The sequence below is a fragment of the Bos indicus genome, chromosome 19 (assembly GCF_029378745.1).
Source record: "Bos indicus isolate NIAB-ARS_2022 breed Sahiwal x Tharparkar chromosome 19, NIAB-ARS_B.indTharparkar_mat_pri_1.0, whole genome shotgun sequence".
NCBI lineage: Eukaryota > Metazoa > Chordata > Mammalia > Artiodactyla > Bovidae > Bos > Bos indicus.
The window spans coordinates 37,436,049-37,503,736 of record NC_091778.1 but is presented as its reverse complement, the minus strand read 5'-3'; the positions used below and the strand labels follow the sequence as shown (position 1 = coordinate 37,503,736).

At 48.9% G+C, this 67,688-nt stretch overlaps 4 protein-coding genes across 10 annotated transcripts in view; 3 read left to right on the top strand and 1 right to left on the bottom strand.

Moving 5' to 3' along the window:
• The first annotated feature begins 7,303 nt into the window (after positions 1-7,303).
• ACSF2 (acyl-CoA synthetase family member 2) lies at positions 7,304-38,858 on the top strand. The gene is made up of 16 exons (XM_019981985.2): positions 7,304-7,553; positions 25,894-26,089; positions 26,467-26,595; positions 26,838-26,891; positions 27,179-27,297; positions 27,403-27,568; positions 28,105-28,200; positions 28,332-28,489; positions 28,772-28,863; positions 29,169-29,245; positions 35,646-35,753; positions 36,951-37,102; positions 37,917-38,058; positions 38,140-38,250; positions 38,383-38,451; positions 38,712-38,858. The coding sequence occupies exons 1-16, from the start codon at positions 7,426-7,428 to the stop codon at positions 38,760-38,762; spliced, it is 1,848 nt and encodes a 615-aa protein (XP_019837544.1). The 5' UTR covers positions 7,304-7,425; the 3' UTR covers positions 38,763-38,858.
• On the bottom strand, positions 18,689-35,646 carry CHAD (chondroadherin). 2 transcript variants are annotated; one of them, XM_070773292.1, is made up of 4 exons: positions 32,728-35,646; positions 30,572-30,735; positions 30,160-30,305; positions 18,689-21,491 (listed from the first exon to the last, which is right to left on the bottom strand). In XM_070773292.1, the coding sequence occupies exons 1-3, from the start codon at positions 33,505-33,507 to the stop codon at positions 30,164-30,166; spliced, it is 1,086 nt and encodes a 361-aa protein (XP_070629393.1). In that variant the 5' UTR covers positions 33,508-35,646; the 3' UTR covers positions 18,689-21,491; positions 30,160-30,163. The 2 variants fall into 2 exon arrangements, with proteins under 2 accessions (XP_070629393.1, XP_019837545.1); XM_019981986.2 differs by lacking the exon at positions 18,689-21,491 and adding an exon at positions 29,276-29,945.
• A 1,555-nt stretch (positions 38,859-40,413) lies between the features above and the next one.
• Positions 40,414-50,086, top strand: RSAD1 (radical S-adenosyl methionine domain containing 1). Of its 6 annotated transcripts, XM_019982215.2 has the most exons (11): positions 40,414-40,670; positions 41,049-41,182; positions 41,288-41,492; positions 43,978-44,115; positions 44,221-44,343; positions 44,530-44,593; positions 45,004-45,151; positions 45,362-45,416; positions 46,310-46,413; positions 46,593-46,753; positions 49,643-50,086. In XM_019982215.2, exons 1-10 carry the CDS (start codon positions 40,536-40,538, stop codon positions 46,708-46,710), a joined length of 1,224 nt encoding a protein of 407 aa, XP_019837774.2. In that variant the 5' UTR covers positions 40,414-40,535; the 3' UTR covers positions 46,711-46,753; positions 49,643-50,086. The 6 variants fall into 6 exon arrangements, 4 of the variants coding, with proteins under 4 accessions (XP_019837774.2, XP_070629391.1, XP_070629392.1 ...); XM_070773290.1 differs by lacking the exon at positions 49,643-50,086 and adding an exon at positions 47,235-49,636 and having other exon boundaries at positions 43,978-44,343; XM_019982213.2 differs by having other exon boundaries at positions 40,416-40,670; positions 43,978-44,343.
• A 14,029-nt stretch (positions 50,087-64,115) lies between these two features.
• The window catches only part of MYCBPAP (MYCBP associated protein), a 22,646-nt gene continuing 19,073 nt past the window's right edge, over positions 64,116-67,688 (top strand). The window contains exon 1 of the mRNA XM_070773287.1: positions 64,116-64,267. Within this exon, the coding sequence (XP_070629388.1) occupies positions 64,192-64,267 (76 nt within the window). The 5' untranslated portion in view covers positions 64,116-64,191. The remainder of the gene's footprint in view (positions 64,268-67,688) is intronic.

Sequence of the window (67,688 nt, the reverse complement as noted above, 5' to 3'; positions counted from 1 at the left end):
CCCTTTGCATTAGAATTGTTGGCAGGGATAACAATGATTGAACCCCAGGGAGTCTGCTGGAGAGCTCAAGAGAAAGGCTGTCCTTGCTAATCAAAGGCTATGCTATGCTTCTCTGCTGATTCTGTCTGTGTGTGACACCTGGAACTGTCATGATGAAACCATCAGGGATTACACTGCCTCTCCACTGAGAGTGACAGAGGGATTAGCTTGGGTCATGGTACCAGCATTTGGAAGCATCCTGACATACTGCCTAGGCCTTGAAAGGCCTCACTTCTTGGTCATAGGGTTTGAATACCACCAAATGGAGATTCTTTTTCTATTTATATCTCCTACTATATATAGTAGGCATTCTAAGAATATAATTTGAGTCATTTGTTTGACTCAAATCACTCAAGATATATTGAGTACCTACCACATACCACATGCTAGCTAAAAGCATGCTGGAAATAAAATCCATAATCATTATACACTCTGCCTGCCTCTCTTATAGGCCCTGCCTTGCCTCCCACGACTCCCAAAAATGCAGTCCCATAGCAATACTAACAACTTCCAGAATGTACATGCTCCCTGTCTTCACGTATATTTTCTCCATACGCCTGTTTATAGACTCTGCCCCTATAACATCCCATTAGCCGTCCACAGTTTCCCCTCCCAGTCCTGTCTGGGGTGAGCTGCATAATGGCTCCCAAAGTTATCCATGCCCTAATCCCTGGAACCTGTGAATATGCTGCTTTATATGGCAAATGAGACTTTTCGGATATAATCAAATTAAAGATCTTGCGACAGAGAGATTATTTAGGAAATCACAAATGTTCTTATAAGGCAGAGCGAGATTGAACATAGAAGGGAATGAGGCAATGTGACTAAGGAGGCAGATATTAAGAGTGAAGCCTAGAGCCAACAGAAGCTGAAAGAGACAAGGAACAATTCTCCCTGGAATATCTGGAAAGAACTAGCCCTGCCAACACCTTGGTTTTACTCCATAAAACTCACTTCAGACTGGCCTCCAGAGCTGTAAGAGAATAAATTTCTGTTGCTTTAAGCCATTAAACTTGGTAATTTATTCCAGTAGTGTTAGGAAGTAAAGTAAAAGTGAAGTCGCTCAGTCGTGTCGGACTCTTGGCGACCCCATGGACTGTAGCCCACCAAGCTCCTCCATCCATGGAATTTTCTAGGCAAGAGTACTGGAATGGGTTGCCGTTTCCAAACCAATACACTACGCACTCAGCTCAGACCTCTAAGTGACCTTAGGTGACACACTTAGAGTAGGTGCCTGTCCCCTGCGCCCTTCTCTCACGGCACTGGCCATACCACCTACCACCATCAGTTTCAGAGTTCATGTTCTCTACTAGACAGTGAGTTCCCTGAGGGCAGAACCCTGTCTTATTCATATCTGCAGCCCGAGAGCCCACACTTGGCGGTATCTAATGGGAAACAGTGGAAACAGTGTCAGACTTTTTTTGGGGGGGCTCCAAAATCACTGCAGATGGTGACTGAAGCCATGAAATTAAAAGACGCTTACTCCTTGGAAGGAAAGTTATGACCAACCTAGATAGCATATTCAAAAGCAGAGACATTACTTTGCCAACAAAGGTCCATCTAGTCAAGGCTATGGTTTCTCCAGTGGTCATGTATAGATGTGAGAGTTGGACTGTGAAGAAAGCTAAGCGCCGAAGAATTGAAGCTTTTGAACTGTGGTGTTGGAGAAGACTCTTGAGAGTCCCTTAGACTGCAAGGAGATCCAACCTGTCCATCCTAAAGGAAACCAGTCCTGGGTGTTCATTGGAAGGACTGATGCTAAAGCTGAAACTCCAATACTTTGGCCACCTCATGCGAAGAGTTGACTGATTGGAAAAGACTCTGATGCTGGGAGGGATTGGGGGCAGGAGGAGAAGGGGATGACAGAGGATGAGTTGGCTGGATGGCATCACTGATTCGATGGACGTGAGTCTGAGTGAACTCTGGGAGTTGGTGATGGACAGGGAGGCCTGGCGTGCTGCGATTCACGGGGTCACAAAGAGTCGGACACGACTGAGCAACCGAACTGAACTGAACTGAGTGGGCACTCAGTGAATGTCTGTTGAACCAATGATTGAATAAAGGAAGATAAATTAGATTTGGTTTGATAACATTGGGTCTTACTCAAGGCTTGACACATAACTTTAGCTCTTGACTTTGACCCAAGAAAAATTAAAAATTACATCATCTAAAGAAAGATTTTTGTCCCATATTCTTTATGACAGCAAAGCTTTCACAACTTTTGGCCAATGCTAGAACTGCTGTTGCTTTAGTTTTTTCAATTCTGAGCTGTCAGCAAGAAAATATTTATTGTCTAAGATCACAAATGTCTGTGTCTGCCATCAACTATTAGTTGTGATCAAAATAATTTTTACTTTACATAGCAGTTCAGAATGAGTTCCTTATTTTCACTTTCAGTTTGAAAATCAGAAGCATTGTTTTTAGCACAATTCTTGCTAACTTTGTTTTTTGTTTGCTTTGTTTTGTTTTTGGTATTGGCTACTGGATCTGATTGGCAGAGTATAACCATCATTTATCAAGTCACTGTCATCTCTTCTTTCAAGATTAAAACTCTGTTCCTCATCCTCCTCTTTCCTCTTTATGTGGCTGCCAGTAGTCTCTCCTTTTTCCCCCACCTTTCCTTTATGACTGCTGCATCTCGTATTAGATAGTTCCCTTCTCAGACTTACGGTGAAGAAATTTCTTTGAAAAAGACATGTTTCATATAGTACTTGTATACAGTCATTTACAACAGAGAGCTCTGAAAAACTACAGCAGAGGAAAGAACTTTGCTCAAGGTCATTGAGAGGGAAAGCAGCAGAGCCAGATTCTCCCGAGGCCAACTACAGTACCTATGTAACACTTTGGTACTCAGTGGGAACCTCAGGAAACACAATGGGCTCTGTAAATGATCTAGTCAGGATGCCTCCCTTGGGCTGTTAACAACAACAAAATTATTAAGAGAAAACATGTACACTGTCTTAGGAAAAAAAAAGAGAGAAAGGCTTTTTATCAAAAAGTAGTAGTACATTCACATTGTTGGTATAACCATCACAACCACCCATCTCCTGAAGTTTTCCATCTTCCTAAACTAAAACCCTGTACCCATAAGTCCTTCGTCCCCCTCCACACAGCCCCTGGCAACCATCATTCTACTTCCTGTCTCATTGAATCTGACTACTGTAGATTCCTTATGTAAGTGAAATCATAGAGTAATTGTCCTCATCATACTTGTGCAGTCACTAAGTTGTGTCCAACTCTTTGCAACACCATGGAGCCTGCCAGGCTTCTCTGTCCATGGGGTTTTCCAGGCAAGAATACTGGAGTGGGTTGCCATGTCCTTCTCCAGGGGATCTTCCCAGACCCAAGATCAAACCTGCATTTCCTGCACTGGCAGGCAGGTTCTAACCTCTGAACCACCAGGAACACTTCAGTTATCATACTTAGCATACCTTAAATGTTGCTACAAGGATAATTTTGGTAGCACGAATCAGAATTTCCTTTAAAAAAAAAAATTTATTCACTTATTTATGTATTTGGCTGTGTTGGGTCTTTGTGGCACGTGTAATCTTGGGTCTTCATTGCAGCCTGCAGGATCTTTTAGTTGTAGCATGTGGGATCTAGTTCCCCGACCAGGGATCGAACCCAGATTCCCTGTGCTGACAGCACGGAATCTTAGCCACTGGACTACCAGGGAAGTCCCAGAATTTCCTTTCTTTATAAGGCTGAATAATGTTCTGTTTTACACACCACACTTTGTTTATCCACCCATCCAAGGACATTTGGGGGTATTTCTGCCTTTTGACTGTTGTGAATAATGCTGCACTAAATACTAATGTAGACACATCTTCTAGAGTCCCCGCTGCTGCTCCTGCTGCTAAGTTGCTTCTGTCGTGTCCAACTCTGTGTGACCCCATAGATGGCAGCCCACCAGGCTCGCCTGTCCCTGGGATTCTCCAGGCAAGAACACCGGAGTGGGTTGCCATTTTCTTCTCTAGAGTCCCTACTTTCAATTATTTTGGGTGCATACCCAGAAGTAGAGGGCTTCCCTTGTGGCTCAGCTGGTAAAGAATCCGCCTGCAATGCAGGAGACCTGGGTTGATTCCTGGGTTGGGAAGATGCCCTGAAGAAGGGAAAGGCTACCCACTCCAGTATCCTTGCCTGGAGAATTCCATGGACCGTATAGTCCGTGGGGTCACAACGAGTCGGGCAGGACTGAGTGATTTTCACTTTCACTTTTTCACCAGAAGCAGAATTGTTAGATTATGTGGTAATTGTTCTTAATTTTTTGAGGAATTGCCATACTGTTTTCCACATCCACTGCACCATTTTACAATCCTACCAGCAATTGTTCCAATTTCCCTATATCTTTGCTAAAACTTGTTGTTCTATTTTTTTGATAGAAGCTATCCTAATGGATGTGAGGCAGTAACTCACTGTGGTTTTGATTCGTATTTCCCTAATGACCAATGATGTTGAGTACCTTTTCATGTGCGTATTGGCCATTCATACATCTTCTTTGGAGAAATGTCTATTCAAGTCCAAAGGGAACCATCTGCATTATTATAATTGTTTCTGTTTTATCTTCTATTATTTATCTCTAAACAATATACATATTCAGCCATTTCTTGATTTTGTGTTTAATAGGTAAGAATTTTCACTCTCATCTTTTCTCAAGTCCTTCTAATATAGTTTTATTGCTATTTTTGTACATACACTCTTGCTTTGTAACTTTAAATGACATACTCCTTTATTTCATGTTCCATTATCAATAAACAGGATTCCCTGATACCTCGATTTATAAGGTAAGTATATCCGCCTCCACTTCCATCTCCTATTTCTTACGTCTCAGCTACTGTCAAGAGTGACTTCCAAGGTTTGTAGCATTTACATTCTATTTCCTAACTTCAAGTCTTCTGGACTTTTTCATAGGTTGATGCTAATAATTTTTTTTAAAAATCAATAAATGGTGTTTTCAGTGTGAGACTGATTTTGAAGCACAGGAAGGGGAGGGAATTGACAAAGAGGAAGGAGTAGGGCTTTCTCAGGACAGCCAGTGGCATGAGCAAAATCACAAGGGCCATAAATCATGCAAGTCACGTGCAGCACAAGCAGATTTGAATCAGGCAGAAAGCTCCCCTTGGGCAGCTATGAGGAGCTGAGCTGGCTGAAGGAAGGAGGAGGAAAGTTGGAGGGCCTCAATGGCCAAGGTGCCCAGCTCCCTTGCTCACTACTCCCTCAACGTGACCCAAGAATTCTGATCACCATGATTTGCTTCCTGGACTCAGAAACTCTTGCATCAGGCATTTCTGTATTCCTTTCCCCCAACCCTCCTCACCTTCCTTGGAACTTCTGCCTGCCACAGGTCTCAAGGCTTTGCAGAGACGAAAAGTAACTCCTCCTCCCCCCAAAAGTTTGCAGTATACGTCATGCAGAGGAAAGTGTCAGAGTGTAGACACAGGAGGAAGAAGAAGGTGGAAAAAGAAACTACCCAACACTGAAAACTGGTCTGTGCTACTGTACTCAATGATTACCCTGGCCCTCTGGGTGAGGCTGGTATTATTCCATTTTAAAGATGACTGAGGCTAGAAAGTCCCTGTGACTTGCCCAAAGCCTCAAACTGAGTATAGACAGAGCCTTGGCCTGTGTTTGTTGTGCCCACTTTGATCTTGAGCAAGTAGCTAAACCTCTCTGGGTCTCAATTTCTTTATCCATAAAAATAGAGACATATTCCAAGACATTCCTATTCCCCGTAGGTTGATTGTGAGGGCAGAGATAACGTCCTTGAAGAGTCTAGCCTGGGGGGATACATCTTGAAATTGGTGGCTGTGGTTCCACATCTGTCTGGGAAGTCAGGAAAGCCCAGTGTATGCAAAGCCGCGGCTGGAGCAAAGTTCAGGAACAAACTCTTCCCACCCTTCCCCCAGGACTCTCAGACTAGCAAGGAAATTTCAAGGGCCTGCAAGGTCACTAGCTACTCTCCACTTCACAGGCCCAGAGAGGAGAAATGACTTGCCCAGGGTCACCCAGCAAGCTAGTAGCAGAGCCTTCCAAGTAGGGCTTAGTACCCAGACTTGGGATACTCCCTAGGGCCCCACATTCCTTGGGCTGAGCCAGCAGAGTGTGTGAGTTAGTCTGTTAGGAAGACATGTCCTTGCAAGTCCAGCTCCTTATAATCTGTGCCCCTCTGTCTTTCTTCCTGCACCATCCCCATATCACTGAAATGTGGGGACCCTCTCCAAGAGCCAGGGTTTCAGGGGGTTCTGAAGTCACTCTCAGGATCATGAAGAGGAGCAGTGTACTCTCCTTCTCACAACCCCAATTGAGCCCAAGTTCCCAAATAAAAATAAAGGGTTAGGCCAAGTCCCACCCTCAGCCACCAGTTCTTCTTGGCCCAGTGTGTATCCCTACCTCTGGGTCAGGACGGGGAGGTCACCCTGCCAGGGCCTTTCCCCCAGTGTTCTCCCCTTCTCCTCTGGAGGAAGGGTCATGGCTACAGGGACACTGCGAACCTGGCACATGTGCCGCCTTGGTGCCCAGTGCCTCTTCGCCTAGCCAGGTCCAGAGATGGGCACTCATCTTCTGAGCATTCTGCACCTGCACCTCAGTCTCCAAGGCCACAGGGAGGGCCTTGAGAGAGAGGTTTATTTTACATTCACACTTTGGAACATCATAGGGCACAGGTTCCAATGCCCAGGGCCACGGGGAATAGAGATGGGAGACTGACGCTTGGGATGTGGGGGTACCAACTGGAGCCCCTTCTGAAGTTGACATCTATCCTCAGCCAGTACTTGGGCCCGCCGGGGGCTCTGCACCCTTTGTCCCAGCTGCCTCCCCTCCCCCGAGGGCCCTCTCCTCCAGCTGGCATCTCTGGGAACGCGGGCTCCCCTGGCTTCAGGCCTGCAACCCGGGGCGGGCGAGGAGGGGGTAGGCCCACACGTGACCCGCCCCCCCTCCGGGCCAACACGGCTCGCGGACGGGAGACCGGGGGGGTGGCCGGGTCAGGGCGGGGGGCGGTGGCCGGGTCTGACCTCGCCGCGCAGCTGGCTGCCCCTCCACGAAATCAACAAAGTCTTGCGCCTCCAAACCCAGGCCCCTGGTGGTTGGGAAGGGAGACCTGCCTTGGGCAGCGGCCGTGGACGCCCGATCCGGAGGGAAACCAGGGCAATTCTCCGAGGGTGGGGGTAGGAGGGGGAGGGCTGCGGGTCCAGGGGATGGTGGCCCGCGAGCAGGCTCTTCCTCCATGCCTCTCTCGGCCTCGCCTCGCTCCGCCCCGCCCGCCCGGCACCGAGTCCTCCGAAACCCATAGGCAGAGGCGACCCTCCCGCCTCCCCGCCCGCTCCGCGCTCGCCCCGCCTCAGCGCACTTTAAAAGTTTTCTCTGGCTGGGACGCGGGCGTCGCGAGCCATGGCTGTCTACGTCGGGATGCTGCGCGTCGCGAGGCTGTGCGCCCGGAGCCCGAGGGTGCTGGGGGCCCGGGTCGGCCTCTCCCGGGTTTGGCAGGAAGCGAGGTTGTGGGGCGTCCGTCCTCTCAGGTACGCGGCCCTGGAGGAGAGGGACGGGTCAGTCCCCAGGGATGGGGTCTTGAGGATCCTTCAGAGCCTCTCTGGGGGCCGATCGCGCTCAGGCTGGGAGGTCCTCGGCTGCCCCACCTCCGCCGGGTGGCGCACGCCAAGGAGTAGGTACCCCCCCCCCCCCCCCCGCACCTGCACTCAGGCAACAGGAAATGCTGGCCTGTCCCAGCAGACTGGTGGCTGCAGCTGGTGGCTGTCAGGGACCCTGCACTGACTCTGGGCTCTGGTCCGGGGCTTTAGGCTCTCCCATTGGTGGGCACACTGATGACCAGAAGTGGAGCCTCTAGCAGCCTGTCCTGAGGGGGAGGGGCAAGGGCAAGGCCTGTGCTCTGTCTCCAGGACACTGCCTCTGAGCTAGACCCCTTTCACTGATAAACTCGGGGACCTCCCACGCCATGTTGTCCACCCCAGGCCACTAAGCTCTGCAGTGTCTGCTCTTCTCACCAACTGCTAACACTGCTTGGCTCCTTACTACTTACTGGGTCTGTTTTCTTCTGTCCTTAATGCAGAGGGTGGGATGGGGGCTGGCAGGTGGAGGATGTGCTCTGCAGCAGTGAACTAAGTTAATGCTACCTCTTTGTAAGTCTGCAGTTGTGAAATTGTGTTGATTAAGCAGAACTGGGCTCCCACTGATATGATCAGTGGTGGCTTTTACCTTCAGCACCCAGCAGAGGGAGGCCTGGGCACCAATGAGTCTGCCCTGCCACCCAGCTAGGCCACATACTAGGTCTGGGGTCAGGACACAGCTTTGAACACCAGATGGAGTGTAGGCCTGGGCATGGAAAAGGGACAAGAAGCCGGAAGAGGTTTCTTGTCTGAGAGAACTGCTTGTTTAAAAAAACAAAAGAAGGAGGAGGGAAGTTGGAGGGAGACAGCAGACTCTTCTTGGGCTGGAGTTCCAAGATCACAGTGTTTTGAACATGCTGGTTTCTGAAGATGGAAAGCATATGCCGTGCTTTCGGATCACCAAGCCTAATTTTCTGGGGAGACCCAGTGGCTCAAGGAGCGTCAGCAGATGGGATTCTGATGAAGAAAACAATTCTCCTCTAGCTTGGTCACTCACTACCTCCCGGTGCCTCCCCAGGCAAGCTCTGCCATGGCTAGCCTGTAGCATCCAAGCCTCACCTCTGGTCTTCAGGATGCTCCTGAGACTGTGAGGGCTTTCCTTATTTACTCTCCAAAGTGAACATGTTTCATGATGCTAGGTCAGGCCACCTTTGGCCACATGGTATCCTTCCTGACCTTTGACTTTATGTGCAAACAAAGCAGACCTCTTGCCTGCTACAGGCTTACAATCACGGATTAGGGGCACCAGGCCTCAGAGAAATTCTGACTCTGTCAGGAGGAGATCCATGGATCCAGAGAAAGATTTCCTGAGCATTTGGCCTAATTCCCTTCCATGCCTGCCACTCCCTTGTGCTTAAGGCCTTGCCTACTGACTGTGGTGGTTTAACCTGATTTTGTTCCTACATTGCTCTTAAGAAACCCTCAAGAGTCTCAAGCATTCAACAGATATTCCTGAGCGCTTACACCATGCCAAGCACAAGGTGGATGCTGTTGTTATGAAAGCCAGAGAACCCAGTCTTCCAGGAACTTGTAGTCCAATGAGGGAGAAGATAAGTCAGCATGATTACTACTCAGTGTTCTAGGAGCCATGGTGTGAAAAACTCCCGGACTTCTGTACTTTACTGTTTCTGATCTGGTCACGTACAACCTGCTTTCTTTCTTTCTAGGATTTGTTGATTTATTTTTTGGCTGTACTGGGTCTTCATTGCTGCACACGGGCTTTCTCTAGTTGCAACAAGTGGGGCTACTCTCTAGTTGCAGTGTGCCAGGCTTCCCATTGTGGTGGCTTCTTTTATTGGCCAGAGCACGGGCTGTAGGCTCACGGGCTTCAGCAGTTGCAACACATGGGCTCAGTAGCTGCGGTTCACAGAGTCTAGAACACAGGCTCAGTAGATGTGGTGCACAGGCTTAGTTGCTCCATAGCATGTGGAATCTTCCCGGACCACAGATCAAACCGGTGTCCCCTGCATTTCAGGGTGGATTCTTAACCACTGAACCACCAGGGAAACCCTAGACTGCTTTCTTGCTGACCAACACCCCATGCCTGTTACTTATCAGATCCCCAGTTTTACCTGTTAGGAAAAAGCAAGAACTTTTTGGGTTATAGACTAGACTGTATAGATTGCTTTGGGTTATAGCCCTGGCTCCTCTACCTACTTGCTACATGACCTTAAGTACGTTACCTAACCTTGGAGCCTATGTGGAGTTTGTCACTAATGCTACTGCTTGCTGTACTGACAAAGGCTTGCTCTTCTCAGTCTTTGTTTTGGGGCAGGGTTGGTCCCTGAGAACCTCCAGATGGGGTCTGTGTAGAAATTTCAAGTGATTTGAAGGTAGGAGAGGAGTCCCTCAAGAAAGTGTCCTCTTGCTTGCATCTGGTTCCTCTCATGGCTAGTTACCAAGATGTCAGCCTCTGCCAGGCCCAAGTCTAGCCCTTGGATCTGCTGGACAATCCCTTATCCACCCAAGTCAGGGATGTCCAGAGTCTTTTTTCCAGAAGGAAAGAAGAAACTGTCCATTGCTGTCCAAACCTCCTGAACTACCAACGCCTTCCCTGCTTCCCCAGGGAAGGCAGATAATCTAATCTGGAGCTTCAGGCACTCTTGGAGGACAGAATCTGATGCTGATTCCTGGTGAACCTATGATAAACAGGTTTCCTTCAGACCTCGAAAGCTGGCCTGGGGCTGCCTGAGAGGCAACTGTATCTGGGGTGCTGGAAGCACTCAGAGGTGGTGAAGACAGAGGGAACCATGGCTCAAGCCTCTCAGAATCGGGTGTGACCCTCAGTGAGGGTGGCGGGGTGCCTCCAGTGACTCAGCGCTGATGGTCGGGGCAAGGGTGTGAATGGACTTCATGGAACACCTTCCAGAGGGATGACTATAATCAGGTGGGACTGGTAGTGGAAGCTATAAAGGGATGTCCCTGTATCAGGGGATTATATTAAGCTACGAATTATTTTGGGTAGAAATCAATGTACAAAAATATGCTCTTCTCATAATCTACCGAAGATGATTAACAAAGTATTTGGTAATGATATCTCTACTCATTACTCCAGTCTAAGTGTAATCATAGAAAATAAACTATAAACGTGGACACTGGACATTGTAATCAGTGAATGGTACACAATGGTTTTAGTTACGTCTCCTGCCTTGCATGCAATCGGTATGCAATCCACTGTGGAGGTCCAGTGTGGGATACAAGGATGAGTAAACTTGTTTCCAGATACTTCTTTGCCTAAAAGGGATCTGCAGATAAGGATCACAGACCCACTGATTCAAGGCAGTAAGGGTGCTCAGTCAGAGCAGGGAAGAATCTGATAGGTTGGAATGGGATTAGGTTAGACTTCCTAAACAAGTTGGGATTTGAATCTTATCCCTCCAGTAACAGGGCTGTGGTTTGAAGGATGAAGCCTATATACTTGTATAAACCCTTGCCTGTGCTTGAACTCTTTAAACCCTGGGTATGAAGCCCTCCCAACATCCCCACATTATTTATTTATTCAATCTACAAAGACTTTGGAACCAGACAGATCTGAGTTCAAAAGAATCACTTTCTAGCTTTGGGACCAAGTTGAACTTAAGACTTTAGTTTTGTGTAAGTTTTGTTTTGTACTTGTGAGAATTAAATGAGGTCACATAAGAAAATCCATAACCCACAGCCTAGCACTCAGATTTTCAACCCACTGCATTGATGAGACTATGATACAGATAATACTTATGAAACAGTGGCTTTGCACACTCCTTCAATGACCCCAAGGCCCACAGGTTAGAGCCTTGCCTGGAGAGTAGGAGAAAGACAGTTCTAGCAGAGGCAACTGCTTGAACCAAGCTGTGGCTGCTCTGTGTTGGCAGACCTATCCATGCTTATGCTGAGTGTTAGTATAAAGGGCTGCTTTCCCCCACCCCCAATTATATACTGAACAAAGTACAGAATATAGTTTCATCTCTTGAAGGGGCCTTGCTAGAAGACTGTCCTGATAAATGACAGGTACCACTAACTCTGCCAAGTGCCTCTCCCTTTAGAAATAAACAAGCTGTTTTTCTAGTTTAGAAATCATGTTCTGTGACTCTCATTGGCATGTATGTGTTTTTCAGTTTAGGAGTCAGGTGACAGGAAAGCAAACCCAGCCTTTGTATGGCTTAGTTCAGTATGGCTTTCGGCAAGTCCCTCAACCTCTCTGGACCATGATTTCTTTGTAAAATGGACCACTTGGACAAGAAGCACTCTACAATATTTCTGTGGACATTTTGTGATTTCCAGGGAGTCTGGGCTTTGAGGCTTGGATCCCTGAATCCAAGAGGGCTGTGGTGGAAGTTCGAAGCCTTAATACTTATATGAAATGTTACTTGTGCTTGAACCCTTATGAACTCATCCTAACCTCTGGACTCTCTGGTTTTCTCTAGCCCTCTGTGAGTGAACAGAAAACATTGAGGGTTTGACCCTAGAAAGTAAAGATCTAAACCTTGTATGTGGGGTTTTCCTGGTGGCTCAGATGGTAAAAAATCTGCCTGCAATGCAGGAGACGTTGGTTTGATCCCTGGGTTGGAAAGATCCCCTGGAGAAGGAAATGGCTACCCACTCCAGTATTTTTGCCTGGGGAATTCCATGGACAGAGAAGACTAGTGGACTACAGTCCATGGGATCACAAAGAGTTGAGCATGACTGAGTGACTAACACTTTCACTTTCTTTTTCAAACCACGTATGTGCCTTAGTGATGCCACCAAGGGCAACTGTTCTGAATCAGCCTTCACCCTTGACTTCTGTGTACTTTCCCCAGTAGCTCGGAACAGTGGCCCAGTGGAAAATCTGCAGCATAGATGCCTCCCGTCCCCAAGTATTTCAGGCTTTTGAAAATGCCCTCTGTCTTCTACAAACACGCATACACTATCAGTTTTATTGGAGTTAAAAACGGAAGCTTCCACCAATATAGAGTGCCCTGCCCAAAATCTTTATTGTAGCTCTTACCACTCTGGGGTTCTTTGTAGTCTGTGTTCTTTGTAAGCTGTGGACTCCATCAGGAAGGTTATGTTGGGTGGTGGAAAGACCATGGGACTTTATGGTATAATGCAACTGTAAAATGTACAAATCATAAGTGTGCAGTTTGATGAATATTAACAAATGTATACACCCATTACTCAACACCCCAAGATATAAAACGTGTCCATAACTGTAAAGCACTGCTATTCGGTAGAAATATAATGTGAGCCACATATGGAGTGTCATGTTTTTCAGTAGGCATATTTTTAAAAGTAATAAGAAATAGGCAATAAGTTTAATGATATATTTTCTTTAACTTAGTATAGCCAAAGTATCATTTCAGCATGCAATCAATCATGTAAAAATTGCTAAGGAGGTATTTAATATTCTTTATTTCATGAAGTCTTCTGAATCTTGTGTGTATTTAACACTTACAGAATGCTTCAATTCAGACTAGTCATGCTTCATGTGTTCCAGAGACCCATGTGACTGGGCTGCCATAGAGATAGCACAGCTCGAGAAATTTCTGTAGTGCCTCTTTCCAGTCAGTTCCCTCCCCAACCAGAGATTATCACTATTCTGATTTCTAATCTCTATAGATTAATTTTGTCTATTCTTGAATCTTAGAATGTATACTCTTGTGTCTAGTTTCTTTTGCTCAAAAACCAAGGCTTGCTTTGGGGAGAAGTGACCTATTGATCTTGACAAAAGAATTCATGGAAGTGTGTGTTATACATTAAACAGTTTAGCCTTCCTTCATAACCGTGGGGAAAAGGACATGATCTCCTGTGCCCAATATTTCACCTCTTGGGTGTAGCAACAGAAAAGTAGGCTGAGAAGTGGGGTCCTCAGAAGAGGTGTAACAAATGTGTCCGGGGACTGTCCCAGCAGAGAGCGGTGCAGACAGTGTGACTTCTAGGCCCACTGAACTGGGCAGCCCAGTTATACTTTGTGGTCCTCAATATTTTCTCATCTAAGAGCTGTTTTTTTAATTAAACATTTTATTTTGAGATAATTGTACATTCACATGCAGTTGTAAGAAATAACACAAACAGATCTCATATAGTTTCCCCCAATGATAACATCTTGCAAAACGGTGGTGCAGCAGCGCAGCCGGGATATTCGCACTGATACCGCGTCACCACTGCAAGGATCCTTCAGGTTTCCCTGTTACAGCCACACCTACTGTCCCACTTCCACCCCTCCTTAGGACCGCTCACGGTCTGGTTTCTGTTCTCCTTTAATTGGATTTCATCATGTCCAAAGGTTATGTAATGGAGTCATACAGTATACAGTCTTTCAAGACTGGTTTTTTCACTCAGCATAATTTCTGGAGATTCATTCAGGTTGTTTTGCGTATCAGTAGTTCCTTTTTTAATTGCTAAATAGTATTCTTTGATATGGGTGCACAGTTGGTTTAACCATTCACCCACTGATGGACATTTGGGGGTGTTTCCAGTTTTTTCAAATAAGGCTGCTGTATGCATTCATATGGAGAAGGCAATGGCACCCCACTACAGTAGTCTTGCCTGGAAAATCCCATGGACGGAGGAGCATGGTAGGCTGCAGACCATGGGGTTGCGAAGAGCCGGACACGACTGAGCGACTTGACTTTCACTTTTCCCTTTCATGCATTGGAGAAGGAAATGGCAACCCACTCCAGTGTTCTTGCCTGGAGAATCCCATGGACGGAGGAGCATGGTAGGCTGCAGACCATGGGGTTGCGAAGAGCCGGACACGACTGAGCGACTTCACTTTCACTTTTCCCTTTCATGCATTGGAGAAGGAAATGGCAACCCACTCCAGTGTTCTTGCCTGGAGAATCCCAGGGACGGGGGAGCCTGGTGGGCTGCCGTCTATGGGGTCTCACAGAGTCGGACACGACTGACGCGACTTAGCAGCAGCAGCATGCATTCATATACAGGTTTTTGTGGGATTGTAAATAAGTCTTTGTTTCTCTGGGAACATAATTGCTTATAGTTCTTCTCAGTATCTTCAGGAGATTGGTTCCAGGACCCCTGCAAATCCCCAACTCTGTGGTGGTCAAGTCCTTTATACAGCATGGCAGTAGTGCAGGCAGCTCTCCCTGTCTCCTGTTCCACGTCTGCGTATGGAACCTGTGGATACAGGGGGCCAGCTAGATGTGTTTCTTTAGGATAATTGTCAGCAGTGCAATGGCTGGCTTGTATGGTAGTTGCGTGTTTAGTTGTACAGAAATTGTCTGTTTTCCAGGATGACTGTACCATTTTCCATTCTCACCAACAATATATGAGCGATTAGCATCCTCATCAGTATTTGGTATTGTCATTGTTTTTAATTTTTGTCATTCCAGTAGGTGTATAGTGATATCTTATTGTGTTTTTAATACACATTTCCTAATGGCTAATGATATTGAGTAACTTTTCATATGCTTATTGTATATCCTTTTTGGTGACATATCTCTTTATGTCTTTTGCCCATTTTCTAGTTGAATTGTTTGGTTTTTTTACTGTTGAATTGTCAGAGTTCTTTATGCGTTCTGGATACTAGTCCTTTGTCAGATGTGTGGCTTGCAAATATTTTCTGCCACTCTGTAGCTCATCCTGTTGTCCTCTTTAACAGGATCTTTCACAGAGCGGAAATTTTTAATTTTGCTGAAATTAGTTTATTAAGTTTATAGATTGTGCATATAGTGTCAAGTTTAAAAATTTATTGCCTACCCCTAGATCCTGAAGCTTTTCTCCCATATTTTTCTCTAGATTTTAAAAAATATTTAATTAATTAATTTGTTTACTTATTTTTGGCCGCACTGGGGCTCTGTTGCTGTACGTGCGCTTTCTCTAGTTGCGGCAAGTGGGAGCTAATGTTGGTTGTGGTGCGTCGTCTTCTTATTGCAGTGGTTTGTCTTGTTGCGGAGCACACGCTCTAGGCGCACAAGCTTCAGTATTTGCAACATGTGGGCTCAGTAGTTGGGGTGTGCAGCTCAGTAGTTGTGGCTCGAGGGTCCTAGAGCACGCAGGCTTCAGTAGTTCTGGTGCACAGGCTTAGTAGCTCTGTGGCATGTGCGATCTTCCTAGGCCAGGGATTGAACTGGTGTCCCGTGCGTTGGGGCGGATTCCTATCCACTGTACTAGCAGGGAAATCTGCCTGTTGGTCTTCGTTCTGGCACACAGACTTCTCTCTAGTTGTGGTAGACTGGCTTAACAGTTGCAATGCATGGGCTTAGTTCCCTGACCAGGGCTCAAATCCACATCCCCTGAATTGGAAGGCAGATTCTTAACCGCTGAACCATCAGGGAAGTCCCTCTAAATGTTTTTCAGTTTTAATGTTTTACATGTAAGTCTGTGGTCTATTTTGAAGGGTGTTTTTCCCTTAAGAGACAGGTTGAAATTCCTATTTTTTGCTGAGGACCTTTTAACATTATAGTCATTCTTGTGCTCTTGGTGGCCACTGTACAGTAAAATGGCCATCAATTAAGAAAATGACCATTCACTAGTGCTCTGGATTTTTATCTGTCACAACAGCATCTACATTTTCTTAAACACTAGGTTGCATGTTGTAGCTGGTATACATGTGGCACTCATCTTCATGGGTACATAAAAAGTTTAACTTTCTTTCAGGGTAAAATAGATATTACAGTTTAAAAGTTGTTCCCTCCTTCACAAGCATCTGCCATCTCTATTCCCAGATCAACCACCAGCCTAGTGTCTTTCTGCAAATAGCGAAAGGAGCCCCTCTACACCTTTGAGAATGCAGCCCCCATGGTGTGTGGGTCAGTCCAGGGGCTGCTGGGTTGAATAATGAATCTTGGGGTGATGAGCAAGCGAGATGGAAGAGGAGCACCTGCCTCTCATTTGCCATGAGCTAGATGTACTGGTACACTTAGCTGGAACTGTGTCTTACACAAGGGTGAGTGTATTGACTGAGGACTGAGGCTTGCCCAGGAGGATAGGATACCACATGAACATCACGGGCAGCCTGGGGCCCTTCCTGTTTGCATTAAAGTTCATCTTGTCCTGGCCCTTTACACAACAGGTCCAGTGGGTCATTCTGTCCCTCCCAGCAAGTTGTTCTATCTTTCGAATGTTGAAATACCCTTCCTAGAAGATTATCAAGCCTCTTATATTTTTTTTTCTTAAAAATTTCACATGGAAAAAAATTTTTTAACACAATCATATGATCAAATAACAAGCACCTGTGTACCTACCACTTCAAATTAAAATATAGCCATACTTGTTACACAAAACTACAAATAAAATAAATATTATGGATCAAGTTGATGTCTGTTTTGTAAGCCTCCTCCTACTCACCCCTCACCAGAGAACTACTGTCATAAATTTAATGTACATCATGTCAGAGCACGTTTTTTGCTTTTAACATGTCTCTGAATCCATAAACAGAATAGCGTATCATTTGTAAAGCACATAGAATCATGCCAAGCAAGCAATAAGTGCTCTTTGTTTTTTATCCATAAAAATACTTATGCTTTTATAATTTTAGCAAAAATTATATCACCGCGCCCTTCTTTTTTCACCCAAAAGTATGTTTTGAGATCTGTTTACACCGACACCTATAGATATAGGTAATTCTTTCTACCTGATGTTTACAAATCCATTATATAACAACATCTCCAGCAGTGCAATTCCCACGTTAGAGGGTTGGCATTTTCAGCTTTTCTAGAAATTATTCTGGAGAGGCTGCGCTGCTATGACCACCAGCAGCAACTGAGAGCTGCTGTTTCCCCTCAGCCTCGAAAATACTTGGTATTCCTGAATGAGAACGTGTTTGCCACTCTGGTGGGGAAGCTAAAGTGTTCTTGCTGTGGGTTGATCTACATTTCTCTGATTACCAGCGAGATTGGGTGTCTTTTGAAATGTATTCTGTGAATATTCATATTCTTTGCCCATTTATTGTTAGATTACGTGTCCTTATTGATTTGTGGGATTTTTTTCCCCCTTTAATACAGGCTAAATGTGAATCTTTTGTCTCCTATATATAAAATGAAATTTGTAAACCCAGGCAGTTGCTGTCTCTTAGCTTTGTTGATGATTTATTTTTTTCTTAGAGCCCAAGAACCAGACTGGCATCAAATGCCTGTAAGGGGAGGAGCAGAAGCCAGCCCATGACTTGAAACAGAAGCAGACTATTGATTAAAGCTTTCTTGCTGGTGGCTGGCATGGCACCTTGCCCAGAGTAACAGTGGTCGGCCTCAGTGTAGGGGCTGTTCCTGTGTCCATGGGCCCCTCACATCTAGTCACCATGCCTCCCTGGTGGCTTCTGAAAGGATTAAGAGGACTTGTGCAAGACCTGGGGTTATTCCAATTTCTGATAGGAACAGGGTTCACCTGCAAGCTCCTGGCCCAGATCCCAAAAAAACTCTGCCCAGGAAGTAATATGTAATAAGAGGCAAAACAAACTGCTTCTCTCCCAAGTATATCGTCATACCTATGTACTCAGGTGGCGTGGTCATCCCTGCCTCTGTGGCTCCTTCGGCATCCAGCTCTGCCTGTGGTCTCTGCCTGACCCTGTCAGGACCTGCGATCCTTGGTGCTTACAGAGCCTCTGGCCCTGACTTTGGTCATCTGCCTTGGAATGTCACAGAGTGCTGCAATTGCTCACAGAAGTTCCCTGAGCTAAGCAGACCGTGTTTTCTGACTAGGTACTGCTGGAAGGCTAGGCTACATGGGGGAGGGCCAACAGCAGTGCCTAGGTGAGTATAACCAGAGGACTGTGCAGTTAGCGTGCAAAGCCATCGTGCTTGGGACTAGAAGTGAGCTGGAAAGATGCGTTCAGAGGCAGCAAAGAAGATGAATCAGATACCGCAAGTAAGTCATGGAAAAGAGCCAGTGTGTGCTTGAGGGCTGGAAGGTGGGAAGTAAATGGGGGTGGTTTTCCATGGGCCTGTGGCACCATTAGCTTCAGGTTTGCTGCCCTAGGCCCTGTGCAACCTCAAAGGAAGCTGTGGATGGGCTGCAGTGTAAAGAACATACAGAAAGAGGCCCAGGGTTGCCACCCACTCAGATAGGGTCACTTAAGAAAATGAATCTCTAGCCTCATTAATAAAAAAATTATCCTTTTTATAGATACCTTTTAATAAACACACACATATTTTTGGTCACCATTTGAAAATCATAGACATCATACTATTGATATTTTCCATCTTTGCCGATCTCTCCTGGTTGTTTTGCTTTGTGACATGGACATCTTGCTTACTGGGCACTTGTCTTCTTTCCTCTGTGCATTTGTGGCGGATTGGGCTATTTTTGTGTTTCCTGTGTCAATGGCACTTATCTTTTTCATGGAAAGCTGTTTGTGATTGAATGATGAGGCTTTTTTTTTACCACCTTTTATGGTGGCATCTTGGACAAGCTGCTTAACTTCTCTCTCAGTTTCTCTATTTGTAAGACAGGGATACGCACACTTGGGATGATTTGCCTGACAGCATTACAGGGCACACGCTCACTGTTTTCTCACTTCCGTAAGTTCACTGCCCTTCAGGAGATTTACCCATCTCTGCCCTTCTTCACTGAACATGCCCATCTTTTTCATAAATCAGAATCATTACACTCCCTACTTGTCATAAACATCTCTACAGACATTCCTGTAAATTATATTTGCAAGTAGACAACTATTTGGTGGATCCTGTTTTCCCACTGGAGCAAGGCCAGAGCTTTGCCTCTGGTAAGCCACATTCTAAATAGTAAGCAGTGTGTCCTGACCTGCTCTGTTCTGCTGAATGTAGGGAACATGCATCCATGTAGGAAACCAGTTGGCTGGCCCAGCAGTCACGGGCTAACAGGAACTGCACAGAGGCCACAGAACTGCTTTCTCATCTGCTGGAACTCTCAGAAAGGAAAACTCTGCTGCCTTCAAAACTGGGCTGATTTATTTTCTCGAGTAGTTTCTAAGATGGAAATCACAAGCAGATGTGTTTGCTCGGCTTGCCCAGTATTGTTTATTAATGTATGCATGTATTTTGCAGAGAAGCAATACATGCTGCTTTTATTTTTCTGACAGGATGGTAAATACCATAGTCAGTTGCTAAATTTAGTTTATGAATTGTGTTTCTGTCAACACTGGTTTAAGCCCTAGAAAGCTCTTCTTTTTAACTTTATTGTGCACCATTGTGCTCACTCAATTGTGTTCGGCTCTTTGTGACTCCATGGACTGTAGCCCACCAGGCTCCTCTGTCCTGGGAAGTTCCCAGGCAAGAATCCTGGAATGGATTGCCATTTTCCTCTCCAGGGGATCTTCCCAACCCAGGGATCGAACTACATCTCCTGAATCTTCTACATTGGCAGGCGGGTTCTTTACCACTGAGCCAGCTGATTAACTTTGTGTTCAAATATAACATAGATTCAGGAAATTACACATATTTTATGTACTTGTTTGATAAATTTTTGATAAATTGAACACACCCATAGAACCAGAACCTAGTGAGCCACTCCCTTGATTTCTAACAGCATAGAAAATAGTTTTGCCTGTTTTGTACATATAAATGGAATCAGATGGTATATACCTTTTCCTGTCTGGCTTCTCTCATTTAACAGTTTTTAATGAGTTTCATTCATATCTCTGGGTGTAGTCATAGTTCATTGGCTCTCATTGCTATATAATATTGAAATAATCATCACCATTTATTTATCTATTCTACTATTGAGTAGGTAGTTTCCATATTGGAGATACAAATGCAAATATCCTGTCTTTTGGTGGGCACATATATGATTTCTTTTGGCTGTATACCTAGGAATAGAATTTTGTACATTATTTTAAAAAGTGTACAATTCAATCATTTTTATTGTGTTTATGGATATGTGTGAGTCACACCCTGAGCTATCACCTCTCTATCCTCCCATCCCCTCTGCCCTAAGCAACCACTTACTCTACTTTTTGTCTCTACAGATTTGCCTAACCTCAACATGACATAAATGAAATTATACAATATGTGATTTTCTGTGTCTGGCTTCTTTCACTTACTACAGTATTTTCAAGGTTCATCCGTGTTGTAGCACGTATCAGTATTTTATTCCTTCTTATGGTCAAATAATATTCCATTGTACAGATATTCCCCATTTTGTCTATCCATTTATGCATTGCTGGATATTCAGGTTCTTTTCACTTTTTGACTATTGTGGATAGTAATGCTCTAAACATTTGTGTACAAATCTTTGAACACTTGTTTTCACTTCTTTTGGGTATGTGCCTAAGAGTACAATTGCCAGGGCAAATGTTAACTCTATGTGTAACTCTTTGGAGAACCACCAAAAATGTTTTCCACAGCAGCTGCACCACTTTACATTCCCATCAGCAATGCAAAAGAGTTCCAGTTTCTCCACATGCTCCCCAAATTTGTTATGCTGGTTTCTTGTTTATACCTTCCTAGTGGGTACAGTTCGGTTCAGTTCAGTTCAGTCGCTCAGTCGTGTCCGACTCCTTGCGACCCCATGAATCGCAGCACGCCAGGCCTCCCTGTCCATCACCAACTCCCGGAGGTCACCCAAACTCATGTGCATCGAGTCGGTGATGCCATCCAGCCATCTCATCCTCTGTCGTCCCCTTCTCCTCCTGCCCCCAATCCCTCCCAGCATCAGGGTCTTTTCCAATGAGTCAACTCTTCGCAGGAGGTGGCCAAAGTACTGGAGTTTCAGCCTCAGCATCAGTCCTTCCAAAGAAATCCCAGGGCTGGTCTCCAAGTGCTATTTAATTGTGGTTTCAGTTTACATTTCATGTGCTTGTTGGCCATTCATATATCTTCTTTGGAAAAATGTCTACTGAAGTCCTTTGCTTATTTTTTAATTGGGTTATGTGCATTATTTATAATTCAAGCATTTGGTTATTCATTTGAGCACTTCTTACATTCCAGGCCCTGTGAGGCACTGAAGACAAAACAGTGGATCCATTAGTTGCCAAACAAAACAATTATTTTTTTAAGTAACCCTTGTTTCCTAACTTGTCTTATGAAATAAGATCTGGCAACAGATCTAGGCCTGAATTCTCACATGCCCATTCTCTGCGCACACCTTTAGGTGCGGCTGTGCTTTGTCTCCATTCCCTCCCAGCTCCTGCCTAGCTGACTGACTCCCAACTGGCATTTTATAACACCCACTCCAAGTAGCTAAAGTCTTACTCTAGTTGTTTGAGTTGGGAGCACCTGGGACTCTTGGCGTCCTGCTCCAGCTCCTTAAACTTTCCACAAACAGACAACTTTTCCTAAAACCATATCTAGTTTCTTTTTCGGGTATAAATGGGGTATCTGCCACTTTGTTTAAGAATAGAAAAAGAAGTGGCCGCCCTTCTTGCTCAAGGTGTTTTGGGTGTGTTTGAGGAAGGAGAGAACTAGAATCAATGGTGTTTGCATTTGGGCTTTTGAAATGATGGGTGGTTCTTAAATTTATGAGCTTTGACATGAGTTTCTCAAACTCTTCAATCTTTTGAAGGAGCAACCTGTTTTTACTTCAACCTTGTCCTACCCCAGTCCCCGTTTCTTGGCTTCAATTAGTAAACAACTGTGGAAAAATAAAATTGAGATTAGACAATCTCTAGTGATCAGATAAGGACTAAATCCAGAGCCCATCTCATCCTTTCTCCCCAAATTGGGCAGGCAAGGCTATCATGCTGGGGTAGTGGTGCTGGATTCTCCATTCTCCACTTCAGGTTCAGCTATTTACCAGCTAGGCAGCCCACTTGGCCTCTTTGCACTTCAGTTTCCTTACCTGTACAAAGAGAGTTCATAACGTCCACCTGTATTTTTTAGAACTGGCTTAGTGTGTATCAGAGAAACCCCTTCTCACCATGGTTTTAGTAGATGGAGTTTTTCTGGGAAATGGCCAGTGTGTGGCTGGTGTGGTACAGCCTGCTGTCAGGCTCCATGTCCGTCTGTCTTGTTGCTCTGCGATGCCAAGCTCACCATGTGCTCCAAGAGAACTATCACAGGCAGCATTCCAGCCAGCAGGAAAGAAAAAGAGAAGATGTGCTTCCCTTTAAGGGCTCTTCTCCGAAGCTGTGCACACACATACACACAACCTCTGCTTAAATCCCATTGGCCAGACTTTATTCTTCAACCAGACCACCTACTGTGGAAGCTTGGAAATGTGGTGTCTATTCCACATGGCCATGGCCAGGTAAACATCTGAGGGTGTATTATTAAGGGAGAAGGGGCTACTGGGAGTCTCTGTCATTCCACCTATCAGAGCCGCTGTGAAGATAAAGGAGACAATACACTTTTGAACTACATTTGGGGATGCTGTGCTTAGTCCCTCAGTTGTGTCTGACTCTTTGCGAACACATGGACTATAGCCCACCAGGCTCCTCTGGGGGATTCTCCAGGCAAGAATACTGGAGTGGGTTGCCAGTATTGCCTGGGATTGCCAGGGGATCTTCCCAACCCAGGGATCGAACCCAGGTCTCCCACACTGCAGGTAGATTCTTTACTGTCTGAGCCACCAGGGAAGGGCACATAAATCAACCTGTTGATTTGTCAGCTAGGCATTCCAAGAGGCCACTGAAAACCATGGTGAGTGTGTAGAAAATCATATTCCACACCAAACAGAACTCTGGGACATTTTGAGAATAAGGGGATCCGTGTTGTGAAACAGATGCCCCAGCTCCCCACTTTTAATGCTTTGTTGACAACAAGACCATTAAACTGGCTGAAATCTGTGTTTTTCTGCCTTCTAATCCAGATGCTGGGCTGTTGGGAGGTGGCTTACCAAGGCTTCAAGGGCAGTGGTAAACCACTGAATGCAAAAAATGTATTTAGTTTGGATTCACCAGTTGTAAGCAACAGAAACCCAACTCAGACTAGCTTAAATGTTTGTTCATATTTTAGATTACATATATAAGTAAGATCATGCAACATTAGACTTTCTGCTTCCGGCTTATTTCCCTTAAGCATAATGTCCTTTGGATTCATCCATGTTGTTGCAAATGGAATTCAGCTCCTCTCTCCCCTCACCAAACTAGTTTAAATTCAAGGAGGGACTTTATTGACTGGTGACAGTGAAAAGTCCAGAGGCAGGTAGACTCAACATGTGACTGTCTAGGTATTCGACAAGCTCAAGATTAAGTCTGTCGCTGGGTCTTCCTGGCTGTTTCTGTTTTTGTCTCTGTCTTTCCATCTCTCTACTTTCCCCTGTGTTGACTTTCTTCCTAAGCAGGTTTTCTCTACATGCTTGCTCTTACACCCATCACTGTGGCAAACCCAAGAAAGGAGCACATCTGTTTCCTAGTGGGCAAAAATAGTGCCCTCCACATTATGCCTGTGAGAGAAGGATTTGGGTACACAGTCTCTTTTGAGGGGTGTCATGGTGACTACGAGGAACTACCTCAGTAGTTCTTTAGGTCTGCCAACCTGAGTGGTAGAATGCGGGGGCTGGCAGGGCTTCAGAGGCCTGTGACTTCTGGCTGTTTTCTGTCCTAGCACACCTGAGGAAACCAGCTGGCTTAGGTGGCTCACTACAATCTTTGAGAAGATTGCCCAGGGAGGTGATCTAGATAGTATCCCTTTGAGGATAACCACAGATCCAAGTCCTCAGACTTTATAGGTGGGGAGGCTGAGGCCCAGAGAGGAGAAGACACAGGTATCTTCACTTGGATTTTCTTGAGAACAGGTACATGGGTGCAGGTGGTTTATTTGTGATCCTGGGAAGCAGGAGTGAGGGAGTATGGAGAGGAGACAAGAAGTCAATTTGGGGCGTGTGTGGGCAACCAGGATCTTACCGCACCCCCCCCCCGCCCCCAGGCTTGATGCCTCCCAGAACCGCCCAGCCACAGAAGGAGAAACTTGAGGGAGTCCCTGAGGACAGAACCACAAGACACTGCCCTATCAGTGAAACTAGAAATGTGCTGAGGACACATGTCAAGGGACACCGAAGGTGTTTGTGACAATCTCCCACCCAGCCAGTGGCACACTTGGGATGAGACCTCAGGCCCCCAGCTCCATCCAGTGCTCACTCGCTCTCCAGTTTGTGACTCATCTTTATTGAAGTCAGGACAACCTACCCATCAGCCTGCACTGGGACACACCCTCATGTGACGTGAGGTCTCCTCTCTCATTTATAGGGAAACCCAGTTTTGCTCCCCTCTGCCCTGCATACTTTATTCCGTCCAGAAATTCTCCCTCATAAGCCAGAAGCAGCCAATCGGTGACAATTAGGATTGGCCTTTTCAGCTCAGCAACTGTAGGACTGAATCATCAGGAAGGGCCCCCAGGGCCCACACCACCCTGGGGTGGTGGTCTGGAAAGCCTGGATCTGGAGCATGCCCTCTCGGATGAGAACAGGGTCTGAGAGCTGTCATATACTTCTCTGGGCCTGGATGGGAGCCCAGCACCTGTCACCCAGGTCTGGCAAATAGGCATAAGCAGGCCTAAGCTTATGATACTTAGACTTCTGGGGACCTTTTTTTAAAAAAATAATAATTAATTGTTTTAATAATTCATAACAGTTTTAGTTACAGAATAACTGAGTAGATCATACATGCAGTTCATTATGCCCACCCCCGACCCCATCCCTGGCACTGTTTCTCTGATATTAACATCTGCATTCGTATGGCACATTACAATTAGTGAACTAGTATGGTACATTATTGGCTTCCCAGGTGGCACTAGTGGTAAAGAACCTGCCCACCAGTGTAAGAGACACAGGTTCAACCCCTGAGTCAGGAAGATCCCCTGGAGGGAGGGCACAACAACTGACTCCAGTATTCTTGCCTGGAGAATGTCATGGACAGAGGAGCCCGGGGGGCTACAGTTCATAGGGTCACAGAGTCAGACTAGACTGAAGCAACTTAGCACACATGCACGCATGGCACAGTATTGTTGACCATGGTCCAAGTTTACATCAGGGTTTAGTCCTTGTGTTAGATTATTCTGTGGGTTTTGACAGATACCCAGGGGTCTTTTTACCAGGAGGAAGTGGTGTCTAGAATGAGGCCATTCCCAGCCCGCCCAGGCTACCTCTCAGCATGACTGACCTTAGAGTCCCTTTCCAGGGTTTGGATACCAAGGCTCCAGACCCTTGGTACTGAGTGGAAACTGAGGAGTAGGCTGGGGAGAACCTTCTCTCTGATTAGGGACAGAGGTCAGCATCCAGGTTTTGATTTCCCAAGGGCAAAGTAGCTCCTATGTTAAATAGGTCCCTGGCGATAGGGCAGATCAGACAGTTTCTGGAGTTTCCTGCACACGTTGTATGCAACCTGCTTCCTAGCATGATGTGCCAGCCTTTGGTTCCAGGGAGGCCTGGCTTGGTGCAGTTGAGCGCATAGCCCCTCTTCCCACAGTTCAGGAGAGCTGGATCACACCGTCCCCTTGCCCGTCGGAGGCTTCAGCTATGTCCAGGGCCACGTCGGATTGCACCTCAGTAACAAGACCGTGGGGCGGTGCCTGGATGCCACAGCACAGAGGGTCCCAGACCAGGAGGCCTTGGTTGTCCACCATGAAAACATCAGGTTGACCTTTGCCCAACTCAAGGAGGAGGTGGGTCCTGACTTTGAACCTTCAAAGTGGGCAGGTGCTGGCCCCCAGGTGCCAAGCTTGGTGGAGCTGCAAGGGTGGTGCCTGGCTATGGGGCAGGGTGCTGGGGCTGCCTGAGAGACCCCAAGGAATGTCAGGAGAGGAGGGCAGGGCCGAGGCAGAGGAGGTCCAGGTGCCTCCTGCATCAGTCATTTCTGGGACACTGGTTAACTATGCATGTTCCCAAGTCCCCCTCCAGACCTCAGGCCTGCGTATCTGCCTGTCCCTCATTCCCAAGTGCTTCTGATGTGAACCCCTGGGCCAAAGGTTAAAGTCAGACTCATGGGCTCCTTTCTGCTCACCTGCATCTCACTCCTCTGTTCCCCTTCTGTTTACTCCAGGTGGATAAAGCTGCTTCTGGGCTCTTGAGTATCGGCCTCCGCAAGGGTGACCGGCTGGGCATGTGGGGACCCAACTCCTATGCATGGGTACTCATGCAGCTGGCCACAGCCCAGGCTGGCATCATTCTGGTGAGGAGGGGATTACCTGGCATAGCTGGGTATGCAGGGGGGAGGGCATCATTCAGGGGAGCTCCCTGGACCCTCAGCCCCAGAATCACACCAGTGCCTGGCTGGTTTCAGACCAGCTAGTGCTTTCTGCTGAAGCCCACCAGGGAAGCCTGAAGGTACAGGGTGCTGCCTCTGAGGGTGGAGGGGCTGCAAATGGCAGCATCTGCCCAGGACACGTGACGTGCCCTCACTGTCTCCACCAGGTATCTGTGAATCCAGCGTACCAGGCTATGGAGCTGGAGTATGCCCTCAAGAAGGTGGGCCCATTCCTTGGGTACTGTGGGAGAAGCCAGCTAGTACCTAGCACAGGGGGCTTCCAGTTGTCACAGAAGGCTGAGAGGGGTGGGGGGCATGCACAGGGAACACCCTGAGTCTGTCCTTCTTCAGGCAGTGGGTGGGAGGAGGGGATGGTAGGTCATACAGGCTAGTGTGTGTGTCGGGGGTGGTGGCTGTGTGTATGGGAGAGAGAGCAACTGTCAGGACTCTACCACATTCCCAGGCTGGGGCTTCCTGCTGACCGTGGTGGGGGGCTCCCCTTCTACAGGTGGGCTGCAAAGCCCTCGTATTTCCCAAGCAATTCAAGACTCAGCAATACTACAACATCCTGAAGCAGATCTGTCCAGAGGTGGAGAAGGCCCAGCCAGGGGCCTTGAAGAGTCAGAGGTGGGGGTGTCTGGGTTGAGAGGGGTACATCATGCCTTTTCCTGGCCCCCTCACTCCTTACCCATCTCTGTGGGCCATCCCTCTCATCATGCTCCCCACCGCCAGGCTTCCAGATCTGACCACAGTCATCTCGGTGGATGCCCATCTGCCAGGGACACTGCTTCTAGATGAGGTGGTGGCAGCTGGCAGTCAAGAGCAAAATCTGACCCGGCTCCGGCACACCCAGCAGTTCCTGTCCTGCCATGACCCCATCAACATCCAGTTCACCTCGGTACGGCAGAGATCTCCAGGTCCTGAACCCAGGCTGGCATGCTAACACCTGCCTGCCCTGAGACCCGCCCCGAGAGCAAGGAGGCAGCAGAGATCAGTAGAGCACTCTCCTGCGGCCAGCCCTAGCTGTCCCCTCTGCCCTGGAAAACATCAGCAACTAGAGTCCTTGTCACATGCCCCTCTCCCCTGGCCCTCTTGTCCCAAGCACAGGGGCAGATGTGCTGAGCCGCCACAGGTCAGAGCCCCTCATTTGGCAGATGGGGAAACTGAGACCCCGAGAGGCCATCTGCTGGTGAGCCTCTGAGCCACCTTATAAGTGGCCTGAGAGTAGACCTTCTCTGCCACATTTCTGAATCCTAACACCTGGCACCGTGCAGGCACAAGGCAAGTTGCTAAATATGTACTGAGTGAATGAATGGATCTAGGGCAACAATCTCAGTCTCCTGACTCCCAGTCCAGTGCTCTTCCATGCCGTGGCCCAGGGTGGGAAGGGGATGGGATGAAAGAGGCCAAGCTATCAGCTTCTTGTCTTGTCAGGGGACAACCGGCAGCCCCAAGGGGGCCACACTCTCCCATTACAACATTGTCAACAACGCCAACATGATAGGGCAGCGCCTGAGACTGCACCAGAAGGTGAGGGGTGCTGGCCCAGCAAGGGCTTCCTGGCACCCTGCAGGGGTGGGGGTTTGCTGGGTTCCCCCTTCTGGCTAGAGGAGCTCGGCTTCTGGCCCCACAATAGACCCAGCTCCTGCTTCCATCTCCAGACGCCAGAGGAGTCGCGGGTAGTGCTGCCTAGCCCCCTGTACCACTGCCTGGGCTCTGTGGGGGGCACAATGGTGAGCCTGATGCACGGTGTCACCCTCATCCTGTGCTCTCCGGTCTTTGAGGGCAAGAAGACGCTGGAGGCCATCAGCAGAGAAAGGTGGGCATCAGTGGGCAGCTATCTGTGGGCTGATAAGATCCTCCTGTTCCTCACTCCTGGGCCCTGATTCCTTTCCAAGCTGTCTCCGCCCTCCAATCAAGAGAAATGGAGATGGGGTAGTGGGAGATTCTCAGGAGACCAGTCCCTCCCTCCAAGGAGCTTCTGCTTATATCCCACAGTTGTAGCCGTGGCCCTTACTGTAGGCTTAGAGTCTGGTGGGTGAGAGGAGGAAGTTCCCTTCTACTTCCAAGCCTGATTTTGAGATGCACCTCCCTTATACAGAGGCTGCTTCCTGTATGGGACCCCCACAATGTTCGTGGACGTTCTGAACCAACCAGACTTCTCCAGTTACGACATCTCAACCATGCGTGGAGGTGGGATGGGGCCAAGAGTGGTGAGGCCAGGACTAGCCTAGTGAGCTGCATAAGTGCCCAATCTTTCATTTAGGGGCAAAAAGGCCACTAAACATGGGTGGGAGGGAGGGAAATCCTCTATGTCCCTAGACACCAGCCTAAGACCAGCTGCCTAGACATCAGCCTAAGGACAGCTGCCAGGTCTAGAAACAAGTCCAGGGTTGGGAAGCAAAGGGAATGTTATTTCCTAAAAAGGGCTACAGGTGAATGGGAGTCTACTGGACCTGGAGAAGGTGGGAGCTGTGTCAGCCCTCTCTCCGATTCAGGTGTGATTGCTGGGTCTCCTGCACCCCCAGAGCTGATCAGAGCCATCATCAACAAGCTGAACATGAAGGAGCTAGTGGTAAGTAGAGGCAGGGGCTGGGGTGGAGGGCAGGCCAGGGCTGGGCAAGAACAGATTGCTGGATGTGTCGAGGAGTCCAGCCTGGGTCTCCAAGGAAGACCCTTCGGCTGGCCCTCCTTCTAGAAAGCAGATGTGAGAAACTGCAGTCTGACCTCATCAATAGCTCTCAAGTCACAAAGACAGGTGACAGGGGAGTAAATATTATACATACATAAATTTATAGAAATCTGGGGAAGAAATGCAGCGTGGGAGGATGTGTGGCAAAGCACCAGTGTCCTGGCAGGTGGGGGCTGGCAGAGTTGAGGGTAGGGGCTTCAGACCCTTCCTAGGAGCAAGGGGTAGGGCAAGGATCTGATGTTTGTTTCCAAATGACAGGGAAAGGGAAATCAAGAGGAGGATTCTGGAAGGGTGGCCATCCTGATGGTCACCCTGTTCTGGTCCTAATGGACTTGGGGGTCTTAGCAACAGCTTCTCTGAGAGGAGCTGTGGCCGTGAGGCCAGGCGTGCTGGAGCTCTCAGCATCAAGTGGAGCTGGGTTTGTGCTGGAGTGCCCGGGTGCCCTGCCAGGACATGTCTAGGTGTGAACAGATCTATGTATCAGCAGAGGGTGTTGGGAGAAGATGGGAGTCAGAGGTGAGAGGATCAGTAGTTTCTCCGGCAGAAGGCAGAGGCCAGTCACCAGGACTGGCTGGGTCAGGACCTGTGGTGAGGCAAGGACTGGTGTCAGGACGCCAACAGTCTAGATGCTGTTCGGAGAGAATGGTGGGAGTCCTAGGAGGTATCATTTTCCCCCTTAGAGGAGGGAGCCCCAGTCCTCCCCTCCTTTCCCTGTAAAAATGGAAGTATCCTGGGACACCCTCCTCAATTCCAGAGTCTCCAGAGAGAGAATAGGGGCCATGCCCATTGGACCCCACCTGTTTAATGGCGGCCGGCTTTCTTGGACCTCTTGGTGGGGAACTTGCAGCCGCGGAAGGCGTCCGTGTCACGAATGTGCTGGCCCCTGAACTTGGCGGGTGATGCACAAGTGGCATCAGGGCGAGAGGTCTTAGCTTCCAGCCACCTGGAGAGACAGAGAGTTGCTGGGGTTGGGGAAGGGATGGAAGAGTACTGGAGGTAAAGACAGTGAACCATGGGGTCAGGTTGACTTTGCTTTGGGGTAGTCTGGAACTGTCATCTTCATTTTACAAATGGGGAAGTGCCCAGCGTCCCACACCTCTTAGGGAGCAAATCTAGGACATATGCCTAGGATGTCTTAGTGCAGGGTCAGTATGTCTCCACTCCATCACAGGAGGATGGCCTCTAGGGGTACTACTGGGGCCCTCTCACCTCCGAAGGCCCCGGAGCTGGCAGGTACACTTCCAGGGGTTGTTGGTGAGGGTGAGGGTCTCCAGGCTGTCAAAGGGGAAGTTGGAGGGCAGCTGGTGCAGGCGGTTGTTCTCCAGATGGACATGTTTCAGCGTGGTCACACCCAGGAAGGCACCGTCAGAAAACTAGGGAGCAGGGTGGGTGTGAGTGAGCAGCTCAGTCCCAGTGTCCAGCCTCTCCCAGCTCTATGCTCCCACGGGGCAGGGTCCACCCCGAATGCAAGCAGTGGTGCCCTGAGCAGGTTCACAGCGTGACTAGGTTTTCTCAGAAGATCTAATCCATACAATGGTCTGCTGAGCTAGGTAGTGTTATTTTCAATATGTAGATTGCAGGGCAAGGTTAAGTCCCTTGCTCAGGGTGGCACTAGGGAGTCAACAGTAGCTGCAGGGCCACTTCTAGCTCCTTTTCCTCTGGCACCGTGCTCCCCGTGCAAACACTGGGACTGGGGAGGCAGCCAGAGTTTGGCCTCAGTGGCCCAAGCTGGCACAGAGTGAAGCTGGCCAGTGTTTGGTGGGATGGGCCGTGGGCCCAGGCTCCCCACAGCCCCAGGGTCCTGCATGCCCCCAGCTTTGTCCTCCCTGCTCCCGCACTGCCTGCCAGGCACTATTTGTGGAGCCACCTTGGTGGAGTCTTGGGCCAGGCTGGCTGGCTCCAGAGGAAACATTCTATTGGTGCCCACATCTTGGCCCAGACGTCACAGTTCCTGCCTGGCCTCGCCTGCCCCAAATGAGCCCCTGCTTCCCCGCTGTACTTCCCACTGAAAGGCCACGCTGGCAATAATGGGCCACAGGGGACTGTGACTTCAGCTGGGGAGTGTTCGGGGCTGAAGAAGGGCAGGCTCGGGCAGGCTCTGTCCGCCCAGATGAAGGCCGGTTGCTATCCAGGTATGATTCTGCCCTCATCTCTGTGCCTGTGGTCCAGGGAAGGGTGTGAACCTCCCTGGTATTCAGACTGTTCTGATCTATCTTCCCACCTTACCCTGTTTCCTGCCCAAACCTCCTGGTGAAGCCCCTGCGCCAGAGCAATTTTCTAGTCCCAAGAAGGGATTCCACCCTGACCCAAGGCAGCAGCACCTGGCCAGGCACTGGGCATCTGAGGGAGGACAAAGTCAGGAGATGGGTCTGGTGACCAGGGTGGGCAAAGGGCAGTGAGTGGTCTGGGGCACAGTGAGGCATGGCCAATCTTGCCTGTGGGGAGACACCTAGGGTCCTTGTGCCGAAGGTTGACAGTAGTGAGTGGCTCTTGCCTTTTCCCCTTCATAGAACCCATGGATGCCATGCCTGCAGCCTGGGGCAGGCCCCTGGTCCATGGTCCCCACTCAGCTGAAATGACCCTGAGAATGCAGTGGAATGTATGTGTGTGGACTGGGGGTGGGGTGGGGGATCCACCAGGGCCTCTGGGAGGCATGGAGGCGGTCTTCCTCAGTTATGTGCTCCCTGCTCATTCCCCAGCCCCCCACTCCACCTTAGCACTCATGCACACTCCCCACCAGGAACAGGGTCTCTTTGTGGGCCTGATTTGCCCAGCTCCTCTGGAAGGCTTCTCAATAAACAAACCTCCCTTTATGGGGTGGTAGGTTTACTGGAGGCAGGAAAAAAACAGCAGAGGAGGGGTGAAAGGCCTAACAGGAAGAGGTGGCTTCTGCGCACAGCAGGGGGGTTGAGGGCCCTGGATATGCCTCCTGGGGGCCATTGGTGGGGCCAGGACAGCCTAACTCTGTTTATAAGTAGGAATCTTAGGAGGGTAGTGGCTGAGACTTAGGACAGGGACAGCAGGGCAGGATTTGGGGTGGGGACATGATAAGAAGACTGAAGCGACTTAGCATGCATGCATGCATTGGAGAAGGAAATGGCAACCCACTCCAGTATTCTTGCCTGGAGAATCCCAAGGACAGGGGAGCCTGGTGGGCTGCCGTCTATGGGGTTGCACAGAGTCGGACACGACTGAAGCGACTTAGCAGCAGCGATAAGATGAGGACAGAGCTCCACACCTTGGAGACAGCCACTGGTAGAGGAATTTTAGGGGAGAGGGGATGGTGCCCAGCTGTGGCCCTGGATCCCCGGGCCTCCTGGCAGTGAAGAAGGAGCCAGGGCACAGCCCCGCAAGCAGGAGCTCACCTTCTCCAGGTTGGTGTTGTCCAGCCAGAGCGTCTCCAGGTATCTGCCGAAGGACTGGAAGGCATTATCGGGAATGCTTTTCAGGGGATTGTGGGACAGCTTCAGCTCCTCCACCACCCTCAGCTTGCTCAGAGCAGCTGAGGGGTAGCTGGACAGCTGGTTCCTGTCCAGGTAGAACTTGGCAAGGTTTTCCACGTCGTCCAGAGCGCCGGGCTGCAGGGAACTGAGTGAGTTTTCCGACAGGTAGAGCCAGCGCAGGTCCTTGGCGCCCTGGAAGGCACCTGAGCGCAGCTCTCGGATCTTGTTGTTGTTGAGCTGCAGGATGAAAAGGTTGACCAGAGGGGAGAGCAGCCCCCGGGGCAGCTCCGTCACCTTATTGTGGTCCAGGTAGAGGTAGGTGAGCTCGGTCAGGTCGTCAAAGGCACCGGCACGCAGCACGCGGATGTCGTTATGGGACAGGTACAGGTAGATGAGCTGCTTGAGGCCTCGGAAGGCGCCAGCGGCCACCTCGCGGATCTGACAGTGCTGCAGGTGCAGCGACACGAGGTTGGGCATGGCCCGAAATGAGTTGGCTGCCAGCACAGGGAAGTTGTTGCGCTGGAGGTTAAGCAGCTTGGTCTTCTCTGACACCTTGGGGATCTTCTGCAGCCCCACCTTGTCGCAGATGACGTGCTGCAGGTCGCTGTGGCAGTGGCAGTTCTGGGGGCAGGCGGCCAGCGCAGGCAGCAGGCTGGCCAGGAGGCCCAGGCTGAGGCTGAGCAGGAGCATCGGGCGGGCCATGGCCAGGACGTCTGGGGCCAAGGCAGGGGGCAGCGGCAAGTCCTCAGCGCTCGGTCTCCCGCCCTATTTATATGGTGGCCCTGACCGCAGCCGGCAGCCAGAGCCAGCTCCTACGTGGAGCCGGAGGCCACCGGGTTAACTCCCTCCCGCCCAGAGCTGCGCCCCTGCCCTCGACGGGGAAGGGCCCTCCCACCCTGGGGACTCTGCGGGGGGCCGCACTGGCCCTGAACCTCGGCCCCTAGCTCGGGCCCCTGTCTCCCTGCCCTCGGACCCGCTCCCTGCCCACCCCATCTCCTCTCCGCCCGGGGCGGGGGAGGGTATGGGTGTGTCCAGGACCCAAGTTTACTCCCTAGTCGGGGAGAGGGGCAGCCCCCGAACTTATTTGTTTGCTCAAGTCTGAGCCTCCACGCCTCCCCCCAGACGCCCTCGGCCGCGTGCCCTGGACCCAGCGAGGGAGGAAGCAGGGCCTGGCAGCCGGACGCGAGTCTCGCCGCGGTCGCCGGCCGGCGGCGCTTTAATGGGGCTCTTGTGCAGCGCCGGCGGAGCGTGAGAGCCACCCTGGCGTCGGGCTCCCCGCTCCAGCTGCTCTCGAGAAGGTGGAGCTCCTCCCCGCCCTCGACTGGCCCTGGCCTCTCTCTCCCAGCCTCAAGCTGGCTTTCTGTCCCCTGCACCCCCTGTATCCCTTTGCCACGACTGAAGGCAACCAGAAAAGTGGGAACTGGCGGCGAGGGGATGACCCACAGGCCTCAGCAAACACCTAAAGACCACAGGCACGGTGGCTCTGTCTTCCCCCCTCCCTAATCTCCCTAAAATGTCCACATCTCCTCATACCTACCCCACCCTGCAGTGGTCAGGACCCTTTGTGGGGGGTGGTTCTCTAGGGGTGGTGGCCAGAGTGGCGCCAAGGTGTACCTGGCAGAAGCCACACCCGGGCAGTGGCCCCAGGACTGTAAGGGTGGGTGAGAGGGCTGGGTCCCAACAGCTCAGGCTTCACGACCCCAGGTCCTGTGGGCAGCCCTACCTCAGCCAACTGGGTCTCTGTGTGTCTACTTGTCAGCCACGGTGTCTGGGTTCCTGTGGAAACGGGAGGGTGGGTAGGCAGAGTCACAGCTCTGGCCCCAAAGCAAGCTCTGGGCTGACTGGTAGGAGTTCTTGTCTGTGTTGGGGGGTGCGAAGAGAAACCAGACCCCAAGTCTTGCCAGACCCCAGCTATGCCTGATTCATGCCCACTAACACAGGAGGGGAGGGGAGGGCTGAAGGATGAACGGACGAACAAAGGTCTGGTGTCTTTGCTGGCTGGAAGGAACCTCCCCAGCCCCTCTCCCTTCATGCGGTGCTCAGGTGCGGAAGCCTGCCGTCCTAAGCCCCTTCCAGCCATTGCCTCTGGATGGGGGTCATACTTGGGCCAGAACACTGTCTTGTGGTATTCCTCCAAGGCTGACTGCTGCTTTTCTGTTGCTCAGGATGTTCCAACCACTAGAAGGGGGGCTGGGGTGTGTGCCACTGGCTTTGTAAACCCTTGCTTTGGCTGTATTTTTATTTTGAGCAAAACAAATTTACAGGAAACTTTCCAGAATTTGAAGGGGGGGGCACCCTACCCCAAGACCAGGCATTTATCCCGGGTTTCGAGTGGATGGGGCAGGATAGGGGTAGGTGGCTGGTATCTGTGTAGCTCCTGTCTGGGCCAAGGCAGGCTGGCTTTCTCATCAAATTTATGGATTCTTCAGCTTGGAAAGAAGGGGCAGGGGATGCTGTGGCCTGAAATCGGGAAGGGGGTGTTAAGACAGCCTGGGGATGGGGTGGGGAAGCTGAGATGTTGGTAACTGGGAGCCACAGGCTAAACCATGTGGTTGCTCCAAGGAACCAGGAAGACTGAGAGCCCGGCTGGAAGAGAATGTCTTCCCTGCTCTCAATTTTATTTCAGACCTGGGCCCCCTGCTAGTTGAGCTAGTCTGACTCTATATCCAGTGCCTTTGCCTCCTGACCCCTGACCTCTGCCAAATATGCCTCTTTTCCCACTGTTCAACTGCTTCCATCCCCCACAACCCACTCCCCACCCCAGGTCCTTCCCTCAGGGTAACTTCCCCATCCTTCTGCTCCCCAGGCTCTGTTCCAAACACCCTTTCTGGCTCCTCTAGGTGGCTTATGGAACCACAGAGAACAGCCCCGTGACCTTCATGAACTTCACTGAGGACACTGTGGAGCAGAAGGCAGAAAGTGTGGGCAGAGTCATGCCTCACACAGAGGTGGGCCCCAGACACCCCCCTCCCACCACTCACCTGGGTGTGCCCCTGGGACATTTATTGCTTTCAATTAGAGATCCAAACAGCTCACTCCAGACACTGAGAACCCCCAGCCACGAGGTCTTCCTGGGCCTGGCCTGGGGCTTTCTCTGTGGGCTGAGGCCTGAACTGGGAAGAGCTGGAACAGTGGCCAGCTGCCAGCTGAACTTCTCTGCAGCCTCCCTTCCTGTCTGAGGTGTGTTTTTGCCAAGCCCACTGTCTGTTTTGGGGCAGCCAGAACAGCCTCATAGAGGAGCCAGAGTACAGAGATTTTTCCTACACAGCTCTTTCTCTCCCATAGCCTTCCCCTCCTTCCCCACCTCATTTCAGCAGATTTCCTCTTTGTGCTTGGCATAAACAGTTTCCCAAATAGCTTCTCCCTCTGGGAGTCCCTTGCATCTTGAAGACTGACCCAGAGCACCTTTCACTCTCAAATTCCCAGCCTCCACTGCTGATGCTTTATGCCAGCGTACCCGCCTTGTACCTTCCCCTCCCGCCTTGTACCTCGCCCCTCTGGGATTACTGCCAATGTGCTTCCCCTGGGGCCAACCTCTCTCCTCCCTAAAGTCAGTGTGCAGTGACACCAGTCCCTCCCATGTGTCTGCCGTGTTCCATGTGTCACTCACTGAGAGGCCCGCCTGTGAGGCAGACAGGCCGGGTGCGGTTCTCCCCATTTCACAGATGCAGACACGAGGCACAAGGGCTAAGCTTTCCTTGCCAACGGTTGTGGCTCATTTCTCGACCAGGCTTTCAGATTCTACCTGTCTGCCGCCTCTCCTGTTCATGTGGCCCTGCTCTGCCACCCTCTTTGGCTTCTTTATTTACTGCTTAGTGGGAAGTAAGAGGAGACTCCCTTCCTTCTGCACAGTTTATAATTCTTTAGCTGGCCTGGCCCCCCTTCTGGCCTCCTTCTCTGAGCAGCTCCCACCCACTCTGTTTCCCCCACACCTCCTGACTTGGGCCTCAACTGTTCTTTCATGCCCAGCTCAGGTACCCAACTGGTGACAGATCTACTCAGCCTGCGTCTCCATTCCTTGGGGATGGGCAGAGCCAGGGGGATTCATTATAGGGGGAAAGAAGGCAAAGCTCTCCCCATTCCTGAGGCCCCTCATCCTGAAGTGAGAGGGTGGGAGGCCCCAGCCTGAAGCTGCCTGGTCCCAGGCCCAGATTGTGAACACGGAGACGGGGACACTGACAGAGCTGAACACGCCTGGAGAGCTGTGCATCCGAGGGTACTGCGTCATGCTGGGCTACTGGGGTGAGCCCCAGAAGACCGAGGAAGCAATTGGACAGGACAAGTGGTACCGGACGGGGTGAGAAGGCGGGGCAGGGTGGAGTGGTCGGCTGCCGAGGGGAAGCTGGGGGTCCTGAGGCTGAGTTGGGAACACTGAACTAGAACTGGGAGAACCAGTTGTCAAGATAGCCCCTTCCCATCTTGGAGACTTAAGTTTCAAAAATGTATAAAATGAGGATGATGATATTTTCCAAATAGGGCTCCTGGAAGGACCAAACGCAGTACAGATGAGAACTCCTAGGGTAGTGCCTGCAAAATCTGAGCCTAGATTCAGGTAGTCATTTAATTCAGTAAATTCTAATTATGCACCCGCCATGTGCTGGCACTGTTCTAAACACTGGTGGTCCAGGGGAAAGCAATGGGGAGGACCTGCTATTACTTCCCCCATGTCTGGTGGAGGGAGACAGATACAGTCAAGATCGTTTCCAACATTCATAAACACAACTAATAAGATAGGGTCACAGGAGAGAGAGTGGCTGTGGTGGAGAAGCGAGATTCCTTTCTCTTTGGTGATCAGAGGAGGCTTCTCTCAGGTGGAAATGTTTGAGCTGAAACCTGAATGGTCAGAAGCCAGCCCCAAAAGGTGTATGCATAGATATGTTGAGAGAGAGAGAGAAAATATGCTCTAGGTATGGGTTTACTCAGTTTGGTCTGCCTCCTACATGAGATAGTTCCTCCTGTTTGATCCAGGTAATGTCTTGTTCGTGCCATATGCCCCAGAGTCTAGAGTAGTGTAAGACATATGGTAGGTGTTTCCTAAGTGTTTGGGAGTGAGTGAGTGAGCCAGCCAGATGAGGCAGAGGTCAGAGGTAGCTCCTGGGCTTTCCTTGCAGAGACATTGCCATGATGGATGAGCAGGGCTTCTGCAAGATTGTGGGCCGCTCTAAGGATATGATCATCCGTGGCGGCGAGAATATCTACCCCGCCGAGCTCGAAGACTTCTTTCACACACACCCACAGGTTCAGGAAGTGCAGGTGAGGCACCCAGCCCAGGTGAGAGCCCAAGAGCAGGGGACACAGATGGGGATGTCTGATATCTGTCTCTGACTTTGGAAGGTGGTGGGAGTGAAGGATGACCGAATGGGGGAGGAAATCTGTGCCTGCATTCGGCTCAAGGAAGGGGAGAAGACTACGGCAGAGGAGATCAAGGCTTTCTGCAAAGGGAAGGTGGGAGCCTCAATTCACCCCAAGCATCGCTGTGCTGCCCAGTTCTCTAATACCCTCTGCCTGCCAACCTGTCAACCCACTGCCCACCATGACCCTACCCAACCTCATGCTTTATCCCCCTCTGGCCTACAGATCTCCCACTTCAAGATTCCCCGGTACATCGTTTTTGTCACAAACTACCCCCTCACCGTCTCAGGAAAGGTATGTAAGGAGACCAGGGAGGGGCAGGGAAGTTGGAGCCCAGGTGCAGAAGGTCAGGTGGCCCTGCCTGAGCCTCCCTGAGTGATGAGCCAGAGTCTGTTGAGAGGCTGGCAGTTGGGTCACAAGTTTGTCAGCTCACCCTGGTTTGCCCTGAACTTTCCTGGCTTTAGCCTGAGAAACTCCTCAGTCCCAGGCAAACCAGCAGGGCTTGGACACCCTAGCTAGCTTGCCTAATTCTCACTTCTTTCACTTTCCTCTAGATCCAGAAATTCAAACTTCGAGAGCAGATGGAGCAACATCTAAACCTGTGAATAAAGGAAAAGAGAAGATCCTTCCTCCCTGCCCTTCTCCCACATTCCCCATGTCTGCTTTGTGATCTGGCATAAAGAGCTTCTCTGTTTACTTTGGCTGGTCTCTTGCTGGTGTGCTCTCTTTGCAGCTGCTACAGGATGGAGAAGGGAAGAGACCCAAAGCACTTTAAAACTCCTATTCCTTGTCAACGATGGTGCTAAGCACTTTGGTGTGCATTACCTATTTCATTTAATCCTTGCTCGATCCCTCTGAGATATCAACACAATTAGGGTGTTATCTAATCTAACACAATTAGATATCAACACATTTCTTTTTCACATTGTTGCCAGATTAGTGCAGCAAGAAGGATTTTTTTAAATAGCTTTATTGAGTTATAATTCACATACTACCCAGTTCACCCATTTAAAGTGTTACATTCAATGGTTTTTAGTATATTCACAGATATGTGCACTGATCAACAAAGTCAACATAAAAACTGTTCATCACCTCTTAAAAATAAACTCTATACCCTTTAACTATCATCCTACATCCCCCTACTCCCCTATCCCTCCCAAGCAAACCAATTTGGATCTTTTTTCTTAATCAATGAAACCAAGGCTTCCTTGATGGGCAGTTAAAGCAGGATAAAGCAAGCTGTAGCTTGAGCCAAGAAATAAAAAACAGCTAAGCACATCGATTTCTAGTTCAGAGACAGAAGGAAAAGTTCCTTCTGCTTGCAAGCCTTATCTCCCATTGTTTGCCCTCAGCAGCCGCAGCAGCCTCATCTTTACTTTTTAGAAAATGAACATAAATTTAGGGTGTTCTGAGTGCCAGTCACTGTATATGTACAGACACATCCATATCCTGTTGTACCATATCCAGATACATCCAACATTTCCTGTAGAAATCTTCCCAAGAACACAGTCAAGCAGGCATTAGCCCCATTTCACAAAGGATGAAACTGTAAGTTCAGTGTCTTGCCCCAATTTACGCAGCTGGAATTAGAACCCAGCTGCCTGATTCCAAAGCCCATGATCCTTCCACTTCCTGGGACAGTTCGGGTGTCTGATTGTCCAGCCCTTCTTCTGAACCCTATCTGTCCCACATACACCATCTCTGACCCTCCTCACAGCAGATGCCTGGGGTTGGCCCGACCCAGGTGACAGCCTATGCTCTTGACCAAGCAGGGATTTGCTGCTCCTGCAGCATTCAGTCCAAGTGCCCTCTCCTCCCCCACTGACTGCACAGCCCTTGTAACAGACCAACCTCACAGCACGAAGCACACAGGCCTGGTGTCCAGGAGGTGCTGAATTAAATCGGTTGCCTGTTGTCGCTTGTTGGTTTATGTATCCCGTCTCCTGTACCTGCACTTCGCCCTAATCTTATGCATCTGGATGTCCTCAGCGCCCAAACTCTGAGCCAGGCACATAAAACGTGAAGAAACCTATTGAACGGACTAAGAGGTCCTGGATCGATCCAGGGACTCGCTCGCGATGTGGTGCCAAAAAGTGGGGAGCTGCCCCTCTACACTTCCAGCCGCCAGAGAAAGGACGGCCGGGAGGCTGCGGTGAGGGCATCGGTGCCCAGCAGGTGGCGCTACGTCCCCGAGCCCTTAGCGCGGTGCTCCGGCAAAGGGCGCGGCCACGCAGCCCCAGTCCTTCCGCCGGGGCGGCCGCCCCCCCACCCCTACCCCGACCCCGCCCGGCTCTGCGCGCACCGTAAGACCTACCCTGGGCTTGTCTCGGGCTCGCGTCCTGACCCGCGCAACGGGCCGCTCAGCCATAGCGGGCGCCATGGCCCTCCCGCGGTCCCAGGCCCGCGGCTGGGTGAAGGCCGCCAAGATGGCTCAGAGGCGCCGCCCCGCGGACGACACGGGAGGACCCCAGAGTCCTGCGCCCGGGAGCCAGCGCGCCGCGCTTTACGTCCACGTGAGTGGGGAGGGGAGGCGGAGTCGCGGGAGCGGAGGACCGCGAGCCCCCGTGGCGCTTGTCACGCCGTGGGCCCACCTGCCGTCCTTCACCGGCCCTAGACGAGGTCTGGGACCTGTTCCCTGGCAGGGAAAGATCTTGGTCCGGAGAACTGAAGTCTCTGGTGCTCACAATCTCGTTGACCTTGACAAGTCATTTCCCTTCTGAACCTCAGTTTTCTCCTACTGAAATTGGCTTACTAATCCCCTTGGAGAGTTGTGTGGCTTAGATGTTGACGGACCTCGGAATCAGGATGGGGGCGTGTGCTACTGAACCCTGGAAATGGCCGGGGCAGCCCAGGGTTACCTCTCATCCGGTTCACATGCCCCCTGCCCCCAGTGGCCCTACTGCGAGAAGCGCTGTAGTTACTGCAACTTCAACAAGTACATCCCCCGTGGTGTGGACGAGGCTGCTCTGAGGCGCTGCCTGGTGATCGAGGCTCAGACGCTGCTGCGACTCAGCGGAGTGCGACGGTGGGTACTGGGGCCAGGGTCTTGGGAATTATGTAGGGCAGCAGAACAGGTTGCAGGCATCCTGGAGGGCTCCCCCACATTTTCATCTCCATTCTCTTTCCCTAGAGTGGAGTCTGTGTTCTTTGGTGGGGGTACCCCCAGTCTGGCCAGCCCCCATACTGTGGCAGCTGTCCTGGAGGCAGTGGCCCAGGCAGCTCACCTGCCTGCAGACTCCGAAGTCACGCTGGAGGCCAACCCCACTTCGGCCTCAGGCTCCAGGCTGGCAGCATTTGGGGCAGCAGGAGTCAACAGGTTGTCCATTGGCCTCCAGGTAACCCATCTCACCCACCTTATCCTGGGGCATCCAGAATGTCTCTCATCCAGTCACATTCATTCACAGGGCAAGTATTTACGAAGCTCCTTCTGTGTGGGAGGGCCCTGTAGGCACTGAAAAGTGTGAGGTGACACCTACTTGTCTGTTTCTATGCTAGACTACAAGCCCTAATAGGCAGGGATCATGCATGCCTTTTTGTTCATCATGGTATTACAAGCAGCCACTACAATTCCTGGCACACAATAGATGCTTGAAAGATTTACTACCTGACTGGAGACACAGAAGGAGGCAGACAGGTGGTCAGATCATTGCAGCATGATCAAGTCTGGTTGTGAATGGGGTCTCTACAAAAGGCTTTCAAGAGTATGGCCTTAAGGGCATGTCAGTCTGACAAAATCATGGAAACTTTCCTGGAGAAGGTGATGTTTGAATATGGAAGAGGAGTCCATCAGAGGAGGATGTTGGGGTGGGGAAAGACAGGATTTGGAAGAGCTTTCCTGTTTGGGGGGACCTTTGAGCCATTCCTTGTGACTGGAGAGGCTGGGGACAAAGTTGCAAGCTGGGGCCCAAAAGTCTTCAGCACCATACTAGGAAACTTGCGGTTTTGCCTAGTGGTGACAAGGGAGTCACTGAAGGGTTTTAAGTGGGGAGAGAAACGTGTTCCTCTCAGGTTGGCCCTTGGTATTTCTATAGCCGGTATCCCCACCCCCACTCCACACACACCCATTTCAAGTACATGTACCACTTACCAAAGAGTTTGGGGTCAGGGCTTTGTCATTATGGGACATATTGAAAGGGACACACGATTTCTGAGATATTCTGGCCTCCAAATACTTATATATCTTGAATCTAATTGTGAGAAAACATCAGGACACCTAAGAGACTTTGTATACGCATGGATAAGAACAGATAACATGAGATAGATCTACCCTGTTAACAACTTTTTAATGTACAGTACAGTATTGATGACTGTAAACACAATGATGTACCGGCGATCTCTAGGACTAATTAAGAGATTTTGTTGGGGGTGGAGGGGGGTTTGGCCACAATATGTAGTTGTGGAGTCTTAGTTTTCTGACCAGGGATTTTGAACCTGGGCCCCTGTCAATGAAGACGCTGAGTCCTAACCGCTGGACTGCCAGGGAATTCCCTAAGAGGCAGTTTTTAAAACAACTGACCTGTACTGTTCAAAAATGTCAGTATCATAAATGACAAAGGCAGGATGAGGATCTCAACTAAAGGAGACTAAAGAGCCAGTGACAGCTGCGTGCAACGTGTGACCCCTGACTGAATACTGAATTGGGGTGGGAAGAGGAAATTACTGCAGCAGACATTTAGGGACAATTGGCCAACTTTGAATAAGACTCTGTATTAGATAATGGGATTGTGTCCATGTTACATTTCCTGAGCTCTGTAATTAGATTGTGGTTGTGTAAGGGAATGTCCTTATTCTTAAGAAATGTTTTTTACATTTAGGTAACCATATTACAAGTACCTACTAGCCTGTGGGCAATGGCTATCATATTCTACTAAAATGTTCTGTATCTTTATCTTTACTGTATCATATTCTACTAAAATGTTCTGTATCTGTATCTTTACTGACTAATATAGTTGCCACTGACCTCATGCTAGGAAACACTTAGAATGGGAGTATTTAAATTTAATTAACTTCTAAAATATAAACAACTACATGTGGTTAGTATCTACTATCTTGGACAGTGCAGTTACAGAACATTTACATCATCTCAGATGGTTCTTTTAGACAGCATGGTCTATAACTTACTCTCAAAAAATTCAACATCATAATAATGAACGTGTATATTTAGAGAGGAGGCTCCCGAGGTGGTACTAGTGGTAGAGAACTCGCCTGCCAGTGCAGCAGATGTAAGAGACACGAGTTTGATCCTTGGGTCAGGAAGATCCCCTGGAGGAGGGTATGGCAGCCCACTCCAGTATTCTTGCCTGGGGAATCCGATGGACAGAGGAGCCTGACTGGCTTTGGTCCATAGTGTTGGAAAGACTTGGACACAACTGAAGCAACTTAGCATGTATTTAGAGAGAGACAAAGCAAAAGTGGCAAAAATGTTAATTGCAACTTTTCTATAAGTTTGAAAATTTCAAAAGAAAAAGTAAAATCAAAAAAAGATTGTTGGCTTTGGAGTCAGACAGTCCTAATCTCCAGGTCTGTCTTCACCATTGTTTGACCTTGGGCAAGCTACTTAGTGAACTCCGGTTTTGTCATCTGTAAAATGGAACCAGTGTTGGAGGGTTCTAGGCGTAAATTAGATATTGCATAAGAATGCTTTGCACATGGTAGCCCTTTAGTGAATGGCACCCTTGCTACTGGCTTGACCATCCACCTTCTGGCTCCCTGCCATGTCCTGTGTTTTCCCCTGGATCTGCGTCTGCAGTAAGTCCAGCCAGGTGTTTCTGTCTCCCTCTGAGCTGGCCTGCGTGCTTATACTCCACCCTCTCTCTCCAGTCTCTAGATGACACTGAGCTCCAGCTGCTGGGGAGGACACACTCGGCCAGGGATGCTCTGCAGACCCTGGCAGAGGCCCAGCGCCTCTTCCCAGGGCGTGTTTCTGTGGACCTGATGCTAGGACTGCCGGCACAGCAGGTGGGGCCGTGGCTCAGGCAGCTGCAGGGACTGCTGCGCTGCTGTGATGACCACGTGTCCCTCTACCAGCTGTCCCTGGAGCGGGGCACCACACTCTTCACCCAGGTGCAGCAGGGTGCCCTTCCTGCCCCGGACCCCGAACTGGCCGCTGAGATGTACCAGGAGGGACGGGCAGTCCTGCGGGAGGCTGGCTTTCGCCAATATGAGGTCTCCAACTTTGCCCGGAATGTAAGTCCTGAAGCTGAAGGTGGGGCCTGGGCGGGCTAAGGCATGACACGGCAGTTGTGGCCCTTTGGGGAGAAGGGTGCTTCCAAGGCCTGAGATGGTGGGACATTGTAACCAGGTGCCTCTTACCTGAACAGGGATCGGCCCAACTACTTCTCTCTGCATTGACTGTTCCCTCCCTCCCGACAGGGGGCGCTTAGTACCCACAATTGGACTTACTGGCAGTGTGGTCAGTACCTTGGCGTTGGGCCCGGTGAGTCCCATGAACCACAGATGGGATGACTCAGGAGAGCAGTATCATGGCTTTGTGCTCTTGGGCCGCTTAACCTCTCCGGCCCTCTGTTTCCTCATATGTAGAGTGTGGCAAAAAGTATTACCTACTTTGTAGAGCTCTTAAGTATGTGTTTTGAGGTGCGTGGGATAGTACCTGGCACTGTGGTTCTTGATCTTTAGCATGCATCAGAATTACTTGGACCACTTGTTAAAACCCAACTGAATCCCAACCAAATTCTGGAATTTCTGGAATTGGACAGGACCTGAGGATTTACATTTCTAGCATATAAAATGCTGTTGGTCAAGAGGCCGCACTTTGAGAACCACTGACTTAGTTAGCATCTGGCAAGCACACAGTATAGGCTGCTGTTAACCTGTTTATGTTGTCAGGGGCCCATGGGCGATTTATACCCCAGGGGGCCGGGGGCCACACCCGAGAGGCTCGGATCCAGACCCTAGAGCCTGACAGCTGGATGAAGGAGGTGATGCTGTTTGGTCACGGCACCCGGAGGCGCGTCCCCCTGAGTGAGCTGGAGCTGTGAGCACTTGAGGGCTCTCCACCCAGGCTTCCCCTGTACCCCAAGAGCCACCCACCTACACATCTTTGTTTCCTGCCTTGCCCTTCCCCTGCCCTGTCCCATGCTGTGTGATCCTCATAAATCCCCCATACACATATCCCAACTAGAGTCTGACGAATGGGAGAAGTATAAGTCTTCTCTCCAAGACCCCCTATTGGTTTTTCTTTCAGGCTGGAGGAAGTTTTGGCCATGGGGCTACGCACAGACGTGGGCATCACTCACCAGGTAAGAGGTCTGTCTTACCTGGTAAGAATCACTCTGTCTCACTCTGTCTTCTATACACACACACACACCCTCCCATTCCTCTGGCACTGGCAGCTAGAGCTGGGCCTTGGTCTAGCTGAGACCGGATGGGCGGGAGCACTGGGTAGGGAGGCGATGGGGAGAACCCGCGACCAGGGCTGCAGAGGCCTGGGCTCTAGTCCTCATCTGCTGCAGCTTAGACACCTTTCACCTCTGAACATTGACTTTCTCAGCCATCTAAGGGAATAGGCCGGATTAAGAATTTTCAAATGTTTTTTAAGCAGAGCTAAAAGCTCAGATAGTAAGTGCAGTAAAGATCAGTGAAGCCCAGAACTGCTCTAGGTGAAATTAGAGCCCTAGAACCTGGACTTGTTGTTGAGTTGCTAAGTCACGTCTGACTCTTTCCAACCCCAAGGACTGTAGCATGCCAGGCTCCTCTGTCCTCCACTACCTCCTCGAGTTTGCTCAGATTCATGTTGTCCATTGAGTTGGTGATGCTATCTAACCATCTCATCCTCTGCCACCCCGTTCATCTTTTGCCTTCAACCTTTTCCATCATCAGGGTCTTTTCCAGTGAGAGCTCCAACTAGGGTTGGCCATACTCTGACCAGAACAGGGAGGGGAATGAGCAAAGGAAGACCTGGCTTGGCTGGGAGCCGGATCTGGCTTGGACATGGAATAGGAGTGAAGGAGCCCACCTTCCTGCTGACCCATTGACCTGGTCCTGGTGTTCGTGATTTCTAAGTCGGTTTCTAAGATCTCTGTGCTGGCCTGGAGCCACCCCTCACTACACCCCCAGGCAGGTGGCCTAGAAAAGCCCCTGCCAGCTCCCCACCTTGTGGTTCCTGCACCTCTGCCCCTTCTTGTTTTCCCAGCACTGGCAGCAGTTTGAGCCCCAGCTGACCCTGTGGGACCTGTTTGGAGCCAGCAAGGAGGTGAAGGAGCTACAGGAGCAGGGCCTGTTGCTGCTGGATCACAGGTGTGTTGTGGGGGCAGTGGTTAGGTGTCCCAGGGAACCCTGACTACACATCTGCAGACCAGAGAGAGGTGAGAAAGATTGACAAGGAAGGGCCTCTGGCGCCAGGGCCTTGGCATTGGCAGAGGGTGAGGATTGAAACTAGTAAGAAGGGGCAGTCACAGCCAGGCCTCTTGTTCCAGGGGTCTTCGGTGTTCCTGGGAGGGGCTGGCTGTGCTGGACTCTCTGTTGCTGTCCCTTCTATCTCGGCTCCAAGAGGCCTGGCAGCAGAGAACCCCCTCTTCCGTGCCCAGAGGATAGCCACCGGAGGAGAGCCACGTGTTCCGTAGCCAGGACTCTGCAGGTAGGCTTTGGGAGCTGGGATGACTGCAGACATCGCCACTGGCAGGTGCTGTCCTGGTTCTGATCACTGCCCAGACCTGGCATCCCCAGGGGAATGGCTACAGTGAGGCAGATGTGAGGAAAGGGAAATTCCTCCCCTGGTAATTCTCCTGGCCTTTTACCTGCAGAAATGGTCACCTGATTTTATTTAAATAACCTAATAAGCCTATCTGGAACCTGTCTTAACTGTGGTCCTCTCCTTTGTCTGGGCTTCAGTGAAGTGTGGGATCCTGATTTGGGGGCTTGAGGATCAGTGTAGGGCTGAGATTCCTTCCTGAACCTCATCATTTGGCTGTGATCTTAGCTTTTATCGATTATCCTCGCCTAAATCAGTGGTTAGGTTGGAAGCTGTAAAATGTAAATTTCTGACTCTATCATTCCCTCCACATTCATTAACTGGCATGTATCCATAAAAAAAAAAGCTTTCCCTTTCTTTTTTTAAGAAGCTAAGTTGCTTCAGTCGTGTCCGACTCTGTGCGACCCCACAGACGGCAGCCAACCAGGCTCCTCCATCCCTGGGATTCTCCAGGCAAGAACACTGGAGTGGGTTGCCATTTCCTTCTCCAGTGCATGAAAGTGAAAAGTGAAAATGAAGTCGCTCAGTCGTGTCCGACTCCTAGCGACCCCATGGACTGCAGCCTACCAGGCTCCTCCATCCATGGGATTTTCCAGGCAAGAGTACTGGAGTGGGGTGCCATTGCCTTCTCCATTTTTTAAGGGCAGATACTCTTAACCTACTAATTCTATGCAGTGTGGGGGAGGCTGGTGGAGAGGAAGGTATTTCCTGTGAAGAGGCAAATAACTTATCATGTCAAAGGGTTCCCTGTTGCCAAAGGTAATTTAGTACCCTTGCAAATCAGGGCATGCAAAGCTCAGCCTCTAGCTGGGTGACTAAGGGTGGGGTTTCCCCACCCCTCAGAGGTGAGCACATGCATTTCCCCTGTGCCTAGTGGGTGTGAGTATCAGGTTTTTTTTTGACCTGTGGTAACATGGTAAGTGTTACCACCTCTCCTTTATTCATGAAATATTCAGCAAGCACTGTGTGCCAGCACTGAGCAGAGAGGAGTAAGACCTAACCCAGCCCTCAAGGCACTCACCACCATGTTGACAGACATATAATGAGAGAAACTCCAGGGCTATTAGTGAATGTGTATAGAGGAGCCGGGGAAGCCTGCAGCGCCTTTGGTTCTGAGGGACTGACAGCAGAAAAGGAGAAATGCCTTTTCCTACTACCTCCTCTGACCCCAGCATAGCTTGCACGGTGACCTGTGTGTTCTGCCTGGGAGCCTCTTCTTGAGCCTTCCCCTGATCGTGATATTCAAGATGTGAGCACGGGGCCAGTGCAGGTGTGCCATCAGATAACCTGGGCCCACTCAGGTTTCTCCCTGCTGCCAGGGCTCGTGCCACCTGAGATGCCTGGGCCCTCCCTGCTGGGGCACCTCACGAGGTCTGTGCAGAGGGGCTGAATGGGAGTCCAGTGGGGGTGGCACAGATCACCTTCTGTGATTCAGCCTGCCCCCCTCCCCATCACCAGGTTGTTAGGTAGGTAGAACAGGGAAAAGGAGTCCAAAATGGTGGTGGCTAAAAGACAAGGAAGGGAAAAGCCCGCGAAAATAAAACAAAAGGTCCGAGGACCGGAGTGAGGACCTCAGGAAAAACAAACAACACTCCTGGCTGGCCCAATTTACATAGGACAGGCCCAGGCAGAGGAAAACATATAAAAAGAGGAGCCAAAGCTAGCTCGCTCTCTCTCCCGCGCTGGGGCGCTCTTCTCCTCATGTCCTTGGATCGGCATGCCCTCACACCTCGAAGATGGATTTTCCTGCTATCTTCTAAATAAAATAGAGCTGTAACACTGAGCTCTAACACTGATTTGTCTAAGAGCTGTAACATGGTCCATTTGAGACCTGAGAGCTATAACATGGTCTGTCCAAGACCTGAGAGCTGTGACATGCCGAGGGGGCTTTAATGTCCGTCACTCCAAATCTTTGTTGTGACGAGACAAAGAACCGAGGAACATATGCTCGTGTGACAAGGTGAATCAGAGTCTCCAGAAGGTGGAGCCCAGGAATCTAGTTTTTAATCGTGGCTCTAGTGGTCAGGCCAGGTTGAGAAACCCCATCCTGTCCTGCCTTCCATTCTGAGGGATGGGTATCTGGTGAAATAAAGGAAATGAGGCTAATACCAGACATGGCCAAGTGGAGTGAGGTCCTTCCCTCTGCGTCCAGGCCTTCTCAGGATCATTCATCTGAGGGGTTCTCCTCCTGCATGTGGAGGCTTCTGTTGGATTGCCATTGCCTTCTCCAGGGGATCTTCCCAATCCAGGGATCAAACCCGGGTCTCCCGCATTGCAGGCAGACGCTTTACCGTCTGAGCCACCAGGGAAGCCCTGTTGAAAGGCATATGGATACAAATAAAAAGGGTGAACAAACTACTCTGATGATGAGGTGATGAGAGGAGTTAGAGAAATGTGTTGTGTGTGTGTGAGTGTGGTTACAGCTTGCAGGACCAAAGCTTCCCCACTTGGAGTGCTGACAGTTTTAGGGCTGACAGTGGAGCCACCCCAACCCTCACCCCCACCCCCACCCCATTCCTACCCCCACCCTCATTGACATCAAGTAAAGTAAGCCGGACAGCTATTTTGACTTGCGTTCTTACATATGAGGACGTTCAAAGAGGCCATCTAAGTTGACTCAACTCATATAAGCAGTAAGGTAGCAGACCTGGTGTAACACTTCTGGACATTTAGAACTTTCTGTCACATTGTTTTATTCTGACCGTGTGTCAGGTTGATTGACCTGTCTCTTAAATTAGCCAAAATCCTGACCTCTCTCTGGCCCCTCTGCCTCAGGCTTGAAGCTGCCATCTCTGCCTTGGTGCTTGGCCTCAGTTTCTGTGTTTTCCCTCTGGGAGAACCCACGTGTCCCGTCTTCGAGAGACCATCCACTTCCTGGAGAGGAACTGCATCCTGCAAAGAAAGGACTTTAAGTAATGGGGTTGCTGTAAACTGAATGTTCGTCTTCCTCCCGAATCCATGTGCGGAAACTTCATCCCTGGAGGCATGGTCTTCAGGGGTGGCGCTTTGGGAGGTAATTAGGTCATGAGGATAGAGCCCTCATGAAAGGGATTGATGTGCTTACGAAAGAGAGCTCCCTGGCCTCTTCCACCATGCGATGACATGGAGGGAAGACAGATGGCTATGTACCAGGAATCAAGCCCTCACCAAATCTCCTGGGAGATTTTGGACTTCCCAGCCTTCAGAACTGTGAGAAATAAATGTTTGTTCTTTAAGCCACCCAGGCTATGGTATTTTTGTTTTAGTGGCCTGAATGTGCTAAGACAAGGATGAAATAACTTACACAGTAACTTGTTTTATTGTTCAAAATATTTACCAGTATATATTCCTGCTCTGTTGAACCTGGGAAGGGCCAGGAAACTTGCCCAACACAGATTGTAAGAGCCAGTGGGTGGTCCACCATCTCCTCCTGTTGCAGGAAGGGGGACCCCTTCCAGGGCCCGAAAATGAGGTCTTGTCTAACACTCAGAAATGAATTGTCTGAGGAGACACATGTGCTGACAAAGCAAGAGGTTTTATTGGGAAAGGGCGCCCAGGCGGAGAGCAGGAGGGAACCCAGGAGAACTGCTCTGCCACGGTGGCTCGCAGTCTCGGGGTTTATGGTGATGGGATCAGTGTCCAGGTTGTCTTTAGCCAATCATTCTGACTCAGAGTCCTTCCTGGTAGTGCCCGCCTTGTTCAGCCAAGATGGATGCCAGTGAGGAGGATTCTGGGAGGTGGTCGGACATGTGGTGTCTCTTTTTGACCTTTCCTGAACTCTCCCAGTTGGTGGTGGCTTATTAATTCCATGGTCCTTACCAGGACCTCCTGTCATAAAACTCATTCTAATGGTTACTGTGATGCCTGGCCAGGGTGGGCAGTTTCAGTCCGTGTGCTTCCCCTAACACTTCCACCACAGAGGCCTGCAGTGTTAAAATAGAAGCCCTTGCATTCACCCGGGTCCTAGAGTGGAGAAGATGTTGGGCAGAGGACTGGCCGACCACAGCAGATAGGAGCAGGAGGGGGTGGTAACACTCGCCGTTATAAGCCAGTAGATGGGGTTGCGTATTACAGTTGGACTATACTGCTTGATTCCATTTGTAATCCCGCCATTCAGAGGTTGACTACTTTTAGATCTTGGTGTGTATCTTAGCAGAGATTCTTACATGCGAATGAACATCTTTAGATAAAGTCTTATGAAAAGGGGACAATACGCATCTTGCTTTCGTCGCCTTCTTATTCTCCCTCAGATGTGGTGGGCATTTTGTCGTGTCAAATTCATATCTACATCCTAATTTTTTAGTGTAGCTTCATAGGGTACCACTGCATGGTTATCCCCAAATTTAGTTTACCAATTCCTTTTTGGTGAAGCAGAAGGTTTACTTTTTTATTTTTATAAACTTTATTTATAATGAATGTCTTACGTAAATATTTTTATACACTGGCTCGATCATTTCCTTACATTTAGGCTAAATCCCAAGGGGTGGGGTTGCTGATTCCAAGGAGATTCGCATCCTTCATTTGGATACACAGTGCCAGACCGCACTCCAGGAGGCCTGGCAGTTCACGCCTTGCCAGCTCACTGGTCATCAATAGCAAGCATGATCAGTTTTTCCAGAGGATTTCAGTCTGCAGAGCGCTATTAATTCTCACTTTAGTATCAGCTAAGGTACTGTCTCCCTAACTCAGGCAACTGTTTTGTTCCGCCTGATCACTTCCACCCAGGCAGAAGACCCAGCTGAAACTGTGCCCGTGTGTTCAGATTGCCTCTGAACTCCTCTTCCAGACCCCACTTCTGGGAGATTCATCTCCATCCTCTCTTCTTCTTCCTGCTTTCCTTTGTTTTCCCTGAGGGGATTTTTGAAGCCAGTTTTTCAATTTTTTGTTTTGTTTTGTTTTCTTGGCCCTTGGCATGTGGACTCTTAGTTCCCTGACTAGGGATCGAACCTGCACCCCTGTATTGGAAGCGCAGGGTCTTAACCATTGGATCACCAGGAATGTCCCAAAGCCAATTTTAAAAATTATACAAAGAACATTATAGAAACATTAGTCAGACTTTTAAGTGAAAAAAAATGTCTACAATCAGTGGTTCCAGCAAACTCAGCTGTGTCTGTCTTCTCTCCCAGTCCTCATGCAAATGCATGCAAGACTTTTGCCTAATTGTGCTCCTGACACAGACCTAATTTTGCATTCTGCTCCTTTTTCTTCTCAGTCTGTCTTAAGCATTTTTCCATATGGTTACATGGTCATCATCTTACTCATTTTGATTGTTGCACAGTGTTCCAGTAAGTGAATAATTATAGTAAGTATTACCCTAATACATCATTTAAATGGTTCCCCATTTTTCTCTATTACAAATCATATTGTAGTACATGGTTTTATGGATATAGCTTCTTCCTGCATTTGAATTATTTCCTCAGATTAATTCTCAAGAATTGATCTGCTGCTGGGTTGGGTATTAAGAGGCAATCAGAAAACAACTCTTTTCCAAATCCTATTCTATTTACATATGTATGTACATATGTACAAATATAGTTTAAAAAATAGTCTAATGTGTCATAATGGTACCTTGTTTCAATTTACATTTTAAAGTTTTCCAGCTGATTGGGTCAAAGGGTATGGATGCTTTAATGATTCTTGGTATGAGTTGTTATATTGTTTTCCAAGGGACGTTTCTTTTTTTTTAGAAATTTTCCTGCTCAAAAAATAATGACGATTTTTTCCAACCATATAGAAGAAAGCAAAACTTCTACTATCTAGGAATTACCACTACAACATTTGGCCAACCATCCCTCCAGGCATTTCTTGATATACATATCTATGTAGAAATAAAAATAATTTTTCACAAAAGGGATCATACTCATGTGCCAGCTTTGCAACCTGTTTCTTTTACTCAACAATATGTCCTAGGTTTTTCTGGTTGGATCTGCCATAATGTGATAGCATAATGTAGTACAGTAATAGCTGTAAGCCAGGCATGGTGCAAGAATTTTATCTGCATTAATTCATTTAAGCATCACAACAACCCAGTGAGATAAATTTTGTTATTATCATGCCCACTTTACAGATGAGTAGACAGGCTCAGACAAATTGACTGCCCCAGGTCACATCACTAGGAGGCGATAGGCAAGCTGAGTTCACTGAGGCTTCAAAACAGATACTTATATACATAATACACGAATATATTCTAAATATAAAAGGGTAATAATAATAAATATAAGCATTACCATAGTATAGTCACCTTTATACTCCTACAGAGGTTGATACATGTATCAGATAAGTTTAGGTTCAACTGCACATGACAGAAAATCAAACTAACATAAGCTTAAGCTTGTCTTCGGAGAAGGCGATGGCACCCGACTCCAGTACTCTTGCCTGGAAAGTCCCATAAACGGAGGAGCCTGGTGGGCTGCAGTCCATGGGGTCGCGAAGAGTCAGACACGACTGAGCAACTTCCCCTTCACATTTCGCTTTCATGCGTTGGAGAAGGAAATGGCAACCCACTCCAGTGTTCTTGCCTGGAGAATCCCACAGGGGAGCCTGGTGGGCTGCCGTCTATGGCGTCGCACAGAGTCGGACACGACTGAAGCGACTTAGCAGCAGCAGCAGCAAGCTTGTCTTCTTCTTCCACATAGAAGACGTCTGGACAAAGCATTTCAGGCCTAGCCTAGTGGACCCATGGTTGTTGGTCATGAAGAATCCAGGCTTCTAACTCTATACACTGTATCCTTGTTTCATAGCATCCATCCCTAAGGTCTCCACATGGTCTAATGTGGTCCCTGCAGCTCCAGCCATCATGTCCGCATTCCAGGTAGTAAGCATATTGCTGCTTCCTCACCATTCCCCATAATAGAAGGGTTAATTTAAAAAAAGGTGGGGGGTAAAAACAGATATTAAGAGGCAATCAGAAAACAACTCTTTCCAAATCCTATTCTGTTTACATATATATGTACATATATACAAATATAGTTTAAAAAATAGTCTCATGTGTCATATTGGTACCCTGTTTCAATTTACATTTTAAAGTTTTCCAAGCCAGATCAAATGTTCTCCATTCAGTATTTGTTTTTAAACAACTATTTTGGCTATCCTAGGTCTTAGCTGTGGCATGTGACCAGGGATCAGACTTGAGGGCCCTGCATTTGCAGTGCAGAGTCTTAGTCACTGGACCACCAGAGAAGTCCCTCCATTTAATATTTGTTTACTAACTATTGTGTTCTGTGCACATTTAAGCTCATTGCTTATTTGTATTTAGCCAATTGCTTATTTAGCCTTGATGATGTCCTGATCAAGTTGAATGAAATATTTACACAGATAAATAATTACAAGTATATTAATTCTTTGTCGCATTTGCTGCAAGTATTACTTCCAGCATGTTTTCCTTTTTATCTTGCATAGATTCTACTTTTTGGAAAGTGAGTTTTCTAGAACTTTCAAATGTTTATCTATCGAGTCTATCTTTGCCCTGGGACTTTTTCTGTCAGTTCCAAGCTCCAGAGATATTGTCAACTTTGAAGTTGGCTTTCTCCTCCCAGGAGACCCATCTAAGGTTGAGGGTGTGTCTTCCTGGGACCAAATCTCCACTGTGCCGCTTCTTAGCTGTAAGACTTACCCTCAACTGAGATCGGTTGTCTTGACTGTTTAATGAAGGGATTGAACCAGCCCCAGGCTGTCAAACCTGGCTCTGCATCAGAAATACCAGAGGCTCCACGCACATCCCTAGGCTTCCCTAAGATCTGTAGAATCCAAATCTCTGTATCCAGGGATCTGTATTTTTAAACACTCTCCAGTGAACCTGATGCTCAGACATATTTCAGAAGCTCTGGACTAGCCAGTGTCGGAGGTTGCTCCCTGTGCTGGGCTCTCTGAGTAGTAAGTGAGAGGAGGCCACAGTCCTTGGTCACTGTGTCTGTTGAATCCAGTTAACCCTGCCCCTTTTTCTTGGGTCACAGCCCCCATTTCACATCCAGCCTGAGCAGCAGCCCCTCTTCCTACTTCCTCGGGGGTGGGGGTGAGATTGGGTGGCAGTCCGGCTCCTGGGCTATGGCCTGAGAGGCTGCCACAGCAACGCCTCTGTGAGGGGTCAGTATCATTACTAGCCTTAGTTAAGTCACTCAGTCTGTGAGCTTCCATTTCCTCACCTCGGCAAGCAGGGACCACACCTTAGTCAGGGTTTTAATAGGGTTGGAGATGATGGATGGATGGATGGATGGATGGATGGATGGAAAGAGCCTAGTGCAGTTCCTGGCACAAAATGCACATTTGCCAAATGTGATAGTTATTACTATTAGGGTTTTCATTGTGATTTACAGGGCCTTGGGCATGCTGGCCCTAGGCAAAGGGGTTCCAAGCAAGAATTCCTGATTCCTGACAAGACAGAAGGAACACCTGTCATTTCTTTGTGATGCTGAAACTTGTCAGTAGGTAGCCCTGGGTTTCTGGAAAATCCCCTCTCGCCCAGTGTAGAACTTGCTACCTTTCAGGTGGATGTGGGCCACGGGGCAAACTGACCGCCTCCAGGCAGTGTCACCCGAGCAGAAGGTCCCTCATTTGGTGACTCCTCAGAGCAGTGCTCCTTGCCCCCGCCCCCAGCAGGTCAGTCAGGAATGGCCCCATTCCTCAGGTGGCTACCTATGCAGGCGGGGCTGCCCCTACTTGCCTCCCAGGCTCTGACACCTGGGAGACACTTCCACCGGAGCACACCTTTCCTTTGCCCCTGCCTCTGGATTAGGTCGTTCCTGGTGCCCACTGCTCACCCCTCCGAGACCTTGGGTCTCCTTGCCTCCATTCCTGCTGTCCCTGACTCAGCATGGGACTTCCCCCTGCCCTTGAACCTGACCACTTACACAGGCCTCACTTTCTTGGCTGACCTTTCTTACTTTGATTAGGACCAAAGTGAGGGGCAAGATCCCCTGTCTGAGGCCTTGGCAGCCCTGATGGAGGGCAAGGTGGGCAGGACCTGGGCTCACAGAGGCTGCTTCACAGCACTGGGGACGCTGCTGTGGACATGCCCCGCCTGAGGACCCCTCCCCTAGCACTTACCCTTCAGATTAATTCATGAACAATGAAAGATGAACTATGAAAACTGTCAGCCTAATCTTGAACCAGTCTTGATGGACCAAGAATAATTTAAGGATCCTCTTCCTCAAACTGAGATTGAGCAGAGCAGCGGTGAGGTCTTCCCGCTTGGGGACCCAGAGCATGAATGCATGTGTTCAGCTCTGCCGCCTGTTAGCTGCTGATCTCAGGCAGTGCTTCCCTCTTCTGTACCCTAATTTCTTCATCTGTAAAATGGGGGTGCTAAAGATATTCTCTACCTCACTTGGTTTTTGTAAACTTTCAAGAAGTTAGGAACACATAGCTGAAACAAACCAAAGAAAAGATATAAATTGGATTTCATCAAAATTTAAAAATTTTGTGTGTCAAAGGACACGACCAAGAAAGTAAAAAGGGACTCCCCTGGTGGTCCGGTGGCTAAGGCTCTGAGCTCCTAAAGCAAGGAGCCTGGGTTTGATCCCTGGTCACGGAACTAGATCCCACATGCTACAACAAAGAGTTCGCATGCCACAACTGAAGATCCCGCGTGCAACAATCAAGACCAAAGATCCTGTGTGCCACAACTAAGACTTAATAAATAAGCATAAATTTTTAAAAGAAAGTGAAAAGAAAACCTACAGAATGGGAGAAAATATCTGCAAATCATATATCTGAAAAGAGTCTAATATCCAGGATATATCAAGAAGTCCTACAACTCAACAACCAAAAGACAACCCAAAAAAGTGGATAGAGGGGACTTCCCTGGTTGTCCAGTGGTTACGAGTCCATCTTCCAATGCAGGGAACACAGGATCGATCCCTGATCAGGGAGCTAAGATTGCCACGTGTCATGGGGCAACTGAACCCCCTGAGCAACTAGAGAAAGCCTACATGCTGCAATAAACAAACAGCATAGCCTACCCACCCCCAAAATGGGCAAAGGATGTAAATAGACATTTCTCCAAAGGAGATATACAAATGGACAATAAGCACATTAAAAGCTGCTCAGTGTTATCAGCAATTAGGGGTATACAAATCGAAACCATAATGAGATACCACTTCACATTCACTAAAGTAGTTACAATTTTAGAAAAGGAAAATGTTGGCAAGTATATGGAAAAACTAGAACCCTCACACACTGCTGGTGGGAATGCAAAATCATGCAGCTGCTGTGAAAAACAGTCTGGCAGTTACTCAAAAAGTTAAATATAGAGTTACTATGTGACCCAACAATTCCACTTCCAGGTATATATCCCAGAGAGTTGGAAACATATGTCCACACAAACACATATACACAAATAAATGTTCATAGCAATGTTATTCACAATAGCCACAAAGTAGAAACAATTCAAATGCTCACCAGCTGATAAATGGATCAATAAAGCTTGGTATATAACTACAGTGAAATGTTATGTACCAATGAAAAGAGATGAAATATTGACATGTGCTATGTGGATTTAACCTTGAAAATATGCTGCGTGAAAGAAGCCAGACACAAAAGGCCACATACTGTATGATTTAAGCCAATTTTTTCACTCTCCTCTTTCACCTTCATCAAGAGCCTCTTCAGTTTTCCTCTTCACTTTCTGCCATTAGGGTGATATCATCTGCATATCTGAGGTTGTTGATATTTGTCTCAGCAATCTTGATTTCAGCTTGTGCTTCAAACAGTCCAGCATTTTGTATGACGTACTCTGCACAGAAGTTAAATAACCAGGGTGACAATATATGGCCTTGACATACTCCTTTCCCAATTTGGAACCAGTCTGTTGTCCCATGTCCAGTTTGTTGCTTCTTGATAGGCATACAGGTCTTTGAAGAGGCAGGTAAGATGGTCTCACATTCCCATCTCTTATTTCCAGAGTTTGTTGTGATCCACACAGTCAAAGGCTTTAGCATAGTCAATGAAGCAGAAGTGGATGTTTTTCTGAAATTCCCTTGCTTTCTCTATGATCCAACAGATGTTAGCAAGTTGATCTCTGGCTCCTCTGCCTTTTCTAATTCCAGCTTGTGTACATCTGGAAGTTCTCAGTTCCCATACGGTTGAAGCTTAGCTTGAAGGATTTTGAGCATTACCTTGCTAGCATGTGAAATGGATCACAATTGTACACTAGTTTGAACACTCTTTGGCATTGCCCTTCTTTGGGACTGGAATGAAAACTGACCTTTTCCAGTCCTATGGCTACTGCTGAGTTTTCCAAATTTGCTGACATATTGAGTGCAGCACTTTAACAGCATCATCTTTTAGGATTTGAAATAGCTCAGCTGGAATTCCACCACCTCCACTAGCTTTGTTTGTGGTGATGCAAGTGATGCATCCTTGACGTCACACTCCAGGTTGTCTGGCTCTAGATGAGTGACCGTACTATCATGGTTATCCAGTTCATTAAGACCTTTTTTGTACAGTTTTTCTGTGTATTCTTGCCACCTCTTCTTAATCTCTGCTTCTGTTAGGTCTTTGCCGTTTCTGTCCTTTTTGTGCCCACTTTTGCATGAAATATTCCCTTCGTATCTCCAATTTTCTGAAGAGATCTCTAGTCTGTCCCATTCTATTGTTTTCCTCTGTTAATGCAAATTGATTATCTTATAGTTCTGGAGGTCAGAAGTCTGAAATGGCTAAAATTAGATGTGAGCAGAGCTGTGTTCTTCTAGGACAGAATCTGTTCTTTGTCCTTTCCAGATCCAAAAGATGGTGCCTTCCTTGGCTTGTGGCCATGTCACTCTGACCTCTCCTTTCATCTTCACATCTCCTTCTCTGACTCTGACCCTCCTGCCTGCCTCTTCTTACAAGGACTCTTGTGATTCCATTGGGCCTATCTGGATAATTCATGAAAATCTCCCCATCTCAAAATCCTTACTCACATCTGCAAAGTCCTTTTTGTCTTGTAAGATAACAAATTCAGAGCTTCCAGCAAAGATATGTGGACATCTTTGGGGAGCCATTATCCTGCTTACCGCACTAAGAGAGAAATTATCTAGTGGATTTGAGTGTTCTGGGCCTTAACTTGAATCCCTTTCATCTGTATCATTTTCAGGGTACTTACACACTTGTTTTTTCTCTTGCATTGATCCTGGGAAGTCGATGATGGCATTATTGAGCCCCTTCTGTTAGACAGTAGACGAGACTCAGAGGGGAGGCACAGTGCCTTGGTCGCACAGTTAGAAAGGAACTCAGGACTGTTAATTCAGCATTCTCCCACATCATCTGCCGCCACCCCAGTTCTAGGCCATGTGCCCCTGGAATGGTGTCCTCACTGATGGAATGGGGGCAATTCCACAACTACCCCCACAATATAGGTGAGTCAGTTCCCTGGGCCCAGATCCTGCCCTCAGCAAGCAGCCTTCTCCTGATCGGACAAGGAGAAAGGAGGGGAGCTCAGACAGAGAACCTTCCTTTTGGGAGACAGCCTCGGTCCAGAGCCCAGAACTTGATATCCATCCATCTTGGACACGCCCTCAACAGCAGTCCAGGCAGATGGTCCCAGGGTTTTTGCCCTGGGATTTCCACACCAGGAGGGAGCTCTGGTTCTCAGGCACATTGTGCTGCAAACCTCCCAGGGATGTGTCCTTGTGGTTTACAGTTTTGCCTTTGAGTGCTGTTGTCCCAGAGAAGCCGGGTTCCAGCCCCACAGGTATTAGAAGGCAGCTACCATGAACCCATTGATGTTTCCCCAGGCTTCCCCTACCCCTATCCTCTGTTGACATACCAGACACCACTCCAGGAACTGGGATACATCCCTGAATCTGCGAGGTGAAGGTGCTGCTCCCTTGGACCTCATACTTGAGTGGGAGCAGACAGAGACCATACAGAAGTTGGGATAAAGATTCTAGGAGCAAAATGGGGTGAGACATTAGAGGATGAGACTGAGATCCATACTGTGAGACTGGTATTGTCCCACCCTAAAGGGGAGAGGGACAGCCTAGGATGGAGCAATGTTGAGATGTAAACCCATGTTTTACTCTAAATTCCTGTTCTACGTGGACTGCAAAACATTTGCCCTGTGTCCTTCCCCAGAAGGGAGGAAGAGCAATTGAGCCTGAGGTGGTGCCCAGAGTCTAAGCATCATTCCTGAGGTTGAAGTCAGTTCATTCTGGGAAGTGTCCAGCTATGGCCTAACTTCAGGGCCAAAGAGTATTTAATATTCCTACTGCGTGTTATCTGAGCAAGTTTCTATTAAGTAGGGGAGTGGTGTGATATGTCATTTAAGGAGTCAGCCAGATTTCAAGGAGAATAAGGCTGATGTGGAGAGTGAGCCAGGTGTGTGAGGGGATGGCCAGATGTAAGAAGGAGGGCAATGCAGATGATGGGCTTCCTGTGTGGCTCAGTGGTAAAGAATCTGCCTGCCAAGCAGGAGATGTGGGTTCGATCCCTGGGTTGGGAAGATCTCTCTCCAGTCTTCTTGCTTGGGAAATCCCATGGACAGAGGAGTCTGGCGGGCTACAGCCCATGGGGTTGCAAAAAGTCAGACACAACTTAGCAACTAAATAATAACAACAATGATAAGGGAAAGGGCCAGGCCTGTATGCGGAAGTAAGACAAGTATTAGGATGGACTAGTAGGAAGGAGCCAGACCTGAAGGGGTTGACCTAGATGCGAGGGGCTTCAGACAGACCCCTGCAGCCTCAGGCTTTGGGGGATGGTCCCTAGAAAGGGATGATGCAACCTGTGGAGGAAACACACTATTATTTAGGAAAGCTGTTTAGCCTCTGCAAAGAGTAGCTGAGGACAGGCCTGGTACCTGGCTTCAAGGAAATAAACAGCTGTGAGGTGATAATTGACGTCATATCCTCTATCGACCCAGCCACCTCATCCTCCCCAGGCTTGAGGAGGTTGCTCAGAGTTGCCATGCTAGGAGGAGACTGCAGTGGCTAAAATGACATTGTCCCCTGAAGACTGTTTTATCCCCTCGGGATTGGGTCCTGCTGGGTCTTCCCGTGGAATTCCTGCCCCCCGACCTGCCTGTTGAACTTTTCTTTAGCAGCCCTTCTCAAACGCTACCCCCCTAAAAAGGCTCTCCTAACATTTATATCCTGCCTTTCCCAAGTTGTGATTAATCCTTAGCCCATGAGTACGTACATTAGAGTTGGAAATCCACTTTCAGATGACCCAACTCTGTTTCTAAGGCACCCTGAACTCAGCCCACCCCACACCAGGGCCATGTGAATGAACTTTAGAGAATCTCTAGAACTGAGTGCAAAAATCATGTGCAAAACCAAGTGTGCAGATGAATGAATAAACAACATGGGTATATCTATACAATGAAATATTATCCAAATACAAAATGGAATGAATTGCCACGACATTGATGGAACTTTAAAAACATTATACCTAGTAAAAATAGGCAGACAGGAAAGGCCAAATATTGTACCATTCCATTAATAAGAAATATCTAGAATAGGCAAATAAAAAAGACAGAAAGTAAATTAGTGGTTGCCAGTGGGTGGGGAATGGGGAGGAATGGGAAGTGACTGGATAGAGTTTCTTTGGGGATGAGGGGAAAGTTCTGGAACTAGAAAATGGTGATGATTGCACGACATTGTGAATATACTAAGTGCCACTGAACTGTGTTCATTAACATGGTAGATTTTATATACATGTATTTTACCACAATTTTAAAAAATCAAATGTACATTTCTTGGAGAGAAGGTTCCCAACTTTGATCAGATTCTTTGAAGTTTAAGCAGCTCACATCTGGCCTGATGACTTCATGATGAGGATGGTGCTATGCAGGCACAGAGTGGGGAGGCACCTGCCCAGTGTCACTCATGGGCTGGGGGCAGAGCCCTGCCAGGCTGTGTACCTGCCTGACCATGTCCCGTCTTCTCCTGTCCTTCAATCTACACTATACTCTCCCTGAACAGCTCCCAGGCTTCTGTCCCACTCCCAGGCAGGCTATCCACAAGCTGTGTAACTTCCCAAAGTCCCAAGACCATCCAGAAGCTAAGCACATGAGTTTCACAAGTGCTTGTGTTGTGGACCCTGAGCTCCTAAGAACAGGAGTATGTACTTTCCTTCATATCTCAGAGTTCCAGTGGTACCCGTGGATGTGAGCTCGTCCTATCTCCCTCCAATAAAGAGCTTGCTGTTCTCCTGCAAGGAAGGCGGTTAGCCGACAACCTCTGAATGAACATTCTTTTCTCAGATGTCCACACTGGGTTGGCCAAGACTTTGACAGATCTGCAACACAGCCTGAGGCTCTCCCAGCCTGGTCCTGCTTCCTCCCCTACCCTCTTCACAATAAACCTCTTGCACTCCTATCTCCATCTGTGTGTGTTTCCTGGAAGACCCAGATGACACAGTCCCCAGCTGGGAGTATCATACTGCTGCTGCTGCTGCTAAGTCGCTTCAGTCGTGTCCGACTCTGTGCGACCCCAGAGACGGCAGCCCACCAGGCTCCCCCGTCCCTGGGATTCTCCAGGCAAGAACACTGGAGTGGGTTGCCATTTCCTTCTCCGATGCATGAAAGTGAAAGTGAAGTCGCTCAGGCGTGTCCAACCCTCAGCGACCCCATGGACTTCAGCCTTCCAGGCTCCTCCGTCCATGGGATTTTCCAGGCAAGAGTACTGAAGTGGGGTGCCATTGCCTTAAGCATTCAGTAAATGTTCATAAAGTAAACTGAACTGGGGACTCCCTGGAGGTTGGAAGAAGGTTTGTGCCGAGGCCTCAGAGAACCGGAGAGGAAGAGCTGCCCATGGAGGACGCGTCAGTCATAAGCAGAGTAAGGTCTAGAGGGGCATGGAGAAGAAGTCATGCCCCTGGAAGAGTCCCATTAGTGAAGAACACATAGGGAGCCCAGGGATTGACCAGACCTACTGGCATTCTTCCTAGCTCTTCCTCTGCTGGGGCAGAGTGTAGCAAAGCTCAGAAATGTCCAGAGCCTTAGCCTTGGGAGAACCAGGTTTGAATTGTGCTTCTGGTTGGTCCAGTGATTTTATATTCTCTTCTTTGGTGGATCTCAGTTTTTCCATCTGTAAAATGGGGATAGAGAGAGCATCTCACCAGCCCCAGAATGATTTTGAGAGTTGACTGAGACATCCCTACAGTTTATGGAGGGTACTGTGTAGCGCAGTTTAAATGCACACTGTCAGTTAATCCTTACTGTATAGGAGATATTATGACTTCCATCTTACTTGAGAAAACTGTGGCTCACAGAGGTCAGGGACTGGCCTAAGATCACATAGCTAATAAACAAGGAGAGCTGAGATTGGAATCCGGTTCTGTCCTGCTGTAGAGCCCCTTCATTATTCCACAGTTTCTGAGCCACTCCTGCTGCTGCTGCTGCTGCGAAGTCACGTCAGTCGTGTCCGTCTCTGTGACCCCATTAGATGGTAGCCTACCAGGCTCCCCCGTCCCTGGGATTCTCCAGGCAAGAACACCGGAGTGAGTAGCCGATACTGTGTGCTAAACTTTAAGTTAGGATGGGGACAAAGGACAAGCCAGCCCCACTCTCGCTGCGTTTATGTTCTTACAGACAGCAGCCAGCCACTTAAACACAGTAATTCCAGAATGCATTAGGGGAAAAAAATATACTTGGTGCATTTATATAACTGAGACAACAGAAAGGGCTACTTTAAATTGGGAGTAGGGGTGGGTCAAGGGCAGCATCTCCAGGCACAGAAACACTGCGAGAAAGCCCCAAGTCCTCAAAACTGCGTAAAAACTTGACTTGTCTGGTAAGTGGTGGGCGGGGAAGGCCACCAGGCGCAAGTAAGAGGACAGGCAGGGGCCACTGGACTACTGAAGTCCACGGGAAGCCATCGGGAGTTTTCAGCACGGAGCGAAAGGTTCATCGATCCCGCTGCGATAGTGCGGCGGGGTGAGAGACAGCGGGAGCGCGGAGGGAGCCGGGCTGCAGCCGCGGCGGGCGTCTAGAGGGGCGGCGGGAAAGGGCGGGGAGGGGCGTGGTGCAGTTACTTACCGCCTCCTCCGTTTCCTCCCCCCGCCCCCTCCCCACCCTCCCTCCCGGCCTGGCTCCGCCCCGCCCGTCTGGCTAGTGACGTCTCGGCGCTCGCCGGCGTCGCCTGTGACGTCACGGTCCGGGTTTTGGGCATTCTCCGGGTGGGCACACAAGGCGCTGGCCGGCGGCGGGCGTATAGGTTCGGCACCATGAAAAAGGTGGCTTCCAAGCAGTCTCCGCCCAAGTTGTTCGGTGGGTGAGCGCCCTCGTGCGGGGCGCTGGTTGCTATGGACGCCCCGGCTGCTGCCGGCGGGCGGGTGGGCGCGCGCAGGGTCGCGGGGGCTGCCGTACAACCTTACTTTTCCTGGTCCCCGCGGCTCTGGGCCTCGCTCTCCGCCGTCCGGGCGGCACCATGAAGTCTTTAAAGAAGGAGTCCCGCCTTAGAATACCTACAAACAGATTCTTGGAGGCCCCAGAGAGCGTGAAAGGTTGGCGCTGGCTGCCTTGGGAGCTCAGGAAAGCCCTTACAGGGGCAGGGGTTCTTGGGATTCACGACACGGGGCCTGGAGTATGGGGGTGACCCCAGGATGGAGGTAAAGATCATGCCGGCAGGGGGTACGGGGACGGCGTGCCCCATACCTTTGATGGGGCCCTGGGGATGGTGTACAAGGCAGAGAACCTCAGGGAAGGGAGATACAGGGCACGGGGCCTTGAAGATGGGGACAAAGGAAGCAGTACTGACAGAGGTCTCAGGGATCAGTTGTCCGGGAAATGACTTTGGGAAGGAAGACATAGAAGACTTTGAACAGTATCTTAGGTTGGGACCTTTGCCTTAGGTGGGATGCAGAAGATCCAGGAAAGAGTTTAAGAGTAGAAGGGCCAGGACATAGGGTCCTTGGGAAAAGAAACTCAGGGCAGAATGCAAGAAACATGTTGAGGTGGTGAAACCAACAACCTTCGTGGGATTCTCTGGGAGGTGTCACCTAAGAGCCTTACTGGAAACCAGAAGAAATGCTTAACTTGGCCAGTTTTGTTTTTGACTACCTTTCCCACCATGTGACCTTTCTAGCCACATTGTTTAACACCTGTTCCACTTGTTTGTGGAGAAGGAAATGGCAACCCACTCCAGTATTCTTGCCTGGAAAATCCCACGGGCAGAGGAGCCTGGAAGGCTATAGTCCATGGGGTTGCAAGTCGGACTTAGAGACGAAGCCAACCATTTGTTTAACCTGAAGACGTCACTGGACATGCCTGCTTCCTGGTCTCTGTGGCTTCCTCTGGTTGCAAGTGGGAGGACCCCTGGGTGCCTTGATAGCAGGCTGACTGCCATGGACATGTTCCCATTTACAACCCACTTCCTCTTCAGTCTTTTTTGCTGTTTGCATTTATCCAGGGTCTGCTGGGTGTGGGCACTGTGCTGTGCAACAAGACTACTGGTAGTAACTGTGGGACCCCAGACCTCAGGAAACCGAGGTGGAGAAACCAGTCAAGTATAAAGGTTGTAATATGAGTGCCCATAGGTATTATGAGGGATCAGAGCACCTGACCCAGGCCTTGTTGTTCAGTTGCTCGGTCATTTCTGACTCTTGGTGACCCCATGGACTGCAACATTCCAGGCTTCCCATCCTTCACTATCTCCTGGAGTTTGTTCACACTCATGTCCATTGAGTTGGTGATGCCATCCAAGCATCTCAACTTCTGTTGCCCCCTTTTCCTCCTGCCCTCTCAGTCTTTCCCAGCATCAGGGTCTTTTCCAGTGAGTCGGCTTTTCGCATCAGGTGGCTAAAGTAATGGAGTTTCAGCTTCAGCATCAGTCCTTCCAGTGAATATTCAGGGTTTATTTCCTTTAGGATTGACTGATTTGATCTCCTTGCAGTCCAGGGGACTCTCAAGTCTTCAAGTCAGTCACTGTTTCCATTTTTTTCCCCATCTATTTGCCATGAAGTGATGGGACCAGATGCCATGATCTTAGTTTTTTGAATGTTGAGTTTTAAGCCAGCTCTTTCACTCTCCTCTTTCACCTTCATCAAGAGGCTCTTTAGCCATTAGGGTGGTATCATCTACATATCTGAGGTTCTTGATATTTTGCCTCACAATCTTGATTCCAGCTTCATCCAGCCCGGCATTTCACACGATGTACTCTGCATATAAGAATTAGAGGGGAACGTTTTCTGAAAAAGATGATGTTTATCTTGACAATTACTAGTCATAAATCATGATATACAAGGTCAGTGTGAAGAGGGGGCAGGCCTGGAGTCAGTAGGATTCCCTGGGAGGCCTGGAAAGAATGGCTTTCTTTAATGCTTTTTTATAGTATAGAAGTCCACTCTAGGCTATACTGAGATGCTCTTTCATAATAGCACGTTTTAACAGGAGAGAAAGAGAAAAATAGCTGGTCTTCTTTCCCAAGGGCAGTCAAGGGCTCTCCTAGTTAGTGCCTCCTGCTTACCTAGTTTCTGGAGAGCATATCAGATTTGAACTTTCTACTGTAAACAAATCAAGGAAAGATTTTGTTCACTGCATATTTATTTTTAATAAGAGGAAATTTAGTTTGTTTAACAGTGTTTGAACCTACTGTATAGCCCAAGGAACTATACTCAATATTTTATAATATGCTATAAGGGAAAAGAATCTGAAAAAAAATAGATTATATATATGGGGGTGTGTGTGCATATAACTGAACACTATGTGGTACACCTGAAGCTAACACCACATTGTAAATCAACTATATTGCAATAAAAAATTTTTAATTAAGAAACATAATTTTAAAAAATAGACCTTGATTTCAGTTCAGTTCAGTTCAGTTGCTCAGTTGTGTCCGACTCTTTGCGTGTGACCCCATGAACTGCATGCAGCACGCCAGGCCTCCCTGTCCAGCACCAACTCCCCGAGTTCACCCAAACTCATGTCCATCGAGTCAGTGATGCCATCCAGCCATCTCATCCTCTGTCGTCCCCTCCTTCTCCTGCCCTCAATCCCTCCCAGCATCAGAGTCTTTTCCAGTGAGTCACCTCTTCGCATGAGGTGGCCAAAGTATTGGAGTTTCAGATTTAGCGTCAGTCCTTCCAAAGAACACCCAGGACTGATCTCCTTTAGAGTGGACTGGTTGGATCTCCTTGCAGTCCAAGGGACTCTCAAGAGTCTTCTCCAACACCACAGTTCAAAAGCTTCAATTCCTCGGTGCTCAGCTTTCTTCACAGTCCAACTTTCACATCCATACATGACCACTGGAGAAACCATAGTCTTGACTAGACGGACCTTTGTTGGCAAAGTAATGTCTCTGTTTTTGAATATGCTATCTAGGTTGGTCATAACTTTCCTTCCAAGGAGTGTCTTTTAATTTCATGGCTGCAGTCACCATCTGCAGTGATTGTGGAGCCCAAAAAAATAAAGTCTGATACTGTTTCCACTGTTTCCCCATCTATTTGCCCTGAAGTGATGGGACCAGATGCCATGATCTTAGTTTTCTGAATGTTGAGCTTTAAGCCAATTTTTTCACTCTCCTCTTTCACTTTCATCAAGAGGCTTTTTAGTTCCTCTTCACTTTCTGCCATAAGGGTGGTGTCATCTGCATATCTGAGGTTATTGATATTTCTCCCAGCAATCTTGATTCCAGCTTGTGCTTCATCCAGCCCAGCGTTTCTCATGATGTACTCTGCATATAAGTTAAATAAGCAGGGTGACAATATACAGCCTTGATATGCTCCTTTTCCTATTTGGAACCAGTCTGTTGTTCCATGTCCAGTTCTAACTGTTGCTTCCTGACCTGCATATAGGTTTCTCAAGAGGCAGATCAGGTGGTCTGGTATTCCCATCTCTTTCAGAATTTTCCACAGTTTATTGTGATCCACACAGTCAAAGGCTTTGGCATAGTCAATAAAGCAGAAATAGATGTTTTTCTGGAACTCT

What these genes read in the sequence shown, in the direction of transcription:
- ACSF2 (XM_019981985.2), top strand. Translation starts at nt 7,426, where the DNA reads ATGGCTGTCTACGTCGGGATGCTGCGCGTCGCGAGGCTGTGCGCCCGG. An exon ending in TCAACATCCAGTTCACCTCG is followed by an intron (nt 27,569 to 28,104) that starts GTACGGCAGAGA and finishes TTGTCTTGTCAG; the next exon opens with GGGACAACCGGCAGCCCCAA. An exon ending in AGGCTTTCTGCAAAGGGAAG is followed by an intron (nt 38,251 to 38,382) that starts GTGGGAGCCTCA and finishes TCTGGCCTACAG; the next exon opens with ATCTCCCACTTCAAGATTCC.
- CHAD (XM_070773292.1), bottom strand. Translation starts at nt 33,507, where the DNA reads ATGGCCCGCCCGATGCTCCTGCTCAGCCTCAGCCTGGGCCTCCTGGCC. An exon ending in ACAACACCAACCTGGAGAAG is followed by an intron (nt 30,736 to 32,727) that starts GTGAGCTCCTGC and finishes CCTGCTCCCTAG; the next exon opens with TTTTCTGACGGTGCCTTCCT. An exon ending in CAGCTCCGGGGCCTTCGGAG is followed by an intron (nt 30,306 to 30,571) that starts GTGAGAGGGCCC and finishes CTGTCTCTCCAG; the next exon opens with GTGGCTGGAAGCTAAGACCT.
- RSAD1 (XM_019982213.2), top strand. Translation starts at nt 40,536, where the DNA reads ATGGCCCTCCCGCGGTCCCAGGCCCGCGGCTGGGTGAAGGCCGCCAAG. An exon ending in TCTCCAACTTTGCCCGGAAT is followed by an intron (nt 44,344 to 44,529) that starts GTAAGTCCTGAA and finishes CCCTCCCGACAG; the next exon opens with GGGGCGCTTAGTACCCACAA. An exon ending in ACGTGGGCATCACTCACCAG is followed by an intron (nt 45,417 to 46,309) that starts GTAAGAGGTCTG and finishes TTGTTTTCCCAG; the next exon opens with CACTGGCAGCAGTTTGAGCC.